The sequence below is a fragment of the Zea mays genome, chromosome 3, assembly GCF_902167145.1.
Source record: "Zea mays cultivar B73 chromosome 3, Zm-B73-REFERENCE-NAM-5.0, whole genome shotgun sequence".
Lineage (NCBI taxonomy): Eukaryota > Viridiplantae > Streptophyta > Magnoliopsida > Poales > Poaceae > Zea > Zea mays.
Genome location: NC_050098.1, coordinates 81,704,188 through 81,776,276, shown reverse-complemented (window position 1 = coordinate 81,776,276; position 72,089 = coordinate 81,704,188). Strand labels below are relative to the sequence as shown.

At 44.8% G+C, this 72,089-nt stretch overlaps 2 protein-coding genes across 2 annotated transcripts; both read left to right on the top strand.

The window, feature by feature from the left end:
• Positions 1-26,796: 26,796 nt before the first annotated feature.
• LOC103652030 (F-box protein FBW2-like) lies at positions 26,797-27,510 on the top strand. The gene is given in 1 exon segment (XM_008677688.1): positions 26,797-27,510. A coding segment is annotated over 1 exon segment (714 nt).
• Positions 27,511-27,602: 92 nt separating this feature from the next.
• On the top strand, positions 27,603-40,279 carry LOC100283513 (uncharacterized). The gene is made up of 10 exons (NM_001156413.2): positions 27,603-27,846; positions 27,916-27,978; positions 28,062-28,128; positions 29,302-29,361; positions 36,569-36,619; positions 36,702-36,782; positions 38,524-38,636; positions 39,051-39,168; positions 39,323-39,449; positions 39,807-40,279. Exons 1-10 carry the CDS (start codon positions 27,746-27,748, stop codon positions 39,908-39,910), a joined length of 885 nt encoding a protein of 294 aa, NP_001149885.1. The 5' UTR covers positions 27,603-27,745; the 3' UTR covers positions 39,911-40,279.
• The last annotated feature ends 31,810 nt before the right edge of the window (positions 40,280-72,089 follow it).

Sequence of the window (72,089 nt, the reverse complement as noted above, 5' to 3'; positions counted from 1 at the left end):
CGGGGACTTGCCAGTTCTTGGGAAGATCCTTGGTGTCTTGGGCTTCAAAGAAGCAAAATTCGGTCGCTCTTTCCACCGCCGAAGCCGAGTACATTGCCGCAGGCCATTATTGCGCGCAATTGCTTTGGATGAGGCAAACCCTGCGAGACTACGGTTACAAATTAACCAAAGTCCCTTTGCTATGTGATAATGAGAGTGCAATCAAGATGGTGGATAATCCCGTCGAGCATAGCCGCACTAAACACATAGCCATTCGGTATCATTTTCTTAGGGATCACCAACAAAAGGGAGATATCGAGATTTCATACATTAATACTAAAGATCAATTAGCCGATATCTTTACCAAGCCTCTTGATGAACAAACTTTTAACAAACTTAGGCATGAGCTCAATATTCTTGATTCGCGCAACTTCTTTTGTTAAATTGCACACATAGCTCTTTTATATACCTTTGATCATGTCTCTTTCATGAGCTATGACTAATGTGTTTTTGAGTGAATTTCAAACCAAGTCATAGGAATATTGAAAGGGAATTGGAGTCTTCGGCGAAGACAAAGGCTTCCACTCCGTAACTCATCCTTCGCCGCCACTCCAAGCAACTCTCCATTTTTGGGGGAGAAAGCATGAGCACCAAGCAAAAGGACTCCATCTTTGGTATAATCTTCACTCTTTTATTTATGACCAAAGGAGGAGAGAGTAATTTGAGGGCTCTAATGATTCCGTTTTTGGCGATTCATGCCAAAGGGGGAGAAAGTATGAGCCCAAAGCAAAAGGACCGCACCACCACCTAATTTTAAAATTGGAGATTTTCAATTGGTAAATTTCAAATTGGTATCTTATTGTGTTCAAAAGGGGGAGAAAGTAGTATTTCAAAAATGATATATCAAAACCCTCTTGAACACTAAGAGGAGGATCTCATTTAGGGGGAGTTTTGTTTAGTCAAAGGAAAAGCATTTGAAACAGGGGAGAAAATTTCAAATCTTGAAAATGCTTTGCAAAATCCTATTCATTTACCTTTGACTATTTGCAAAAGAACTTTGAAAAGGATTTACAAAATAGTTTGCAAAAACAAAACATGTGGTGCAAGTGTGGTCCAAAATGTTAAAAATGAAGAAACAATCCATGCATATCTTGTAAGTATTTATATTGGCTCAATTCCAAGCGACCTTTGCACTTACTTTATGCAAACTAGTTCAATTATGCACTTCTATATTTGCTTTGGTTTGTGTTGGCATCAATCACCAAAAAGGGGGAGATTGAAAGAGAATTAGGCTTACACCTAGTTCCTAAATAGTTTTGGTGGTTGAATTGCCCAACACAAGTAATTGGACTAACTAGTTTGCTCTAGTGTATAAGTTATACAGGTGTCAAAGGTTCACAACAAGCCAATTAAAAAAGACCAAAGTTGGGTTCAAAATAGAGAGCTAAAGGGATCCCGAAAGGCTCCCTGGTCTGGCACACCGGACTGTCCGGTGGCGCACCGGACAGTGTCCGGTGCACCAGGGGACTTCGCACTAAACTCCTCAGCCTCGGGAATTTTCAGAAGCCGGCGCGCTATAATTCACCGGACTGTCCGGTGTACACCGGACAGTGTCCGGTGCTCCAAGAAGACGCGGCTCTGGAACTTGGCAGCCTCGGGAAATCTCAACGGCCGCTCCGCTATAATTCACCGGACATGTCCGGTGTACACCGAACTGTCCGGTGTAACAGCGGGGCAACGGCCACTTCGCGCCAACGGTCACCTGCAACGGCAATTAATGCGCGCCAGAGCGCGCAGTCGTCAGGCACGCCCATACTGGCGCACCGGACACTCTACAGTACATGTCCGGTGCGTCACCGGACATCGAGGCGGGCCCAGAAGACAGAACTCCAACGGTCGAATCCCAACGGCTTTGGTGACGTGGCTGGCGCACCGGACATGTCCGGTGTACACCGGACTGTCCGGTGCACCATACGGCAGTCAGCCCCACCAAACGGCTAGTTTGGTGGTTGGGGCTATAAATACCCCAACCACCCCACCATTCATTGCATCCAAGTTTTCCAGCTTCCAACCACTATACAAGAGCTAGCATTCATTGTAAAGCACACCAAAAGAGTTCAAATCCTCTCCCAACTCCACACAAAGCCTTAGTGACTAGAGAGAGTGATTTGTAGTGTTCATTTGAGCTCTTGCGCTTGGATCGCTTCTTTTCTTTGGCATTCTTTCTTGTGATCAAACACTCACTTGTAATTGAGGCAAGAGACACCAATTGTGTGGTGGTCCTTGCGGGAAGTTTGATTCCCAAGTGATTTGAGAAGAGAAGCTCACTCGGTCCGAGAGCCCGTTTGAGAGAGGGAAAGGGTTGAAAGAGACCCGGTCTTTGTGACCACCTCAACGGGGAGTAGGTTTGCGAGAACCGAACCTCGGTAAAACAAATCCTTGTGTCACACTCCTTATTTGCTCGAGATTTGTTTTGCACCCTCTCCCGCGGACTCGTTTTTATTTCTAACGCTATCCCGACTTGTAGTTGTGTTTATATTTGTAAATTTTAGTTTCGCCCTATTCACCCCCCCTCTAGGCAACTATCAGTCTCCACCATCTAACGACGTCTTCGGCACCAGATGACTCGGTCGAACTAGTCCCTCGAAGGGCAAATGTTGGGGCGAAGGCGAAGACGCTACCCTTCGCTCGAAGCCTTCGTCGCGTCACTACATCAACTGGCGTGGTTGCCCTTTGTCACCTCCATTGCAAGACGAAGGCCGGACCCCGACGAAGTCTGCTAGTCCGTGTCCCTCATCGCGCCCGGAGGCCCACATGGAATTTGGCCCACTGCAACGGGCCCCGCATGGACAGGCAGGTTACGGGCCTCATCTGTAACAGCTTTTCTGTAATGACGGTCTGTAACCCTCCTTTATGGGAATATTCTAGGGATAATCCGGGTACCCGAGGACATAACCGTCCTTGTCTTGGGACGTTCGACGCTCAGGTATCTATAAATACCCCCGTACAGTGCCCTTGAGAGGCGAGATTAACAGAGCAATTGCCATCCCTCGTTAAACTTTGTTTGCACCATTTCTGCTCCCTCGTTGGATCAACCTGTCCAAGAGAGCAAGTTCCAACAGCGGGAGGGGTTTTTGCCTCCTAGGGTTGTAATAATAATACTTATGCACTCTTATATCCTGGTAATGTAATAATAACACTCTTTCTATATTTTAATGAATGTAAGTTAAGCTATTGTAATTCGCTTCCGCTTATTCGTTCCTCCGATGTGTTGTAATATCTGCATGACGGGTGAAACGCTCTTGGGAAAGGTAAAGGATATAGATACCGAACTTGTCGAGTGATTATGTGCATCTACAGGGTTGTCCGAGGTCCGTTGGACAAGGACAACTGTAGGTGGGCCTAATGACTTTGGAGGTTCTGTCACAGCTGGTATCGGAGCGAAGCCCATCTCTTCAGATATTATGAAGCATTTCAAAAAGAATTTTCAAATCCTTATCCGAGAAAATTTCTTTCTTACCTTATCATTTTCTATAAGTACTCATCTTGCAAGACCAGGTAATAGAGTGCAAAATAGAGGAAGTAGGATCAACAAAAGTTGATTCTGTAATTATGCATGCATCATGTTTAAAAACCACACTAATAAATTTCCCCTTTATGGAGATATGCCGCGTACGAGGAAAACCGCGCGTAAGTCCACCAACCCATTGGCGTGCCTCGTCATCAGTTGGCTCCAAGACATGAAGAGAGCAGCCGTGGCAGAATGATCCAATCGGAGACTTGGAGGCCCAAGTGGAGCAGCTTCGGATGGAGCTACGTCACCGAAATAGGGTGTGGGCAGAAGACAGTCAGCGTATAGCTGAGTTGTCAGCCGAAGTCGGACGCTTGCGGTTTGAGCTCTCCGAACGAGACTCAATCGTTGATTGGGCCATCAACTCGCGCTCGATCGCTTGGCATCGTGAAGCAAAAGCTCGAGCTTGTGTGGATGAGCTCAGCACGGCCCTTGATAACCTGCAAGTATATTGTAATACTCTACATGAGGAAGTACATGTACTGTATGGTCGACTACACCCGGACGTGCCCGCCGACCCTGTTGGAATGGGAGCCGGACCATCGGGGACAACAGGTGAAGGACCTGATGGGGAACTGGATCTTTTTAAGCCCCCTCCTTCTATGAACCTGGCTGATGAGCGGTCCCCTACAGCAGACAGTGAAGCAACAAAAGATAATGAAGACTAGACTAGTATAGTTTAGGAACTATACCTATGTAAAATAAATAATGAAGTCATGTTGTACACTTGAGTCTGTATCATTACATCTTGGTAATGTAAAATGATGGTGTGTATCGGCATGTTATATTTTTCCCAAATGTTTCTTTGCCTCAGATGCCATCAAGGACTCGTGCGCATGACGGTGCGGGTACTTTCCGTGGTCAGGAAGATACCCCTAATCCACCACCTGTACCACCAACGCTGGCTGAGGCTATCGCTGCCTTGGTCAACACGAATGCAGATAATACCCGCTTTTTACGTGAAATGGTGGGTAACCAATTCCAGCACCATGGCGGAAGGGCTCCTCCCTAGGGACCGCGTGAAACTTCATACCTGGATTTCTCTGAAACGCGTCCCCCACTCTTTATTAAAGCTGAAGATCATCTTGAAGCCGATGAGTGGATCAGGGTAATAGAGCAGAAGTTTGGATTAATCCACTGCACGGAAACACAGAAGTCGTTGTTCGCTGCCAAGCAACTAAGAGGTCCTGCCAGTACCTGGTGGGGAAATTTTGTGGCGATTCAACAAGCCGGACATCAGGTCACTTGGGATGAATTTAAATTGGCATTCCATGAGCACTATATTCCAAAAGGAGTGCTTCACATGAAACAAGAGGAATTCATTCGACTAAAACAAGGAGGGGATACTGTGATGCAGTATCTCAACAAGTTTAATCATTTATCCCAATATGCAATTGACCAAGTAAACACTGACCTAAAAAGAAGAACTGCTTCATGAGGGGACTCAACGACCTGCTCCAAAGGATAATGGCCACCTGCCTTGATCTTACATACAGCAAGGCTATCAGCACGACGCTGGCAGTAGAAGCCAAGAATATAGGCCAAGGAAAATGCAAGGGATTTGGAGGTGACAGGTCCAATCAGGGACCTGAGAAGCGAACAAGGTTGGTAATCCGACCTTTCAATCAGAATCGTTCTTCGCCTCGTCCACCCTCCTATCCATTCAAACAGCCTGTTTTCATTCGCCCTGCCACTGCCCCCACTTCTACAAATCAGCCGAGTGCCCCTGGTGCTCGTTTCCCTGCCCTCCCTAGTTCCTCAACTAGCTGCTTCAACTGTGGGAAGTCTGGTCATTTTATCAAAGACTGTCCATATCTGAGGCAGAATAAGTCCAACAATCAGCAGAACTCGGGGAGCTCAAATCAAGGCAAAGGGAACGTGGCAAATAATTCAGTGGGCAAAAATGTGAAAACTGGGCGAATTTATTACACGAGTGGCCACTACACCGGAAGGAGAGCCAATAATGATGGGTACGTTCCTTGTGGCCAATCACCCAGCAGTCATTCACTTTGATTTTGGTGCTTCGCATACATTCATAAGCAAGAAATTGGTGGAAAAATATTGCATTCCTTGCACTGAATCAAGGGAAGGGTTTATTATTCATTCGCCCGGGGGACAAATATTTACTAAGGAAGTAGCCTTCCATGTGCCAGTAACATTGGTTGAACGGGATTTTCCCACCAACATGATTGTCTTAAAAGGCCAAGATATAGATGTGATACTAGGCATGAATTGGTAGGCCCAGCATAAAGCTATCCTCAATACGGACTTAAGGACTATCAAATTGAGCCATGGCCATGAAGAAGTTGTCTTGTCCATCCTTGTAGCTGTCCCAGCCAAACCATTTGGACGGGTCTATGAAGCTATCACACCAGAAATCCAGGATATTCCGGTAGTATGTCAATTTCCGGATGTATTTCCTGAAGATCTACCTGGATTACCTCTAGAAAGGGATGTAGAGTTTGTGATCGAACTGAAGCCCGGTACAGCTCCTATTTCTAGAAGATCGTACCGGATGCCACCAAATGAATTGGCGGAGCTCAAGACGCAATTACAAGACTTGCTTGAAAAGGGATTCATTCAGCCCAGTTTGTCACCTTGGGGATGTCCCGCAATCTTTGTCAAGAAGAAGGATCAAACACTTTGAATGTGCGTGGACTACAGACCCCTTAATGAGGTCACAATCAAGAATAAGTACCCTCTTCCCCAAATCGATATCTTGTTCGATCAACTTACTGGAGCAAGGGTATTCTCCAAAATTGACCTTAGGTCGGGCTATCATCAGATCTGTATCCGACACAAAGATATACCCAAGACCGCATTTACTACGTGGTATGGGTTATTCGAATATTTGGTTATGTCCTTCGGATTGATGAATGCTCCTGTCCACTTCACATATCTAATGAACTCGGTGTTTATGCCTGAGTTGGATAAATTTGTGGTGGTCTTCATTGATGATATCTTGATTTATTCCAAGAATGAAGAGGAACATGCTCAGCATCTACGGATCGTATTAACGCGCTTAAGGGAAAATCAATTATATGCTAAATTCAGCAAGTGCGCGTTTTGGCTGGAGGAAATCTAATTTCTGGGACATGTATTGTCTGCAAATGGGATTGCGGTTGACCCCAGCAAGGTCAAGGATATTATAGAGTGGAAACCGCCAACCACTGTCTGTCAGGATTGAAGTTTCCTTGGACTGGTTGGCTGTTACCGCAGATTTATCCCGGATTTCTTCAAGCTTCTGAAGCCAATCACAATCCTATTGAAGAATGACACCAAATTTAACTGGTCCTCAAGATGCAACAAAGCCTTCGAGCAGCTGAAGGTATTATTGACCACTACTCCGGTATTAGCTCAACCGGATATTGAGAAGCCTTTTGATGTATATTGTGACGCATCAGGCAGTGGTCTCGGATGTGTCTTAATGCAGGAGGGCCGAGTTATAGCATATGCTTCAAGACAGTTGCGCCGGCATGAGGAACATTATCCAACTCATGACTTGGAATTAGCTGTTGTGGTTCATGCTCTTAAAATATGGCGTCACTATCTGCTGGGAAATATCTGCCATATATATACAGATCATAAAAGTTTGAAGTATATTTTTACCCAGTCAGAACTAAACATGAGGCAGAGGAGATGGCTTGAGCTGATTAAGGATTATGAATTAGAAATTCACTATCACCCAGGCAAGGCCAACGTGGTGGCATATGCATTAAGTTGCAAGGCTTCCTGCCATTATCTTACAGTAAAGACTTCTGACATCACATTATGTCAAGAAATGGAGAAATTAAACCTGGGAATGATTCAACATGGAACCTTGAACCAATTGAAGTATGAGACATATTCATGAGAAAATAAAAGACGGTAAAGCAAACTATTTCAGAAAGGATGATCAAGGCATAGTATGGTTTAATAACCGCATAGTTGTGCCTAAAGATGATGAAGTCCGCCAGCAAATATTGGACGAAGCTCATCTTAGTCGGTATTCCATTCATCCCGGAAGCACTAAGATGTATCAAGATTTAAAGCAACATTATTGGTGGACAAAAATGAAGATCGAGATTGCACGCTATGTGGCAAGATGTGACACTTGTAGACGTGTCAAAGCCATACACATGAAGACTGCTGGTCCATTGCAATCTTTGCCCATCCCAACTTGGAAATGGGAGGACATTAGCATGGACTTCATTATGGGATTACCCAGGATAGCAAAAGGGTTTGATTCTATCTGGGTTATAGTTGATCGACTTAAAAAATAGCCCATTTTCTACCGGTCAAAACATCCTATCCGGTCCTCACCTTTGCCCAGGTATATATTGCCCGTATTCTCGGTTTGCACAGAGTTCCAAAGACAATAGTGTTGGATCGCGGATCGCAATTTGTATCCAAATTCTGGGAAGTGTTCCACAAAACTCTGGGTACTAAGTTGCTCCACAGTTCGGCCTATCATCCCCCAAACAAGTGGACAGACTGAGAGAGTGAACCAAATACTTGAAGACATGTTGTGGGCATGTGTTCTAGAGTTCCCCCAGAAATGGGATGAATGCTTACCATTGACAGAGTTTTCATATAACAATAGTTATCAAGAAAGCATCAAGATGGCACCCTTTGAAGCATTATATGGACGATGGTGTCATACTCCATTGAATTGGTCTGAACCAGGGGAAATGTGGTTTTTCAGGCCTGATATGGTCAAAGAAATGGAAGAAAAGGTTCAACGAATCATACATAACTTGAAGGAAGCACAGGCTCGACAAAAGAGTTATGCAGACAAACGCCGTCAACCCTTGTACTTTCAAGTCAAAGATTATGTGTACCTAAAAGTATCACCAATGAAGGGTGTGACCCGTTTCGGTGTAAAAGGAAAGCTTGCACCCCGGTACATTGGTCCGTTCCTGATTCTTGAACAATGTGGGCCAGTGGCGTACCGACTCCAACTACCTGAAACATTGTCCGCAGTGCACAATGTGTTCCATGTATTCCAATTGAAGAAATGTCTTCGGGTTCCAGATCAAACTATTGATGTGATGGATGTTACCTTAGAACCAGACTTAACATATTCAAAACATCCCATTTGAGTCCTGGATCAAAAGGACAGGGTCACCTGAAGAAGAGTTCTGAAATTCTATAAGATATAATGGAACCAACATACGAAAGATGAAGCTACATGGGAAACCTAAGACTTTCTAGAAAAGAATTTCCCTGGCTTTTTAGCTTCATGTAATTTGTAAGATATGTACAATTATTGTAAAGATGGAATAGACCCACACCACCCCTGCCTTGTACACGAAATAAGGAAATAAAAATATGACGTGTTTCCTTTTCCACTACTTGCCCTAGAACTTTAAATCTCGGGACGAGATTCTTTTATGGGGGGAGGATGTAACACCCCTGGTGTTACTGTCACTAAAACTTGAGCATAACATCATGTGCATTGGCATATCATGTGTTTGTTACACCTAGAGTGCATTCACTAGGAAAGAATTCAAACAAGTTGTACCGATGTGACTGATGTGTGGTTAACTCTGGGGTAGAGTACTTAACCCTTAATAGGGCTTATGAGTGAAAATGAAGCCCAAACAAGTTAAAACCTCAAAACTCATTAGGAATGATCATAAGATATCATCTTTAATAGACTTTAGTGACCCTAAAACCCTAAAGTGATAAAAACCCTAAAAAGACCCCTGGAAAACCCTAAATTGGAACCCTAGGGGGCTAAGTGTAAATTTTATGCACTTTTGGACCCAAGTGCTAATACCAAAGTAATGCAACACCATAAACTATGTGTTTCTCCCATTTAAGGATTTGCAAGTCAAAATGGTGGGAATTGGACTTATTTGCAAAAAGTACTCTTTGAGCATCCTAGGGTTAAGTCTGAAATTCAGTGAACTTGGGGCATCTTTAGAGCCTTGTATCTTTTAATCCATGAGGATTTTGTCCTGGATCAGTACATCAAGATGATAGAGCTATGATAGGAGAATAAGTTTGATTAGAAGACTCAACCCTAAAACCTAGAGGAGTTTAACAAGAAACCCCCTCAAAGTGGAGCTGTCAAACTAAGGTTCTATAATTTTCTGAAGATCAGTGGAGTAGGGCCGACTTTGGGGCCATGTGGAGCTTGAATTAATGGGTGTTTAACTAAAACGTATGTAACAAAGTTAAAACTGGTTTGTTGTAGAGTAACTTTGATGCAGTCGGCTTGCTAGGGTATTGTACAAAAATCAGAGAAATAGTGCGATGAAGTTGAGCTGTCAGAGACAAGCTATGCGAATGGGGCAATATTGAAAATCGGATTCAGAATGTTATGGCTTCAGTGAAATACAGTCGGATTGAGAGCATCAGATCTGAGGATTTATGCAGAATTGATCCATGAATCCTATAGTAAACTTGAAGACTATTGTTTGGTGAACAATTTTTATTAATGAAGATCACCCTGTTCTTAACAAGAATTAAGAAAAAGAGAGGGTGAAAGGAGGTCGGTTCAGTGAAACGATGAAGATCAGAGCGAAGGAAATATCTGAAGAACGAAGAAAAGATCTGAGGCACTGTGGATTCGGATGTGCTCGAGTGAATTGGAGGAAGGATCGACCGCGACAAGATAACTACTAGCCGTGTCACGGTTCCGCGAACTTGGCTGGAGCCTGACTGGAGATATTTCACCGGCAGCCACCGTGGCTCGGTTCTTTTGTCACCGTGTCACTTACTCCGCCATTCTACCTCACTGTGTTCCTTTGTTACGTGGTCACCATGTGTTAACGATGTGTTTCGTGGCCGCTGATCGTTAGCCGGACCGCCGTGCCTATAAATAGCGCCAAGAACCACGGCGAGGTACTCACAATTTCACCAGTGAGCTCGGTTGAAGCTAAAATTCACGGGATCCTCTCCACCTCTCCCCAAATTAGTTGCGCACGGTGAATCGGTAGCCCTTTGCGACCGTATAGCCCCAACGTGACCCCCTAATTCCACCAGAGATCGTCGTGATGCCGTTTTCCCCTTCTCAGACACTGTCGAGCACGAATTCTCCGTGCTCCATGGCCAGTCGTCTCCAGGTCTGCTCTCGCTCTCCTTGGTCATGTTTTAGCACCCACACATGCTTGTGATACTCATTGGCTCAACCCTTTGTGCTTGACCAGACTCAATCAACCGGAACACTTTGATTTGTATTCGATATTCGCCGTCACCGTGGTCAGGTGAATCCAGGGCCGTATTAGTTCAATTAAGGCTTGTTCTAGGTTCGCCTCGGGTTAGTAATGCTTGCCCATTAGTTAATTTGGGCAGCCAACGCCGGTCATGGCCAGTCCGAGCAACAAGGTGGCCAGCGGCGAGCGCGTCGTTGCCAGGGTTCGTTTTGAAGAAGAAATAGAAAACAGAGGACCTTAGTGTAAATGTTAGAGAGACACGTGAATAGTGACGAGGACTTCTCTTCTGATTTTTGAACCGGTAGAGGCTTTTCTGCAAAACCAACTGCGTGGTCGTGAGCGCGCCCGGATTCTGCATAGGCCTAGGCTGGTTGGGCTGGTGTCGGCCCAGTATTGTTGATACTTTTCCTTTTTCTTTTTCTGCGAGACTTAGGAAATCCATATAAAATTCTAGAAAAATGCTAAAAATATGAGACCAATTTTGTTGGACTCTAAATTGTTATAGTATTCAATAAAAATAGTTCTAGGATTTTTAGTCCAAACAAGGAATTATGTAGTAATTAAAAGAGCTTAAACCTATACCTTTGGAATTTTAGAAAATACTTGGTGACTCCAAAAATCACCAAACTTTTTAGATAAGCCTAATATGATATTTAGATCTTATGAGTGAAGTTTGACTTGCTTTGGACATTGTTTGATTCCTAAACCCAAAACCCTAGCTTCTTAGGGTAAAATTGTGCAACCCTACTAAGGTATTGACCTAGAAAACCATAGTGTCCCTAGTGCACCGTGAAGGAGAATTGTATTCAAGACATAACTTGATATACCCTTCTTGTCATTGCATTTCATAAGCATCACATGAGCATTCATGGTTATATATGGTTATGTATAGAGAACGAAGAAGAAATAGTGGTTGAAGAAGAAGGAGCTACACCACCACCTGAGAATCCACCTGCCGGGAACTGTTTTTTACTTTGACATCTCTGGAACAGAGCCCGACTCTCCTACCACACAAGGCAAGCCTCGGTGCATTTGCCACCTCCTTGCTATTTCAAACTCTTTATCACTTGAATGATGCATTAGGTGATAGGAGTTGGGTGTTAAACCAATTGATGCATTTCCTCCCTTGGAACTATTTACCATTCCTTGATTACCTGTTTTCCTTAAAAGGATTTTCTTATGCTTAGTCCTGCTTTAGAAAACCAAATATTTTGTTTTAAAAAGGTGATGCTTCACAACGGATGGGATGTTTTCAAAAATAAAACTTGATGGTGGATCCATGATGGCCATGATGGGTTCAACAACAGAAAGGATGTACCTCTGCCAGGTACCAAACTTTGGGTTTTAAATGATAAAGCTGAGACCGGGCGGGTGACTTGCAAGAGAAGAGAGTCTCGATGTAGTGTCTCCGTCTGAGTCGATTAAGGACCTTGTCGATGTAGGCCTGATGACCGAGGACCCTTTAACTGGTCACATACCTCGTCATGGGTAAGCTTTGCCTCACGTAGACTAATACCAGAAAGGCCAACACGCATTGGGAGTGGAGAGATAGCGAGAGTAGCGTGTACCCTCCATGGCAAGAGGCTGGACGGTGGTGTATCTGTGCTCTCGGTTGGCATGAACCCGGTCTGGTCTTAAGAACCCTGGTGGCGAGTTGATATATGCAAGGGTTAAGTGCTACATATGTCGTGTGATTGGAGATCCTCAGCTGAGTATTAATCGATTCAGATCGCCGTTACTTCTCGGACATGAAGACTTGGTCACTAACTTACACGTAGCATTATGGTGAATAAGAAGGGTTGATAAAAGGATGGCTAGTATAGGCCAAGTGCTTGAACTAGGGTAGAAAGAACTCTAGTGACAGGTAATGACTTAACTTGCTAATAAAACTGAATTTTTAAGGATCCACTATTAGTAAGCATTTTTGCAAACAGAGTCTTGATTCTTGATTAAGCCTTACCTTGACTCCCTTAAGCTAGCATATCCTTGAGAGTCTTTTATTTTAACGGGTAAGACTTGTGAAAGTACACTTTGTACTCAGGGTTTTCGAACCCATGTTGTTGTAGGTGATGAAACAGCAGACTTCTGCTGTTTTTGCACTACGGTGGTGCCCAAGGATGTGGTGCCCAAGGACGAACCTCAACAGTAATGTGGTTGCGGAAGGACGTGGTCCTTCCTTTTGAAAAACAATATACTTTTCTGCAAGAGGGGTTTTTGCCTCCCAGGGTTGTAATAATAATACTTATGCACTCTTATATCCTAGTGATGTAATAATAACACTCTTTCTATATTCTAATGAATGTAAGTTAAGCTATTGTAATTCGCTTCCGCTTATTCGTTCCTCCGATGTGTTGTAATATCTGCGTGACGGGTGAAACGCTCTTGGGAAAGGTAAATGATACAGATACCGAACTTGTCAAGTGATTATGTGTATCTACAGGGTTGTCCGAGGTTCGTTGGACAAGGACAATTGTAGGTGGGCCTAATGACTTGGGAGGTTCCGTCACAGCCATGCTCCGGCGCGGGAGGTAGAAGATAGGTGAGGGTCGTTGATCTCCCTTGGGACGGTCCAGATTAGAAGCTAGGTGACCGTTTCACGGGGTTTGGGTGAGAACCGTCGATCTGATGATATCCGGCGGAGATCAGATGTAAGGTAATTAGATCTAGGCCGTCAGGATTGGATCGGATGGCCCCTGGCGCGTACCGGTTCGCGTAGGCTTAGGTTTAATCTGGCGCGTCAGCCATGGATCCAACGGTGGCAATCGGCCGATACCCCTTTCGCGGTGGCCATTTCACTAAAGAGCCCCTGCATTTATCCTAAATAGAACTCGCCATCCACGCGGGTTGTTCACAGAGTCTTAGAAATCTTACACCGAGGCCCCTGTAGTTCCCTGTTTTTATGTGCCCTGTCCAGAATAGTATGAAACCAGAGAATTTAAATTATAAATGGATTTTTAATATATAAATAAGTGCTAGAACTTGTAAAATTCATAGAAATTTCATTTTTAGTCCAAATTAATCCATTCCAGTTTCTAAAATTTTGTAATATTATTCTCTATCACCTAGAGTCTCTGTTTTGACATGAAAACAATAAGAAAATTTATTTCTCACTTAATCCTATTTTAAGCATATAAAACCTTTGGAAATTCATATCTTAAAATCTATAATTCCAAAATTTATGATTCCTGTTTCTAGGATTTTATTTTAATGTGTAAATTATTATTGTGTATTTTATTTACATGTTTGGTGTGATGTTAATTTTTGCTATATTATGTATGTTTGTATTGATGCGAGTAGACGAGCAAGCTACGGTGGATCCTGAGGTTCAGCAGATAGAAGTAGCTGAGCAGGAGCTCATTGAAGGCAAGTTGTGCCCTTGATCACTTATTTTTACACAGCCATGTTCTTATTATTCATAATGATCTGCATAGGTTAATTTTGATGGGATTCTTTAGGTCACCCCAGTTTTGGTTATCTTTATACCTTGTTTACCACTGAAATATTTTTTGGTAGTACTTGCTATTGCTTTATGTGGATTTGGGTATGGAGATACATTATTCATGATTACACCTTTATTCCCTGTTTATTATTATTGTTCATGTTAAGATCATTATGTTAATGGGAACATGGAGCGACCATCCGGGAAAATAGTGCTACCACAAGGGTAGTATGGGATGCCATTGGCTGATTAACTAGGAAAGCTAGTGGATGACTATCTTACCCGAAAGAGGCAAGGGCAGTAGGGGAGTGGTCAGTGTAGGGAGGTCCTTGGGTTGATTTTGTTGCGATGGCGGTCAGGCGAGGGATCCCTGCACTGGAGCTTCCTACAAAGTGTAGCGGGTTTTCTGAAGCTAGTGGAACTTTGTAAAGGCCTCGTAGTGTTACCCTGCCTCATCTCCTCGGTAGAGGTGTATGGGATTGGCCATCTCTTGGCAGATGGGTAACATGACTTGTGGGTAAAGATACGCAACCTCTACAGAGTGTAAAACTGGTATACTAGCCGTGCTCACGGTCATGAGGAGCTCGGACCCTCACATGATTAATTTATGGAATTAAAACTCAATTTGTCATTTGCATCGCATTTGGGATTATTTTATTATTACTTTTACTTATTATTACTAAGGTTTGGTATTTACTTATACTTAGTAATTGCTAATAAAATTTTGACCAACTTATAAAAGCAATGCTCACCTTCAGCCTTTATTTCGTTGATCAGCCTTACACTTCACATGAACTCCCACCTTTGGTGAGTTCATGCACATTATTCCCCACGACTTGTTGAGCTATGAACGTATGTGAGCTCACTCTTGCTGTCTCACACCCCCATAGGAGAAGAACATGTGGTCGAAGAGGAGCCGCCTAACACTGAGGATTTTGACTTGATCTAGGTGGCGTCTCCCAGTCAGCTTTGTGGCTGTTGGGGACTTGTTAAAAAAATGCTATGAATTAAGAACAAGGCAACATAAAATGTTAAATGTTAATGCCCTTCGTCCGCTGAAGCATTATTTCCTTGAGGATTTAATGAACTTCGGACGAAGGTTAAAAACGGTACAATTATGAAGGTTGAATCTTCGTAATTGAACTTTCAAAGATTATATAAAACAATGCGAGATATGAAGCATTACAAACAAGTAAATTATAAATGAACAACATCATTTTCATATTATATAAACTTGATGTATTCAAATATTAGATACATTTATACCTCTGCCTTGGCAAAGAATAATTTCCGAGTGATGCGATTGCGATTACAGGAATGCGTGAACAGTAAAGGAATACTGTTCACTATTTATAGGCACAGGACACAGCCTGTGAGGAATTACAATCATGCCCCTCATAAAAGTTTACAACATTGACTCAGACCTTTATGGACTAAAAGGTCATTCTATCTTTAAGTCGGTTCGACCCTTCATCTTCGGATATGTTGTAATACCGAAGCTTCATGAATGGTACCTTCGGCGTCACGTACGAGCAGCTTCAGCCGAAGCTGTCTCTTTCTGCAGGACCTTCGGCGACGAAGCATGGTCCCAACAGTAGCCCCTTCGCGGTGCTAGATCGTTTTTCGTAACGAGCTTGATCCGTGAAAAAAGTCTCTTAGGCTTCAGGAAGCCGAAGGTCCGAAAAACACCTTCCCTGAGCTCGTTGTCGAGAAACGATACAGTTTCCGAGCGCGTAGCGGTCCCACCCTACAGGGTTACTATTTGGTCTCTACGGTCCACCACGCAGTGGGTGTGAGCAGCTGTTTGCCTGGTGTAAAAATCCTGACGATTCACCTTCTTACCTGCAGTACTATATAAACAGACGGGTAGGTGTGAAGTTACCACAGCATTCATTGCTATTGCATTGTTTTGCTGCCAAAATTTTTAACCATAGCCGAAGCTTGACTCTCACAATCAGACAAAGCTCCAGTTTAAAGCCTACTTCGTCAGAAGAAAAGCTTCGGGAGAGGGAGTTATTTAGTTCCCAAGAAATTCATAATTAAATGGCTAGAGTGCGCTCTACCGCTAGAGTTGAGCGTGAGGGAGGCGAAGCCGAAGGAGCGGAGACTGTTCCTATCTCCGAAGCAATGCGACGATCCGGATTGGTGACCTCGGAAGGAATCCCCACTGCCGAGACAGAACAGACTGTTGCCGATACAGAACAAGTTGCTGCCGAAGCGGAGGAAGGAGATATTGAGGAAGCTGCTTCCGATGATGATTACCATATCGCCGTATCGAGCAAGCCCAGCCATTTGGACTTCGGAAAGTCGACTGTCTCCAAGGCTAATTTCTCCAAAATGGTGAAGTCGGGCTATTTCAGTGAAAATGAGAAGAAGCTGCTTCGCTTCGGGGGGGAGGAAACTACCCCGAAGCCAGAAAACGATGAAATAGTTATTTTCAAGAGTTTTCTGAAAGCTGGGTTGAGGTTTCCTTTGAATAGAATGATTTCTGATGTGCTGCAAAGGTTTGGGATCTATTTTCATCAGCTGACACCTAACGCCATTGTTAGGCTTAGTGTTTATATCTGGGCTCTCCGAAGCCAGGTGGTTGAGCCGTTTGCCGACAGCTTCTGTCGAGTTCATGAGCTGCATTACCAGACTAAGGCCAGAAAAGATGGATTGCATGAAAATTTTGGTTGCTATAATTTTGCTTATCGGAAAACCACGAAGTTTCCCGTGATCAGCTACCGAAGCAAATGGCTAGCAGGCTGGAAATCAGAATGGTTTTATGTTAAAGTTGACGAAGACAAAGAGAAGCTGGTACAGAGCCCTCTTGAACTGATCTTCGGAGAAACAAGACCCCGATGCAAAATGGCAGTAGAAGGTCCAACTTGGGCTGCACTGGCTGAATTCAAAATTATTGCAGAACATATTGGCACTAGAGATTTAGTGCAGGAATTCCTGGCCTTCAGGGTTTTCCCAACTATGAAAGAGTGGACCATGTCGAAGCTTAAAGGGGAAAAGAAAGAGGGGGAACTTGTCAGACTGCCTTATTATTATAAGTTTAAAAAATATTTTAAAGCACCCTGCCAAGAATGGCTCGATACAATTGAAACAATGAGTAATGAAATTCTTGGAAATTACTCCAAGAAAGAGGACCAACTAATGACAGCAGCCTTCGGCACCCGGCCGAAGCGAAGGCTGAACAGGGTGCTTGACGCTATAGGATTTGAATATGCTGACTATGATCGAGTAGGCGGGGATGCTGGAGGCCCGAAGCGAAAAAGAATTGCCAGCGCTACTGACGAAGAGGTCGGCAAGGTAGCCAAAAAGAAAAAGAAAGATTCTGAAAAACTTAGCCCTGAAGAGTTAAACCCTGAACCGAAGGTGGCCACTACAAGAAGGAGAAAAAGTGCATCTCCAGAGCCGGAAACGCTAGTTCGAGAAGAAGATACTCCTGCTACTCCTTCTGCTGTTGAAGTAGAAGAGATTATGAAGGTAATGACTGAACCCTTGCCTATCAGGCTAAGTCCGCTGGCACTGGAACTGACGAAGTTTTTTCAGAAGGACAAGGCAGCTTCGGCAGCAGAAAGTCCTACGAAGCCGAAAAAACGGAGAATTATTCAAGTGACAGATGTGATCCATCAGACACCGCCACCGGCGACGGTGTCAAAAATTGTCTTTGCCGAGACTGCCGAAGCCGAAGCCACTGGAGTGGAAACCACTGAAGCTGAAACCGGCGAAGCCGAAGCTACCGGGGCCGAAGCCGGGACCACCGAAGAGTCGAACCTGGAAACCACACTTGAGGTTATTGACAATATACTCCTGAAAATGGCTGAAGAAGAAGCTACTATGGCTGCGGTGAACACGGCAACTGAAAAGGGGAAAGAGCAAATTGATGAAATTTCGGAAGAAGGAGATTTTACCTTTCAAGATTTGCTTGAACAAGAGTTAACAGACGCCGAAAAAGAGGAGTTGAAAAAATATGCCATATCTTGCGGATATAAATCAGGGGCTATGCTATTTGGTGGAGTCAACGAAGGGAAACTAAGATGCCTTCGGAACCGCACCGAGGCCAAAATTGTTAGTACCCTCTCCAAAAGCATTGGCTTGCCGAAGCTGGAAGCGGACTTGTGCCGTTATCAACGACACCATATCGCCGGGAGCTTGCTTTATGCTAACTTCAAGGTAACGAATATTTTTGTTATTTTATTACTATTATTATTATCTTTTAGGTCGTGTTCTAATGAAGATCGTTTCGACAGAGCATATTATTAAGCAAGGTTCTAAAAATGCAACAAGATCTGGAAGAAGAGAAAAACAAAGCCATCATTCAAGATTTGGCTGAAAAAGTTGAAAATTACGAAGCTAATCTGAAAAAGAAAGACCTCACAATCCAAGACCTTGAAATCATGGTCAAAGAGCACGAAGGTGCATTAGAAAAGAAAGATTTTGTTATTCAGACCATGGAGGGTTCTTTGGCTGAAGTCAAAACTGAGAATGACAAATTAAAGAATGAATTGCTCCGACAATCAGAAAAATTCGAGCAAGAAAAGAAATATCTTGAAGCAAGCCTGAAAACTGAAGTGGATAAATACTCAAATTTGCAGAAATCCTTTAAAGAACTTCAGGAGAAATGCTTAAGCTTCGGCAGTCGATGCGTGCAGCGGTTGAAGGATGTGTTTCACTCTGTTGGAGCTAGCTCTGCGAAATTTACACCTTCAGCTGAAAATCTGCCGAGAACATTAGAGTATATTGAAGGCGAAGTTGATGCCCTTGACGAAGTTATCGGTGGGCACGCCGACTTCTGCGCCCTGGTAGCTTCTCGGGGCACAGCTACTGCTTTTTTGAAGGCTGGCTGCACGCATGGAAACATTGTGAACAGACCAAACTTCAGCTTGTCAGCTTCAGATTTGATAGATATCCCAAGCCTAGCCAGAAGCATCGAAAATAGATTCATGACCCAGATCTGGGTAAGTGGCGGGCGAAAAATGGCAGGCGACGAAGCTCGAAGCCATCTTAAGCCGGTAAGAAACTTATGTTTGTTACTTTTACCTTCTCCTTTGAAATTTGCACCTTTCTTACTCTGCTGTTTGGTATACACAGGATGACGAAGCTGAAGAATGACGACACTGAAGTTTAACGAAGCTGAAGACGAAGCCTTAGCTGAAGCTTAAAGTTGTTTACAATATGCTTTCCTGCAAAAATTCTGGAGAAACTCTTGTAATATAACTATGAAACAACTTATGTAAATTTGTACATACCTTGTAATATATTTTGTCTCCCTTATCTGCATACAGTGTGCTTTGCTGTGGACGAAACTTCTCTTTTGAGCCGAAGGCGAAAAACACCTTCCCTTCTTTTCGTACACAACGAAGTATAAAAATTTTTTCCTTCGAATCTTTTCCTCATTTCTGAAGCACCATTCTTCTTTGTGTAGTATGATGAAGATTCTATATATGTCTAAATGAATGTTTATGAATGCAAATGACATGATGAAATGTACTGTGCAAATGAATATTGGGACACATATTCAAAAACCATAAGCACAGCCCTTCATCTCCTTAAGAATGATACAAGTCTTTTTGCCGTTTACTTTTCGGCTTCACCGTTTACTTTTCGGTGTATCAGTGTTGACTTTTCGCTGTAAGCCTCCCTTGGGAGCTTCTTCGCCTTTTACTTTCAGCGGAATCAGCGTTTATTTTTCGCTGTAAGCCTCCCTTAGGAGCTTCTTCGCCTTTTACTTTCAGCGAAATCAGCGTTTATTTTTCGCTGTAGGCTCTGCATTCCCTTAGGAACGACTTTTGAGCTTCTCCCTGTTTCCTTTTCTTTTTACCTTTGCGTTTACATTTACATTTTTGGGGGATGTCATTCTCATAGAATTGAAATAAGGAAAATTACATATTGTGGCCCCATTAAAAACCTTTCTCCCCCTTTGGAAAGGAAAAGGGTGCCACAAAAAAGAATATAAAAAATTACATCAAACTAAACATAATATCGCCGAAGCTCATCCGCATTCCACGATCTAGGAATGTCGTTGCCGTCCATATCCTTCAATCTGTAGGAACCGGGTCTTGACGAAGATACTACTAAAAAGGGGCCTTCCCACTTCAGCTGTAGTTTGCCTACTGTCTCAGGATTGGCTATTCTTCGAAGTACCAAGTGTCCTGGTTCAATGTTCTTCAGCTTGACCTTTCTGTCACGCCATTTTACTGTTTCAGCTTGATATTTATTGATGTTTTCCACAGCTTGAAGTCTGATCCCTTCAATAGCATCTTTTTCTACAGAACAATCAGCTTCGTTTTCGCCCTCTGCCGAAGCTACTGTCCTTATTGATCCTGTTTTGGCCTCTTCTGGGGTTATTGCTTCGTCACCAAACAATAGTTTAAAGGGTGTAAAGCCTGTTGATCTTGACATGGTTGTGTTATGACTCCACACCACTTTGATTAACTCGTCTGGCCACTTTCCCCTGGGCTGATTGAAGATTGACTTCATTATTCCTGTCATTATGATCCCATTGGCTCTTTCGACAAGTCCATTTGACTCTGGGTGTCGGACTGATGCAAAATGGATCTTCGTGTCGATTTGATCACAAAATTCTCTGAAGGCTTCAGAATCAAACTGTGTCCCATTATCCACAGTGATAGCCTTCGGCACTCCGAAGCGACAAACAATGTTTTGCCAGAAAAACTTTTGAATAGTAAATGAAGTTATTGTGGCTAAGGGCTTCGCCTCAATCCATTTGGAAAAATATTCCACTGCCACCACCACATATCTTAAGTTCCCCTGTGCTGGTGGTAATGGACCTAGCAAATCCAGGCCCCACCTTTGCAACGGCCAAGTGGGTTGTATTAATTGAGTTAAAGACGAAGGTTGTTTTTGATCTCTTGCACATTTCTGACAACCTTCGCACTTTTGAACTAAATCTGCTGCATCCGAAGCTGCCTTTGGCCAATAAAATCCTTGGCGAAAAACTTTCCCAAGCAAGGGCCTAGATCCAATGTGAGATCCACACAGACCTGCATGTATGTCCTTCATTAATTCTATACCTTCGGATCTGGATAAACACTTGAGCAATGGGGAACAGACCCCACGCTTGTATAGCTCCCCTTCTATTATGACATATGGTCGAGCTCTTGCTTCTATTCTCCTGTTATAAGCTTCGTCGTTTGAAAGAAAATTACCCTGGAGGAAAGAGATAATCTCAGTTCTCCAATCTTCACTATAAACAGGGGATATATTAAGGATTGCTCTTTCAAGAAGCTCGACCGAAGGTGCTTTTATTGTTTCAAAAAATACTTCCGAAGGTATAGGCAGCCTCTGGGCTGCTGGCTTAGCCAATAGATCAGCATATTCATTTTCTCCACGAGGAATATTTTTGACAGAGAAACCTTCGAAGGAAGCCTCAATCCTTCAGACTGTATCTAGATACTTTTCAAGCTTCGGGTCTCTTGCTTTGTAGCTCTTGTCAATATGACCAGAGATAACTTGAGAATCAGTTTTAAGAATGGCCCTTCTGATTCCCATTGCCTTTAATTTCTGAAGACCCAAGAGCAGAGCTTCATACTCAGCGATGTTATTTGTGCAACTAAAATCAAGTCTTGCCGCATAACAAGTTTTCACTTTGGAAGGTGAAACCAACACAGCAGCCGCTCCTGCTCCGAAGGTTCCCCAAGACCCATCGCAAAACACTGTCCATGCTTCGGCATCTTTATTTGTTTCTTCCTCCTGAGCCCCTGGCGTCCAGTCAGCAATAAAGTCTGCTAATGCCTGGGACTGAATCGAAGATCTATGAACATAATCAATACAAAATTCATTGAGCTCTGCAGCCCATTTTCCAATCCTTCCAGTAGCTTCTCGGTTTCTCATAATATCCTTCAGAGGTTGTGAAGAAGGAACAATTATGTTGTAAGCTTGAAAATAGTGCCGAAGCTTCCTGGAGGCCATCAAAACAGAATACAGTACCTTCTCCAATTCTGTATAATTTTTCTTTGATAAACTAAGAACCTCGGATACGAAATATATTGGGGTCTGCCTCTTAACTTGATCTTCAAGCTTCTCCTGGACAAGTGCTGCACTTACCGCTGAGTGCGAAGCTGCCACATATAATAACAAAGGAGCCCCTGGCGTAGGTGGAGTTAATGTTGTTAGATCTATCAAATACTGCTTCAGCTCTTCAAAGGCCTTCTGCTGGATTGGTCCCCATTGAAAGACTTCGGCTGACTTCAGCACTTCGAAGAATGGTAAGTTTCTCTCTGCTGATCTGGATATGAATCTATTGAGAGATGCCAGCCCTCCTGTCAATCTTTGAGCCCCCTTTTTTGTACTTGGTGGCTCCATTCGAAGTATAGCTTCGATTTTACTTGGGTTGGCCTCAATTCCCTTTGTTGAAACTAGGCAACCAAGAAATTTCCCTTTCTTTACTCCGAAGACACATTTTTCTGGATTCAGCTTTAGACCAGCCTGTCTAAAATTAGCGAAGGTCTCTTGTAAATCAGCAATGTGGTTATCCTGCTTCGTGTTTTTTATAATGATATCATCAACATAAGTTAGTACATTCCTGCCTATCTGAGAATGGAGAACCTTTGTTGTCATTCTGCTGAAGCTTCCTCCAGCATTCTTAAGCCCCTCAGGCATCCGAAGGTAACAATATGTCCCACTAGGGGTTATGAAGCTGGTTTTCGGTTCATCCTCCTTCTTCATCCAGATTTGATGATAGCCTGAATAGCAATCCAGCAAACTCATAAGTTCTGATGAAGCTGCTGCATCGACTAAAGAATCTATCCTTGGCAATGGAAACTCGTCCTTCGGACAGGCCTTATTGAGGTCAGTAAAATCAATACACATTCTCCATTTGCCATTGGCCTTCTTCACCATAACAGTGTTAGCCAACCATTCTGGGTATTTTACTTCTCTAATAACTCCGGCACTGAGGAGTCTTTTCACTTCATTCCGAGCACCTTCGGCCTTGTCATCAGACATCTTCCGAAGCCTCTGCTTCCTGGGTCTGAAGGATGGATCAACATTGAGCGAGTGCTCAATAACATCCCTGTTAACTCCGCAAAGATCATTAGCTGACCAAGCAAAAACATCTTTATTGTTGAACAAAAACCTTAGCAAGGTTTTCTCCTGCTCTTCGGACAATTGAGATCCCAATAGCACCTTCTGCTCTGCTATATCCTCACATAAGAGCATGGGTTTCGGCTGATCAGCCGAAGCAGCTTTTTCCCTTCTGAACTTGTATTGCTCACAAGCTTCAGTTCCATCTATATTATGGATTGCTTTTGAGTCTGTCCAATTTCCTTCGGCCCTTCTGGCAGCTTCTTGACTTCCATGAATAGCAATGGGCCCTTGGTCCGAAGGTATCTTCATGCAAAGATAAGCTGGATGCAGAATTGCTTCGAAGGCATTAAGAGTACCACGACCAATGATTGCATTGTAAGGGTATTCCATGTCAACAATATCAAACATGACTTGTTCAGTCCTTGTGTTGTTGATAAATCCGAAGGCCACTGACATTGAGATTTTGCCGAGTGCTACAATCTGCCTTCCTCCGAAGCCGCAAAGGGGATGTGTGGCATCAAGAATTTTATCTTCGGGCTCTTGCATCTGTCTGAAGGCTTTAGCAAATATGATATCAGCTGCACTGCCTGTATCAACCAAAACATTGTGGACCAGAAATCCTTTGATAACACAAGAGATAACCATAGCATCGTTGTGTGGGTAATCCTTGAGTTGAAGGTCCTCTTGGGAGAAGGTAATAGGAATGTGAGACCATCTTGACTTGATGAAGGGTCCTTGCACCCCGACATGTTGTACCCTTCTCTGTGCCTCCTTCTTCTGCTTCTTGTTGGCTGGCTCTTAACATGAACCGCCTGTTATCGGGAGTACCAGCTTCGGAGCTGAAGCAGCTCCAGCTTGATTGTTGAACGAAGCCATCAGCTCAAAAACGTGGAAGTGAGTTCACCGGAGGTGGGCGCCAATGTTGGGGACTTGTTCTCAAATGCTATGAATTAAGAACAAGGCAACATAAAATGTTAAATGTTAATGCCCTTCGTCCGCTGAAGCATTATTTCCTTGAGGATTTAATGAACTTCGGACGAAGGTTAAAAATGGTACAATTACGAAGGTTGAATCTTCGTAATTGAACTTTCAGAAATTATATAAAACAATGCGAGATATGAAGCATTACAAACAAGTAAATTATAAATGAACAACATCATTTTCATATTATATAAACTTGATGTATTCAAATATTAGATACATTTATACCTCTGCCTTGGCAAAGAATAATTTCCGAGTGATGCGATTGCGATTACAGGAATGTGTGAACAGTAAAGGAATACTGTTCACTATTTATAGGCACAGGACACAGCCTGTGAGGAATTACAATCATGCCCCTCATAAAAGTTTACAACATTGACTCAGACCTTTATGGACTAAAAGGTCATTCTATCTTTAAGTCGGTTCGACCCTTCATCTTCAGATATGTTGTAATACCGAAGCTTCATGAATGGTACCTTCGGCGTCACGTACGAGCAGCTTCAGCCGAAGCTGTCTCTTTCTGCAGGACCTTCGGCGACGAAGCATGGTCCCAACAGTGGCGCCAGGGAATAATATTTAGTTCGCTTTATTTTATCACTTATTTATGTAAGACTTCCGCTATGTAATAAGTACATTTATGATATTTATGACATTTATCTCTATGCACTATGTTATTATATGTGTTGTCTTCTCTGGCGCATATATGAGATGCACCCAGCTTGTTCCTTAAATTTGGGTGTGACAACCAAGCCACACAAGCCCTAAATAAGTTCTCTCTGCGTAGGTGGTTCGGTGCATCAATCCACTCAAGCTCGAAGTCTGCCTTCACTGTATAACTGATCTAGTGCACCACCGAACTAGTCTGATGTGTCGTAGACTAGCTGGAGGTAAGTCCAAATTAGGCTTTTCTTGATTTCATTTGCCTGTCTTTGAGAGCATTCGTATGACTTAGACAAACTTATCAAGAGTCTGTCCAACTAGTCTAAGTCATAGGTCTTCACCTTTTTTATTCATCCCACTCAATTTCCAGTTTTGGCTTAATCTTGGCACCAAATACACATTTTCCAAAATCCGAAATTTTAATCCTTCTAAGGTACACAATTTATGTTCATAAGGGCATTTAGAAGTTATTCAAACTTATGAACCACTCATGCCCTTTCTAGCCTTGAATTGAGCTATTTGTTGCATTGAATACCTCATTTAATTCTTATGAACCTGCATTCACATACTTAGCAAATTAGTTACAGCACACTGTTGTGTTGGTCATTAAACACCAAAACCAATATAGAAATATCATATAGCCAATTTCCCTTTCAAAAGGCTTCTCCCCAATGGTGATAGATGACTTAACTAATATTAGTTTCAAACCTATCACAAGAAGGTAACATATACTATTTTCATCTCAATGCAGCCAATTGTATTATTTGACATATTGTCCGCATATTGAATTGAAGGCAATTTGCATTATTAATGCTTGATGAAGGCATAAGTCAAGGATATGCCATACCTCTAGGACTTGTTTTGGGCAACCAAATCTCGTTCCAAGCCTACACCAAAGACTACAAGGAAGATTACTCGAAGAAAATGCAAAAAGTGAATGTTTCTGGGTCTAAAAAACTATACTATGCTACTGGATGCTTTGTTAATAAACTTGTTGGTCATAGATGTTCATGTGGCTAGATTTTTAGTTTGGAACTCATGTTAGCACTTGCTATTTTGACTGAACGTGCACTAGATCCTTTTTTTACTTGACTGTGAAACTTGCCATTATGTTGGATAACATGAAATATGTGTTCATGTTGTTCCAGTTCTTTTCTATATAAATGTGCACTAGATAAGTCATTATTTTGCTACATGAACTCTTGGTGCCATTATGTTCTTGCCTCTTGGAACCGAATAGTAGAAACAAACCAGTCTTTTTTATGGAAGGAATGGAGTAGTTAGAACCAATGTTTTGGGAGTGTTTTTTTATAAGGCAAGTGCAGGAATAAACTTGTTTCTGAATATTAAGATATTTTAACCTCTTAATCCACTTCAATCTCTTCACTCCCAAACAATCCATAAACGAGTATGTGGGTCATGTTTTAAAGAGAAATAAAATTAGGGTAGAAAATAAAATAGTAACATATCCGGGGCCTGTTTGTTTTCTTGTAGGATTATATAATTCAGCTTATTATATATAGACTATATACTTCGGATTATATAATCTAGTTTCTATACTCCTATTAGAGATGTTTGTTTACATAAATTATTAGTGGATAAAAACTAAAAAAATAATCTAAAATAAACATCTAATAACTTGTTTATAGATTATCATAATTTAGATACCTAAATTATATAATCCACTTAAACAACATGTGTTTTCAATAACATGTGCGGTTTGTTTGCCTAGTAACTTATATTTAAACTGAATTATATAATGTGAGGGCCACCGTATTTGAGAATTTTGCAAATATGGCACTGTCTACGCCGGGCTTCAGACTATTGGCACCACGATCGTGGCAATTGAAATCGTGGCATCATAATCTCGCCCGTTTTGAAGATTTAGCATCGCGTGCGCTTAATGGTCATTAGCAATTCTCCACTTTCCGTCCTGCCCTCGCTCCGTTACTTGCCTGGCCGCCATCTTCTTCTACCAAGTGATGGGGGAATGCGAGGACGACAAGGAGTACAGGTGCTGGGAGGAGCTGCTGCCGGACGCGCTGGGGCTCATCTTCCGCAACCTGCCACTCCAGGAGGTGCTCACCGTCCTGCCGCGGGTGTGCAAGTCCTGGGGGCGGGTGGTCGCCGGCCCCTACTGCTGGCAGGAGATCGACATCGAGGAGTGGAGCCAGCAGCAGAGCAAGCCGGAGCAGATCGGTCGCATGGTGGAGCTGCTCGTCGGCCGCAACGGCGGCTCGTGCCACCGGATTAGCGTCTCCGGGCTGCTCCGCGATTCACTCTTCTCGTTCATCGCAGACAAGTAAGTGTGAGATGTGGCAATGCTCTCTCGTTCTCGTTCATCGCAGACAAGTAAGTTGGTCCGCATAGCGTTGCTGTCATTCATTTCAGATTTTCGCAGCTGCACGAAGATTGGAGCCCGTGCGCTGGAGGTGTTCGGCAGGCACTGCAGGTCCCTGGTGGGGCTCCGGCGAGTGATGCACCCGATCGACCTGGCGGACAAGGTGTGCCAGCACGACGAGGCGCACACCATCGCGCGTAGCATGCCGAGGCTGCAGCACCTGGAGATGGGGTACATGATGGTGGCGACGGAGGCGGTGCTGGAGATCCTGGGGCAGTGCCGCAAACTCAAGGGCGAGAAAGAGGAGAGAGGGAGAATGGAATACGGTAGAAGAAGACAGCGGCCAAGGAAGTAACGGAGCAAGGGCACGACGGTAAGTGAAGAATTGCTAATGACCATTAAGCGCACGCGATGCTAAATCTTCAAAACGGGCGAGATTATGATGCCACGATTTCAATTGCCACGATCATGGTGCCAATAGTCTGAAGCCGGGGCATAGACGGTGCCATGTTTGCAAAATTCTCACCGTATCTAGGGGCAACAACTAAAATCACTCCACCTTAGCCCAAAATCAATTCGGATCCGCCTCCATGGCTGCCGCTTCGCAGCTCCTCTCTCTGTTCTTCCTCCTCCTCCTCCCTGCTTGTGATGCCATCTACTGCGACGAAGACGACTGCTACGACCTCCTAGGGTACCATCTGCCTTTCTTTCCCTCCATTTGACTGGTTTCTTGTCCCGCTCAGCAACCGATGTGGCACAGGGTTAAGCAGGACGCGAACGCGTCAGACATCAAGAAAGCGTACTACAAGCTCTCTCTCAAACAGTGAGTTCCTGGCCTCCTTCCTCGGCTCTTGCCCCCGATACGACCCGGCGATGACCGTTTATTGAACTTTATGTGCTGTGCAGCCACCCGGACAAGAATCCCGATCCGGAGTCGCGGAAGCTCTTCGTCAAGATCGCCAATGCTTACGAGGTCTGGCGTGGACGCACCTGTCCATTTCTATCTTGCTTGCATATCTTCCTGGGCTCCTGGCTGCCTGCACCATTCGTGGTGCCCAAGATCTACTTTCTAATTCCACGCTTTGGTGCCAATGGTGGAAGACTGACCATGTGCACTGATACGTTATAATGAATTCCATTCGTCTATTTTGTTCAAATCGGTACAGTAACCACAGTATTTGGAATGTCACTCTAAAATGGTAGGCGCTTGTCAAGCTAGCTGTTTTAGAAGTCATCTGCTAAATGCCTTAGCTGGAGATTTAAAATGCTGATGTTAACAAAACCACGGATTTAATAGTTCTCTTTCGTAAGTGCATTTCTGACAACTGTTGTCTGAGGTGATATAACCACATCTGTTCTTGAAGTCTCTGAATTGTCCTTAAATATGTAGTTCTGTAAAAAACTGAGATAGCAAATGCATGGTCCTTTCTCCTTTATACATGTCCTTAAATTTGCAACTTGTGACAGTTTTTCCTTTTTGAATTTAATCTTGCTTAATTTATTTGAGTCCTCTGGGTTTTAATTTTTTCTGAGGTTTGATCGAATAACTCATTTTTATGAGTGAGCAGTGCTGATATGAAATTGGTAATCAATGACTTCATTTGGTGGCTCAAGAACCATTATGACCCATGGCAAGAAAAGAGCTTAGATTATTCTTAATTTCTGATCATATTATTTGCTAGCTCAAGAATTTCTACCTACAGAGAAATAATTGAAATAACATTTGCAAATAGCTTGACATATTTGCCATGTTGTTCATGCCGCGCTTGTTCACAAATAGGCCACTTTTTGCGGATTTCATGGAATCCACGAAAATGCTTCTTTGCGGACCCGTGGACAAGCATGCTTGCATCAGAAGCTGAAACTTGCAAAACCAACTTTTATTGTAGTTGGTTGAGGTGATTTGTGCATATTTCTGTCTCCTTTCTAAAATGTGGAATCGTAATAAGCATACTGATCTTGCATGATGAAATTAAGTAGTTCCTTTGTGTGGCATGTTGCTGCTGACTACTAATTGCATCTTGCCTTGCCCTTTGTTTGATTCTTATTTTTTTATACCTTTGAATTGGTGAACCCATCCCCCCTTCCTAATTTTCCCTTCCAAATGTTCGGTTCCTGAGCTGTCACAATTGTTCTTATCCATCAGATTCTGAAGGATGAATCCACTAGGGCGCAGTATGACTTTGCCATTGAACATCCGGAGGAGGTAAACACGCATTCCCTCCCTGCCATGAAAATAATTTAACCATGCTATTATTAACTCTTCATCATTCAATTAAATACTTTTCTGCTTTGTGTTACTAGACTAGAGGCATTTTGACTTGTAAGAATGTACCCACTTTTTTCACATTCTATGGTCACATAGTTATATTTGTTTAAATAATTATGTGCAGTTAATTTACATTTACTACCTATTTACATACTATTTGCTACTGTGTACTTTTGCTTTAACATTGTTAGATATGAATGATTGATCTTATGTGTGCAGTTTGGATTATAGGAGATTTTAAAAGCTAGCTTATAGAATCAGCTTGGACCCCAAACACACAAAGCTTCTGGTCAGCTTCTACAAAAAGAAGTCTAGCTTACACAATCTATATGGCATCCAAACACAGCCTGTATCTGTCAGATGTCCAAACTCACTTTTTACATGAGTGAATACTTAATTAGATCTTTAGCCTTTTCAGACCTCAGTAAACACATATATTAGATGCTGAACATTATTTTTTCTTATAATTCCATCCTCAGTATTTGCCACCGTTTGTTTCATTGTTACTCGCTAGATTTCTTGTTATGTCTTCATCTGAATGAAGAGGTCTGTTGGAACCTTGTCAATCTTTTTAGCTGCTAAACATACTTTCCTGTTACATTTTTCGAAGCAGTAATAGTAAATGATGTTTGTTCCATGATGTCAATACTATTCTCAACTATACCTTTAGCTAGGGATGTAATCAGATCGGGTACTGGCGGATATTACTCGTTTCATATTTTTTTTCAGATTCAGACCAGATACAAATATTATCGAGTTGTGTCGGGTAAGATTTGAATAGATCGACATATTAAATATTCAACTTTGACCGTTGAGCATATGGATACGAATATAGATCGGATACGGATCGGATCTCTACTTCCACTCAAGTCACTCTAAGTCCCAGGCTGTAGGAGGAAGGTGGAGTTAGTTAGATGAATTGCACACGACATGGCTCGATGCGTCGCAGCATGCCATCCGTGGAAGAACACACATGAATAGAATAGACCTCCATACTTGCCCAGCCCACAGCAAGCATCAGTGGTTCTACAAGTGAACTGCCTTGACCAATATACTGGACCATCTGAGAAGAAAGGGGTGATTCCTACTATGACACCAACCCTTTTAGACGGATCGAATTCAAATACAGACAGATAATAACCGTACCATTTACATTCCTACCTTTAGCGTCTTAGTCTTAGGACTCTAAGAAAAGCTTGTGCTTATAAAAAGAATTGTGTTGTTCGTTTTGATTTGTTTTATCTTTCATTCTTATCTATTTTTACATATAGTTTCCCAAAACATTTCTTTCTGGATTATTTTTTATCTACTCCATAGAAGACCTGATGAGTTTTGTGGTTTACTCACCATTATATCTGTAACAGCTCTTGTGAAAATGCATGTCCAGTATAGCCTAGTAAGGGTAGCAAAACTAGCAGAAGTATGCTACATATGTACTATTTTAGCTTATTTATTTTTTAACTTAATTAATTTTCTAGCTCAAAGATTCATCTCGGGTTTAAGTTTGAATTTGAAAATACATAGAAATCAGTTTTTCTGAAAAAGTTACTTCATTGAAGAAACCTACGTTACCTACCTATACCTTTTTCTAAAAAAATGGATACCCACAACCTGAAAACTGGAGCATTTGAATTCAGAAATCAATTATTGCTCAATTTATTTATGAGAACCAAAAAAATTTCAAATTTGTGTTCTCCACAAGATTACAACAGCAACAAAATCTTTTAGTCCCAAGCAAGTTAGGGTAGACCCGAGTTGAAATCCAACAAAAACCACAACTTAAGGTTCATGCATATTGATAACTGTTTTCAGTGCACTTATATTCAATGCTAATTTTTTTGGTATATTTCATATAGAAAGGGGAAGAATGGATTGAATCACCACACACCCATTGAGGGTGGGGAGTCTGTTATATATAGCCAATAGGCATGCATGGAAGGTACATGTAAGGAAGGCTATTCCCTGTACAAGGAAACATACCTAGGCTATAGATAGAAGGTAATCCTAGTCTATACAAGGCAGCTAGCCAATCTAGGGGATTACAATCAATTGCTAATCAGGCTCTGATTGATCCTGATAGATACATATCCTAATACCCGCCCGCAGTCTGAGCGGGAGGATCACGGACGCAAAGACTGTTCCAAAATTCAGTGAAGAGCTGTACGGGCAGTCCCTTGGTCATGATGTCGGCGAACTGGTGTGTGGATGGAACATGAAGAACACGGAACTGCCCCAAAGCAACCTTCTCACGGACGAAGTGGATGTCGATTTCGATGTGCTTCGTGCGACGGTGGTGGACTGGGTTGGCTGCCATGTACACAGCGCTCACATTGTCACAGTAGACCACGGTCGCACGGGGGATGAAGATGTGCAGCTCATGTAGAAGTTGACGCAGCCAGCAGCACTCAGCAACCGCATGGGCCACAGCACGGTACTCTGCTTCGGCGCTGGAGCGAGAGACAGTCGTCTGACGTTTGGACGACCATGACACCAGATTGTCGCCCAGGTAGACGCAGAAGCCGGAGGTGGAGCGACGCGTGTCGGGGCAGCCGGCCCAGTCGGCATCGGAGTAGGCTGTGAGCTGATCAACGACGCCAGGTCCCAAGTGCAGACCTGCGGACAGGGAGCCCTTGACATAGCGCAGGATGCGCTTGATGAGCGCAAGATGCGGCTCGCGAGGGTCGTGCATGAAGAGGCAGACTTGCTGGACAGCATAGGCCAGGTCCGGCCTGGTCAGAGTGAGGTACTGAAGAGCACTAGCGAGGCTCCGGTACTCCGAGGGATTGGCGACTGGAGCGCCCTCGGAGGCAGACAACTTGGTCCGGGCATCCACCGGAGTAGTTGTCGGGTGGCATTCAGACATGCCAGCGCGCTGGAGAAGATCAACGGCGTACGGCCGCTGGGAGAGGAACAGCCCACTGCTGTCCCGTGTCACCGAGATGCCGAGGAAGTGGTGAAGATCCCCGAGGTCCGTCATGGCAAATTCCGACGATAGGCGGGAGGTGACGTGCTGGAGAAGAGCCGGCGATGATGCAATGATGATGATGTCGTCGACGTAGAGGAGGAGGTAGGCCATGGCGTCTCCATTCTTGTAGATGAACAAGGAGGCATCCGTTTTGGAGGTGGTGAAGCCAATACTGCGAATGAAGCTGGAGAAGCGCTGATTCCAAGCGCGTGGTGCCTGCTTAAGCCCATATAGGGACTTCTGCAACAGACAGACAGAGTTAGGTGCAGCGGGGTCGACGAATCCTTTCGGCTGCTCGCAGTAGACAGTCTCCTCGAGGTTGCCGTGAAGGAAGGCATTCTTCACGTCGAGCTGCCGGATGGGCCAGTCTCGGGACGCAGCAATGCTGAGGACGGTGCGGATCGTGGCCGGCTTGACGACCGGGCTGAATGTTTCGTCGTAGTCGACGCCTTCCTCCTGGGAGAAGCCACGAACGACCCAGCGCGCCTTGTGCCGGGCGAGGGAGCCGTCGGAGTGGAGCTTGTGTTTGAACAGCCACTTGCCAGTGACAATGTTCGCACCAGGCGACCGGGGTACGAGGCGCCAAGTGCCGTTGTCGATCAATGCCTTGTACTCGTCCGCCATCGCAGCACGCCAATTTGGATCGGCCAGGGCACTGCGATAGTTCGCCGGGATTGGCGAGGCGACGGAGGCGGAGAAGCCGAAGCGCTGGACAGTGCGAAGGGAGCCGGTCTGTGAGCGTGTCACAGGCCGGTTCGCTGCAGTAGAGAGGAGCCGAGCTGCTGGAGCCGCTGGTGGCGAAGTTGGTGCAGCTGCTGTTGGCGCTGAAGTTGCAGCAGCCACAGGGGCCACCGCTGCGGTGACCGGTGCTGCTGGAGGCTAGGCGCGTCGGGTGTAGGTGGTGCCGAAGCGCTGACCATCAGTCGGGGGAGCCGCCGGCTGCCCTGCTTGGGGCCCATGAGCGCCCAGTTGTGGCCCGCCCGCAGGGTGAACCCGGGGGCCGAGCTGGAGTATGGCCGGGTCCAGGAACACCTGGAGATCATCCTCGCTGCTGGCAGCGAGCGGCGGATGGGTGTTTGCAGGAGCCGTCGAGGAGGTGAGGCCCTGCATCAGAAAATCAAGTGATGACGGCATGGAGGCCGCCGATGGTGCAGCCGAGAATGGGAACACGGACTCATCAAAAATAACATGGCGCGAGATAATGATGCGGCGAGTGGACATGTCAAGGCAGCGATAGCCCTTGTGAGAGGATGGGTATCCGAGGAAGACACAAGGAGTGGATCGAGGGGCGAGTTTGTGAGGGGAGGTGGCAGTGAGGTTCGGATAGCAGAGGCATCCGAAGATGCGAAGGGAAGCGTAATCAGGGAGTAGGCTGTGAAGAATTTGGTAAGGTATTTGGTTTTGTATGGAGGAGGAGGGGCGCCTATTGAGGAGGTATGTTGCTGTTGTGAGGGCTTCAGCCCAGTATGGAGGTGGCATGGACGCATGGAGCAGCATGGTGCGGATGGTGTTGTTGGTAGTGCGGAGCATGCGTTCGGCCTTGCCGTTTTGTGGTGAGGTATAGGGGCAGGAAAGGCGAAGAGTGATGCCGTGGCTAGCAAGGAAGGAAGTGGTGGCGCGGTTGACAAACTCGGTCCCATTATCGGCTTGGAAGGATTTAGGTGTGGTACTGAACTGGGTCTGGGCGTATGCAATGAATTCAATCATGTGGAGGTGCACCTCAAATTTGTGCCGTAGAGGGAAGGACCAGCAGTAATGGGAATAATCATCGAGTATAATAAGGTAATACTTGAACCCAGAATTGCTAAGCACGGGAGATGTCCATACATCGCAGTGAAGTAAATCAAACGGAGCATGGGTAACAGATGTCGAGTGACTAAATGGAAGGCGCACATGCTTGCCAAGTTGACAGGCATGGCAGAGGCATGGCGAGCTTTTATTGAAGGTAATGACCGACATGCTTCGAAGTTTGGCGAGGCTGGAGGGACCGGGGTGGCCGAGGCGATGATGCCACAAAGACGACGTGGTGGCGAGGCTGCAGGAGGGAGTTGTGGTGGAGGGGTAGGTGTAGAGGTCGCCACCACTATTGCAGCGAAGAGTCACGTGCCCCGTCTGTTTGTCCTTGACAGAAAAACCATAAGCATCAAATTCAATGGAACAAGAGTTGTCACGAGTGAATTGACGAACAGATAAAAGATTGCGCACAAGTGCAGGTGCAACAAGAACATTGTTAAGACGATAGGTAGAGGTGGGGGAGGAAAGTGTAGATGTGCCACGACAGGTGATGGGTATGGTGGTTCCATTGCCAACGGTGATGCCGAATGAAGGAGGGGGGAGATGGGACAGGAGTATACCAGCCGAAGAGGACATGTGAGCTGTGGCGCCAGTGTCGAGGACCCAAGGGGAGGACCCCTGGAGGGACATCTGATTCAGTGCGGCGATGAGGCCAGCCAGATCCCAACCGCCCTGCGCTGCCATAGGTGGAGCAGGGTTATCGGGGGACTGAACAGGGGCGAGCGCAGTGTGCGCCTGAGCCTGAGTGTAGGGGCCGAGGATGCCAGGACTGCGCCAGGCAGGGGTTGGCGCCGGCGGGCGCCAGGGCTGCTGATGAACCCCGACGGTCCAAGGGGGGTAGCAGTACCAGGGGGCGGCTGGGAACCTGGGACCGCCAGAGTGAGGGCCGCCCTTGCCCTTCTTCTTCCAGCGGCCGCCGCCACCACCTGGGTTGCCGCCGCTGCTGGAGCCATTGCCGTGACCGCCCTGTCTACTGGCAGTGGAGCCGCCGCCGTTGGTGGTGGGGGTGGTGCGGCAGTTGGTACCGCACGATGCGTGGAGTGCCGTCTGGGCCGCAACCGTGCCTTCATTGGCGAGGCGGAGTTCCTTCAGCACGAGCTTCTCGCGAGTGGTGGCGAAGTCCGGCAGCGGGTGGGAGTCGGCAATATTGTCGGCGGTGCTGGCGAAGCGTGGGTTGAGGCCGCGGAGGAGGTTGAGGACGAGGTCCGCATCGGTGATGGTGCGGCCGACATCACGGAGCGCGTCGGCGGTGGCCTTCATACGCTGGGCATAGTCATTGATGGAGGAGTCGCCCTGAGTCATCGAGTGAAACTCGTGGCTTAGGAAGATGGCGCGTGGAGCCTTGTTGGCCTCGAAGAGGCGCTTGATGGCGACCCAGAGTTCACGCGCAGTCTGGTTTGGAGCCGCGGCGAGGCCGATGACGTCGGGCCCAGCCGAGCCGAGAAGCCAGCTGCGGACACAGGCATCGGCGATGCCCCAAGAAGGATCTGTGGGACGGGCTTCCTGCAATCCGTCGATGTGCGAGAGGAGAGCGAATTTTCCACAGAGGGAGGTGAAGAATGGTTCCCACTGGTTGAAGTTGGGTTTTGCCAGTTCAAGAGTCACCGGGATGTGGTTCTTGACATTGATCGTCGCATAGGGGGCGACAATCACAGCGGGGGCAGGAGTGGTGGCGTCGGTCATGGTGACCAGGGGGGAGGAGTTGGCGCTGCGCACAGCAGGGAGGAGTTGGCGCTGCGCACAGCAGGGAGATGGGCGCAGGATCTAGAGAGCTGATACCATATAGAAAGGGGAAGAATGGATTGAATCACCACACACCCATTGAGGGTGGGGAGCCTGTTATATATAGCCAATAGGCATGCATGGAAGGTACATGTGAGGAAGGCTATTCCCTGTACAAGGAAACATACCTAGGCTATAGATAGAAGGTAATCCTAGTCTATACAAGGCAGCTAGCCAATCTAGGGGATTACAATCAATTGCTAATCAGGCTCTGATTGATCCTGATAGATACATATCCTAATATTTCATTATTTCAAGTCTTCTTTTATTGTGTCTTGCCATGTCAACTTCGGCCTTTCCCTGCTCTCTTTTTATTGCTATTGCGCCTTAGGATTTCACTACCACAATGATGCCTTTGGAGGTGTCCGTTGGACATGTCCAAATCATCTTGGACACGTTTTTCTTTAATTGACGCTAGCTCTAGCCTATCGCATATGGCATCGTCCTGGACTCGATCCCTTCTTGTATAACCAACAACATATATTTGTGTTCACAAGATTCCATATTTAATAATTATGGAGATAAAATCTAAGTAAGGGTGGTTCTGTGTTTTGTCTTTGACAGCTGCGCACTGTTACTGATTGTGTCTCCCGTTCATTTCAGGTTTTCTATAACACAGCTCAGTACTATAGGGCATACTATGGACATAAAACGGTTGATTTTTCCATCCATGAAAAGTTTGTGCAGCAATGTTCTCCTTGATAGTACTACAACTAACTGCACTGCCTATGTGTAGGATCCTCGTGCAGTGTTGATTGGTCTTCTTCTAATTGTTTCAGCATTTCAATACATTAATCAGCTAACGAGGTATAACCAGGTATGAACAAGGAATTGAAGGCAAATATAAAGTTGTCACAGGATTTCAATGCTAATAGACAGCATGCTTTAAGAAATTTGAACATACGATCGGGTATATTGCTTCAAAAGAGCGGATGCAGATTTTTAGCTATCTGTGCATTATTTTATTTTTATTTTCAGCTTTTCCACTTAATTCTGCTGAACCTTTTACTATACAATCTCAATGTTGCCGTCATTTAAAGTTTAAAACTGTACACACAGTTTTGCTCTTGGCAAAACATAGCATAGTAGGTTGAATTGAACTAGTTTTATTGAATTAGATTAGATACAATATTAAGTTTCATCTGTAATTTTTCTCTAATCAATATTGGTTTTATGTTGAAAGGGCAGGCCTGTTTCAGTGATGAGAGTTGTCTCATTGAGTCACCAAGTTATGGGTTCGAAGCAGCCTCTCTGCATATGTGCAGAAGGTTTGCCTTGGTTTATCCCTTCCTCAGCATTGGGTCTGCCCAATATTGATTTTTATGTTTACATGAGAAAGCTTTCGACTAAAGAACTATCTGATGCATTATTTATCTCTATATATGCCCTATTCCCATGAGTTTCAACATAAAGAACATGTCATCCTATATCCTTTGCTTACTCACGAAATGGAAGCACAAACATAAAGGCACATGGTTGTTACGGTGATAAGGCGACCTACGGCAGTCTAGGACCTTTTTACCTTTTAAGCGCCTTAGGCATGAGGCGACTTCATAGACATATAAGTAAGGCAAATAATAACAAAAAGATACATAATTAAATAGATAGATCATAGATATTATAGGACATACAAGTCCTAATGCATATCATAGTTTGCAAAATAACATAGTTTGTAGTTCATAAAAATAACAATAACAAGTCCATAATGCATAGTTCATAACTTTATAAAGTAACAAGTCCACAAAAGAACACAATAGAAGATTAATTCAGATTCTCAACACGCAAGTCATCTCCATCTAGGCATATTCATGCATCAAGTCATTGTTTGCATTGGTGGTGGAATCTTCACCAATTTTCAGGCTCTATGGGACCTTCTTCTTGGCTATCAACATCCTCCCCATCATTCACTATCTCATCCTCATCCCCTTCTCCCATACTTGAATCACCCTCCTCTTCTAAGTCTTCATCCTCCACTTGTTGGTCCTTCCTTGTGTAGTATAATGGTTGACCATGAGACAGTGGAGAGAGTAGAAGGGATAGAGTCATAGAGGAGAGAGCAGCAGGGATAGAGGTGTGGCTTACTAGCTAGGGGCAGAGGCGCAGAGGGTAGAGGCGCAGAGCGGTGGAGGGTCGAGCAGAGGTGGTGGATGGTGAGCAAAGGTGGTGGAGGGGCGGGGCACGGTCTAGGAGCGCGCGATGGTCGGCCGAGTAGAGGCGATGGAGGGGCAGTGCGGCGTGGGGTGGAGTAGTGTGCAGCGGGCAAGCAGCGCGGTGGACGGGGCGAGCAGGGGCAGGTTTTGGGCGGGGTGATGGGTGGGCTAGGGTTATTACCCTAAACCACTCGTTTGGTGTCCACTACAGGGATTAAGGCGTCATGAAGGATGCCATGGACGCCTCGCGAACGCCATACTCGTAAAACCTAAGGCGTCGCCTAAATCGTCTATTCTCTAGCGCCTTAGTGCTTAAGCGACGATTCTGCAACAATTTAGCGATGCCATAACAACCATGCTTGAGCATGATCTTGTGCAAATGTTGAAAGTGTAATACCGTTATTGCAGGCCATGAAAAGTGTCAAGCAAACTCCTGCTTACAAAAATAGGTTAAAAGCTTTGGAGTATGAGCGAACAGGAGGAATTGCTAGCAAAAAGAAGGGCATCAAGCAGGTGGATAAGTAAGAAAAAAGACTTCTGATAAGCTTCTTCCATTTTTGGCTTATTTATTTGAGACAAAGTCCAGCTCTATTTATATGTTACTTTCAAGAGATCTAAAAGTTTGAAGAGATGTTCTCTATATTGTCAGTTTGATGTTGGAAAGTGTTTAACATGCTTGATAGATGATAGGATACTTTGCTTTTCAATTTATTCTTTTAGAAATAGTATTTTCAGAAAGGTACATGCTGATATCATGATGGGTTCTGGATGTACATAATAAGTTTTCCTTCTGCTGATGTTGTTTACATGCAGTCTACCTAATCTGAAAGGTGTTCGTTACTGCTTTAATTTTCTGTCACTTGTCAGTGTATGTTTAGCTTTTGATACTGGGTATAATAGCTTTGTTTCTTATAATTGTTTTATTTCTAATGTAGGAAAGTTGAAGAAGAGCTAAGTAATGAAGTTGAATTGCAAATTCATGGGGTTGAAAAACCGTCTGTTTGGAGGCTGTTTGGTGTCCAATTTATACTTTGGCCTTACTCTGTTGGCAAGGTCAATTCATACCTTCTAAACTCCGCCCATTTTGAGCTGAGCAAATTGCAAGACCCACCCCTGCAACATCTACCGTTTTGACTTACCTGCTCTTCATTAGGAATTTGACATGAACATATTTTCTGAACTGCATCTGTAACTTCTATTGTGGCAGGCGCTTACTTGGAAGATTTGTTGGTTTTGGAGATACCGGGTAAAGAAATTACCATATACATGGGAGGATGCTTGCTACTTGACCTGGATTTCACTCCAAATACCTGCGAATGCATGGAAAAATATGGGTAATTATACAAATTGAACTCATCTAACAAATTTGAGATTGAGTTTGCGAGGTTTATGGTGGTAAAGGTTGCTGGGTAGCATAATCTAAGCAGAAGAACTAATGCTAATAAATTTGGCATGTCTATTTTGCTGTTCACGGAAAGGTTTGGAAAAGTACTTCATTGGTGTAGTGCATAATGTAGTCTTAACAGCTTAATATCAAAATACATTCACCACAAAATCATCTCAAAAAGTACAAACTCTTGTAGACAACATTTTTTGCATTATTGAGCTAAACAATGGGAAAAGAGCAACCTGGCCTACTTTTATTTGCATTATTGGAATGACCATAGTCTGTATAATAATGTGTGTTTCAGATGAGTCCAGGAAGGAGGACCTTGTGAGAAGACACCTCTGGGAAAAGAGCAACATGGAGAGGTATACTTCAGGGACGAGGAAGGAACCAAAGCGTAGGAGGTAGCTGTGCAACATTTTTGACCTGAGACTACAGCAACTTTAAACAATACAACATACTCCTATATTGGAGTGAAAAGTTATTGACCAGGCTTGAGTTCACCGATAGCTAATTGCTAGGATCCCCGGGAAGTGGCATGGCTAAGGAATCATGTTTGGAGGACAATTCATGTAATAAAGTGATCAAGGCGACTTTTGTAGGTGTTTCTTAATCTTAATTTCTGAGTAGCTAATAACTGTAAACGAACGAGTCATGCTTCATCGCTCCACTCAACGTACCAAAATCACTGCAAAGAGAACATACTAATGCACTTCCTCTCGTCTACTGCTGTATGCACCTGCAGCCATTTTGGTAGTCATCAAGTTGAACACATGCAGCTGCATGGCATCTCTCTCTTCCTTCATCTCGAAGACCCGAGCAACTGCATGGGCTCTTTCTCTTCGATATTGATCCAAGTGCACCCCACATTTCAGTCATCCTCACTCTTCTCCTTCGGTTGCCTCCTATCTACAACCAGTTGGTGTTTAATTTCATTGTAAAAAGCCTATATAACCTCTTAATTATGGCTATTGGTTTACTTCACTCCTAACTAATAAAACCAAGTATTCCACCACTCGCCTACCCAAACCATTTAATCTAACTCCTAGATCCTTGTCTCGCTGGCACAATTTGGACTCACATACTAACATCATTGTAGCAAGGGCTCACCTATTAGATCAACTACTAAGAAGAAAAATTGTAACATGATTTTATTGCTTGAGTTACAGTGTGATAAACATTGTAAGGAAAATGAATCCCAACCTATTTAATTAAGGATTTTGGTGTTTCCAAGTGTTTGTGTTTTAAAGTTCACATGATGCGAAATGGATTAGACTAATACTCTGAGGATGCAACACCTCAAAATATGACCTAAAAAGACTCAAGAAAGATCAACAAATACTCAGCAAAAAGTTCAAGACACGAGACCAAAAGAAGCCCAAGAAAAAGAGTGAAGAAATCCAAAGATGGGCTATGAGCATGTGCACTGGTGGTGCACTGGAGGCTCACCGGACAGTTCGGCGCCTTACCGCGGACTGTCTGGTGCACCAATGGCTAGTCGCTCAACGACTAGTTTTGGTGGAATCACGGAGGAGAGCCACCGAATAGTCTAGTGCCATGACAAGACAGTCTAGTGTGAAGCTGACAGCGCGCCAACGACTACTTCCAACAGATATATTCAACGGCTAATTGCACCGGACGGTCTGGTGTGCCGCCGAGAGCTGTAGCTTTCCTCCAACGACTATAATTGAGTTGGGGCCTATATATACTCCACCTAACTGACCATTTGAAGGTGTGAGAGCTCAAGAAACATATCAAGCAAGTCCATATACATTTCCAAGTGCTCCAACACCCAAGTGCTTAATAGAAACACTCGATGATTAGCGTAGGCGCTTTGCGAGGTGCTTAGGTTAGTTAGACCGCTATTGCGCTTGCTCTAGGTGATCTCTAGTTAGTTGAGTGAGTTTAGATAAACTCACAAAACCCCTCAGCTCTTGCGCAAGCAGTTTTAATTGAATCCAGTGGGGCGGGAGTCTTGCGAGACTGTATCAAACGCGTTTGTGATACGACCACCACCTTGTACTGGAGGGAACGAGGCTCGCAGCGTTTCGACCAGAAGCTTGATAGTGGAGACGACGGTGAGCGTCCGAGAGGAGCCAAAAGCGGAGTACCACTTGTGCGTGGAGAAGGCCCGTGGCTGTCTACAGAGTTACTCATCCATGGTGCTTGGACCTCACGTGGGCTACCCTTTGCTTAGGGTCACCAACGAGGATTATTTGGGATCTTGCGCGGTTTCAGATACTTCGGTAAAAATACTGGCGTCGTCCACGAGAGTTTGCATCTCTATCTTTGCTCTTTAGCTTCCACATTTACATTCAAGTACTTAAGTTCCTTTCTCTCTATTCCTAGTTTAGAATTGTTAGGATTGGAACTTAGGTTGCAAAACTCCTTTTGCGGTAGAGATAGCAACACTTAGACAAAACCTAGTTTGCTTACTTGCATAGGTTTTGTTCTAGAGATTTATTTGTAGCCTTGATTAGAAAAGTTTTTAGAAGTCCTAATTCACCCCCTCTTAGGCATCTCGATTCCTTTCAATTGGTATATGTTGGGGGTCTTCTTCTTCACCGAAGGTCCTCAAGTCAAAGGCATCAATGACAAAGTGATGTTGAGGATCCTCTCTGCCAAAGATCCTCGAAACGAAGATACCATCTGAGAGCCATAATGACGAATATCGAAGCTACCACTGAAGGACGACAGCTGAATGCCTTCGAAGCAATACTCCATCCAACATATCTGTGCATGACGATACCATCTGACCAAGGTCCTTTCGTTGTGCATGGAAGTCAAGGGGCTGCTAGAAGGGCCGAAGGGAACTGGACAGATTCAAAGGCCATCTATAACATAGATGAAGCCGAAGCTTATCAATAGTATAAACTTAAAAGAGACAAGGCTGCTTCAGCAGATCAACCAAAGCCTATGCTTCTGTGCGAAGACATAGCCGAGCAGAAAGTGTTGTTGGGGTCCCAATTGTTAGATGAACAAGAGAAAACTCTGTTAAAGTTTCTGTTCAACAATAAGGATGTTTTTGCTTGTTCAGCTAATGATCTTTGTGGTGTCAACAGAGATGTCATTGAACAATCACTCAATGTAGACCTAGCCATTAGACCAAGGAAGCAGAAGCTTCGGAAGATGTCCGATGACAAAGCCGAAGGTGCAAGAAATGAAGTCAAAAGACTCCTAAGTGCCGGAGTAATCAGAGAGGTGACATATCCAGAATGGCTAGCCAATACTGTAATGGTGAAAAAGGCCAATGGAAAGTAGAGAATGTGTATTGATTTTATAGACCTCAACAAGGCATGCCCAAAGGATGAGTTCCCCTTGCCAAGAATAGACTCCCTTGTGGATGCAACAACCACTTCGGAGCTCATGAGTTTATTGGTCTACTATTCAGGCTATCATCAAATCTGGATGAAGGAGGACAAACCTAAAACAAGCTTCATAACCCCTAGTTGGACCTATTGCTACCTTCGAATGCCCGAGGGGCTCAAGAACGCCGGAGGAAGCTTCAACAGAATGACCTCCGAAGTCCTTAGCTCTCAGATTGGCAGAAATGTCGTGACATATGTCGATGACATCATAGTAAAAAGCACGAAACAAGAAAATCATATTGCCGACCTGCAAGAAACATTTGCCAATTTTAGGAGGGCTGGTCTCAAGCTAAATCCAGAGAAATGTGTCTTCGGGGTGAAGAAGGGAAAATTTCTTGGGTGCCTTGTATCTACAAAAGGAATTAAAGCAAATCCAAGCAAAATAGAAGCTATACTTCGGATGGAGCCACCAAGGACAATAAAAGTGCTCAGAGGTTAACAGAAAGGCCAAAGTCTTTCAATGGGGACCAATTCAACAAAAGGCTTTCGAAGAGCTAAAGAAATATCTGATACAACTAAAAACATTAACTCCACCTTCGCTAGGAGCCCCATCGCTACTGTATGTAGCTGCTTCCTACGCTGTAGTCAGTGCAGCGCTGGTGCAGGAGAGACAAGATGAGCAAGCGAACAAGCAAGTCCCAGTATACTTCGTTTCTGAAGTACTTAGTCTATCAAAAAGAAATTACACAGAGCTGGAGAAGGTACTATATGCTGTATTGATGGCTTACATAAAGCTTCGACACTATTTTCAGTCATACCACATCATAGTACCTTCGTCTCAACCTCTCAAGGACATTATAAGAAACAGAGAAGCTATAGGAAGAGTTGGAAAAAGGGCTACAGAACTAAATGAGTTCACTATTGATTTTGTCCATAGACCCTCAATTCAATCCCAAGCGTTAGCAGACTTCATTGCTGATTGGATGCCAGGGACTCAGGAAGAAGGAAGCATAACATACATCGAAGCTTGGACAATGTTCTGTGATGGATCATTTTCGGTGCAGGTGCAGGTGCTATTCTAATTTCACCATCCAAGATTAAAACCTGCTACGCGGCCAGATTGGAGTTCAACTGGACAAATAACATTGCAGAGTACGAAACTCTTCTTTTGGGGCTTCAAAAGCTTAAGACAATGGGAATAAGAAGGGCAATCCTCAAATCTGACTCACAAGTCATCATAGGCCACATTGATAAAAGTAGCAGAGCAAGAGATCTGAAGCTTGAGAAGTATCTTGATACAGTCCGAAGAAGGGAAGCCTCTTTCGAAGGTTTCTTAGTGAAGAATATTCCAAGAGGAGAAAATGAGCAGGCAGATTTACTAGCTAAATCAGCGACACATGGGCTCCCACTCCCTTTAGAAATATTCTTTGAAACTCTAAAAGCACATTCAGTCGAGCTCATGGAGCGAGCGGTGCTTACAATCTCACCTGTACACAGCGAAGATTGGAGAACTGATATTGTATCTTTCCTGCAACGCAATTATCCTTCGGATGACGAAGCCTACATAAAAAGAATGCAAGCTAGGACAATACCTTATATGATCATAGAAGGAGAATCGTTCAAACAAGGAGTTTGTTCTCCACTGCTGAAGTGTTTGTCTAGAGCCGAAGGTCAAGAGCTAATGAAAGAGATACACACAAAAGACGAAGATGCTTGCAAAATAACAAAAGACACCATAGAAGGGACCATGCTTCAGGCAATAGATCACATCAATAAATATTAGGCCGAAACAGTTAAATGGCAAGGCATAAAGGTAAGATTAAAGAATATCAAGCCAAGACACTTGGTGCTTCGAAGAGTGGCCAACCCAGACACAGTGGGGAAGCTTCAGCTTAAGTGGGAAGGTCCCTTCTTGGTGGTGTCTTCGTCAAGACCTGGATCATACAGGTTGAAAGACATGGACGATAATGACATTCCAAGATCTTGGAATGCAGCTTTAGAGATATTATGTGTAAACTATGTAATTTTCTTACTTTTCCCTACGACACTCTTTTCCTTTCAAGAGGGGAGAAATGTTTTTAATGGGGCCATAGGTTGTAATTTTCGTTTTTTCTTGCGCAACCCTGTGCAATACAAGGGCTAGCTTCCCCCACATGTAAAATGTAAAAATCTGAGATTACACCATCGAGTGTAAAAAAGTATGAAAAAGCTCCAAAGTCATCCCTAAGGGGATGCAAGGCTAAAATGCCACCTAAGTGAAAGGTGAAGAAGCTCCAAAGTCGTTCCTAAGGGGATACGAGCTAAAATACCACCTAAGTGAAAGGTGAAGAAGCTTCAAAGTCGTTCCTAAGAGGATGCAAAGCTGAAATACCACCTAAGTAAAAGGTGAAGAGACTCCAAAATCGTTCTTAAGGGGATGCAGAGTCTGGGTGTGTATTCGCGTGAGTTTTTTACCTTCGACATACATTTGCATACTTCATCACATTATCTTCTGCATAGGCATCTGTAGCTTCATCACATCATGACATAACGCATAAGGCATTAATAGGAGAAGAAGCGAGGGTTTCTGCCTTCAATGTGAAAATGCTTCGTTGTGAACAAAGATGCTTCATTTCAAATGAAGTTGTTTAACAGGAATATAAAGGAAAACACTTTGTTATATACGAGGGGGGCATTCTTTGATTTTGGTCCAAGGTTGCTTCTATGTGAACGAAAAGAAGGGAAAATGTTTTTTGCCTTCGGCTCAAAAAGCTGCAAGCAACGGTTTCGTCCACAACAAAGCAGACAACAGTCAAACAAAAGATATTAGCAAGAGAAGCTTCCGAAGTCTCCTTTAGCACTCTAGAACAAGCTTCGGTTCATTAGCTTTCAGCAATATCACCCTGAAAATGACAAGGAAAAATATAAAATAAAGGCATAAAGGTAAAGAGATTTTCTATACTTTGTTAAGTAGGTTTTGAGCTTCGTCTCCAACCATCTCTTGGCCGCCTTTGGCCCAGATTTGAGTGATGAATCTGTTGCCTATGCTTCGAGCTTCGACTAGAATATCAACTAGGTCAGACGGAGAAAGGCTAAAGTTTGGCCTATTAACGGCTCTTATATGATTGCACCCATCTTTGATGAAAGCAGCAGCCGTGCCACGAGAAGCCACTAGTGCACATAAATCACCGTGGCTAGTTATAACTTCGTCGAGAACGTCAACTTCTTTCTCAACGCAGCCAAGAGCCCCCAGAATATCTTCAACAGAAAGATTAACTACTTCAGATGCGGCTCCAACAGAACTGAAGATACCCTTCAGCCGAGCGATGCATTGAGTAGCAAAGCTGAAGCATTTATTCCGAAGAGTTTTGATCGTTTTTTTCAGTTTATGATTCTTTTGAACTTCGGCCTTGATTCTCGCGTTTAGCGTTTCGGACTCGTGATTGAAGCGATCCGAGTTCCTTTCCAAAAGTTTTCGAGCTTCTTCCAGCTCTTTGCTTAGTTTTTCATTTTGAGATTGAACTTCGACGAGAGAACCTCCGCCCGAATGCAGCAGACTGTCTTTTTCCTTCAATGAAGTTTCAAGTTCATTAATCCTCTTTCCCAAGCCTTCGATAACAAACTCATTTTTCCTGTCTTTGTCATCCTGCTGCATTTTCAGGGCCTTGCTCAGCAACAAACTCTGAAAGACGAATTAAAGTTAGATCCACTTTACTAAATTACTTAAATTGGCATGATGAAAGAAAAAAGAGTAAAGGAACTTTACTTTAAAATTTGAGTAAAATAAACTGCCAATAATGTGCTTATAATTTTAGCTCCAACGCGGTCACGAATACATTATAAAATCTCTTTGTCGACGCCGTCAAAGAGCATGGATCTGGGCTGATAGCCGCAAGATATGACAAATTCCTTTAGTTCCGATATATCCTCTTCGGAAAGTTTTTGGCCACCTAGTTGCCGAAGATCGAAATTTTTATCTTCCGAAGAGGTCTCCTCAGTTTTCTTTCCCTTATTAGTAGACGTTTCGGCTACGTTTTTCTCAGGAACCACATCAGATATAAGTCTATCAATTTCTGACATTGTGGTAGTGAGATTATCAATTTCAGGTGTAGCTTCATTAGCTTCGGCTCTGGCAGTACCTTCAGCATTAGCAGGCACAATAGTCTTTTCCGCCGAAGCCAGGGACGAGGTCTGTTCGATGGCTTGCATTATGTTCACCATTCACCGTTTCTTCTGACCCTCGACATTTCCCCTGGTAGCCGAAGCGGTCTCCTTTGACTGCAATAGGCTAGTCAGATCTGACCCTAGAGGACTTAGCATTATGAATGGGAAGGGTTAAGTCATTACCTTCAAATTTCTGAAACATCAACAGAGGAAGGCGAAGAAGGGCCTGCAGTCTTTTGTGGCACATCTTTTACCTTCGTCTCTGCAAGAGATATTCTAACAAGCTTTCGTTTCTTGGGAGTCGAATCCTTCGGTTCCGCTAGAACTTTTTGCTTCTTGATAGCCCTCTGATCTTCCTTGACGGACTGGATGGCCTACCTGTTCAAAATACTCACAACCCTTTTTCTTTTTGCCCCTCGACCCCTTCGTTAAGTCTTTCGTAATCTGGGTATTCAAAGTTGAGAGCATCCATCACCCGGTTCAACTTTCGTTTTTCATGGGTGTCGAAGGCAGCCATCATCAACTGATCTTATTTCTTGGTATAGTTCCCGAGAATTTCATTGCACATTGTTTCTATTAGCTCTAGCCATTCAGTGCAGGGTTTGTTGAATCTTTTCTAGAATTTAAACCGTTAAGGAAGTCATACAAGTTCTTACTTTTTCTCTCTTCCTTCATCCTTGGCAGTCCCCACCCGCTAGAAGTTGGGAATGTTCTGTTCGCTAAATATTCTTGCGCTAAGTCCCTAGTGTTAATGTGCTTAGCCACGACCCTAAATTCTACTTCGGCCAGTTAGCAAGGAGACCCCAGCTACATATTGCACAAGGGACAAGTCATGCCGAAGTTTAGCCTTAAGGGACTCATTACCATGCTCATGAGATTGTCCCTCTTCTTTTCATTAGCCTTCACATAAAACCACTCATTTGTCCATCCGGTCGGTCACTTAGTACGGTAACCAATCACGAGGGCTTTGGTATCCTTTCGGTATGCAAAATTGTAGCACCCAAAATTCTTGTGCAGACCATCGGTTCTAGCCTTCGTCTGATAATGAAGTTCGTACACTTGATAGAACCCTTCGGCATTGGCACTTTTTCCTTGGCTTTGAAGAGCCCAAATGTACACACTAAGTCTAACAATGGCATTGGTGGTCAGTTGATGTAGGTAAATTTCGATCTTCTTCAAAACTTCACCAATCATCTCATAAAGGGGGAACCGAAGTCCTGCCCTGAAGAAGCTTTTGAAGACTACAACTTCATCCTCCATCGGTTATGGAATCACCTCCTCTCCAGCAAAACGAACCGGTTCGCCATCATTCTCTCCAAAGTATCCTAGTTTCTTCATAAAACTAGATCCTCTGCCTTAACTAGGGATCTCCCCAATTCGATATGGCTTGGTTTGCTCAGGCTTATGAAGCTATCATCATTTTCGCTATCAGCTTCAGCAATGGTCTGTTCAGCTTCGGCATCAGCAGCACCTTCGGCAATAGTCTCTTCTTGCACAACCAACCTAGAACGATTCATCACCTCCAAAATTGGGGCTGTCTTAGAAGTCCCAAATCCATCTCCTTCACGTGCCACCCTAGCAGTAGATCTTACTCTGGCCATTTCAGTGTTCAATCTTTAGCAGATGAAGTTACACTTAAGTGATGGAACGTTTGTCCGAAGCATAAAGCAGCAAGCTTCGGCTTCAGTAAAAAATTTTAGCAGCACAATGGTGCAATATCAATGAATGTTGTGGTAACTTCTCACCAACTAGTCTGTTTATATAGGTCTACAGGAGAAGAAGGCGAACCGCTAAGACACGCGTACTGACCGATCGGTGGACCGATAAGCGGTGTGAATTTTATATTCGTTTTTTGATAACAAGCTCAGGGAAGGTGTTTTCGGACCTTCGGCATTCCGAAACCTTCATACTGAAAGGGAAATGTGCCCTTGGGCCATTTCTTTATTGTTTTGGTGATTAAGTGCCCAACACACATTCTCTAAGTGTTGAATTGTGCCAAAGATTGAAGAAGTGCAAATCATGTAACAAGGTACGTTTCTAGACTTAGTACATTGATTTAGGTACTAATGTATTGTGTCTAAGTGCTAGAAACAGGAGAAAAGCGATTGGAAATGAGTTGGCTGCCTGCTCGGTCTGGGGGCACCGGACTGTCCGGTGGTTCACCGGACAGTGTCCGGTGGTGCACCAGATAGTGTCCGGTGCGCCAGACCAGTCTCGGTGACTAGGCCACTCTCGGGACTCGACGGCGGCGTACGACTATAAATCACCGGACTGTCCAGTGGAGCACCAGACTGTCTGGTGAGTCATCCGCGGCGAAGTCGTCGCTCTCGGAAAACGTTCAACGGTGTACGGCTAAAATTCACCGGACTGTCCGGTGATCCAACAGTCGACTGCACCAACGGTCGGCCGCGCAATCCGCGCGCGACGCGTGGGCGCGCCAACGGTCGGCAGGGGGGCACCGGACTGTCCGGTGTGCACCGGACAGTGTCCGGTGCGCCAACTGCCATAAAACTACAACGTTCAGATGCGCCAGAAAAGGCAGGAGATCATGCACCGGATAGCTACAGGGACTGTCCGGTGGCGCACCGGACTGTCCGGTGCGCCACCCGACAGAAGGCAAGATTTGCCTTCCAAGAATGCCTCCAACGGCTCCTAGCTGCCTTGGGGCTATAAAAGGGATCCCTAGGCGCATGGAGGAGTAACCCAAGCATACTTTGAGCATTCTAAGTCCCCACACTCTGTCTCCACACATTTGATTGATCGTGTTAGTGATTTGAGCTCCGTTCTAGTTGTGAACTCTCTGTGCTTCATTTGAGCTCAAGTCTTGGCTTGTGTGCGTGCGTTGTGTTGCGGATTTGTGTGTGTTGCTCCCAACCTTACTCTTGTATTTACATTGTGATCTTTATTGTAAGGGCGAGAGGCTCAAACTTGTGGAGATTCCTCACAAACGGGAAAAGATATAAGCAAAGAAAAACCGTGGTATTTAAGTTGATCATTGGATCACTTGAAAGAGGTTGAGTGCAACCTTTGTCCATTGGGATGCCACAACGTGGAGGTAGTCAAGTGTTATACTTGGCCGAACCACGGGATAAATCACTGTGTCTCTTGTGTTGTCTTTCTTTGTGATTCGCAAGAGCTCTCTCTCTATAGTCACATGGTTCTTTTGAGCACTAACATCTTAATAACAAAGTTTTTGTGGCTATTAGTTGTTGAATTTTACAGGATCACCTATTCACCCCCTCTAGGTGCTCTCAATTGGTATCAGAGTCGTTCTCTTCACGAAAGGGACTAATCGCCCGAAGAGATGGATCCTAAGGGAAAGGGGATGGTGGTCAACGACAAGGAGAAGAAGTCCTTCCTCAATGAGCCGAGGGACGAAAAGCCCACTGACTCTGGCTCAAGTCATAAGAAGAAGGACGGGAAGAAGAAGAGGCACATCAAGAAGATCGTCTACTACGACAACGACGAGTCTTCTTCTTCCCCAAGAGATGATGACTACGACGAGAAAAAGAAACCGGTTAACTCAGATTTTTCATTTGATTATTCTCGTATTCCTTATAATTCCAATGCCCACTTGCTTTCTATTCCTCTTGGTAAACCTCCACACTTTGATGGAGAGGACTACGCTTTTTGGAGTCACAAAAATGCATAGTCACCTTTTCTCTCTCCATCCTAGTATTTGGGAGATAGTTGAGAATGGAATGCAATTTGATAGTACCGATAACCCTGTGTTTATCAACAAACAAATTCATAAAAATGCACAAGCTACCACTATTTTTTAGCATCATTGTGCAGGGACGAATACAACAAGGTGAGCGGCTTGGACAACGCCAAGCAAATATGGGACACCCTCAAGATATCGCATGAGGGGAACGACACCACCATGATCACCAAAATGGAGTTGGTGGAAGGCGAGCTAGGAAGGTTTGCCATGATCAGGGGAGAGGAGCCGACGCAAACGTACAACAGGCTAAAGACCCTGGTCAACAAGATTAGGAGCTATGGAAGCACGAGATGGACCGACCACGACGTCGTCCGACTTATGCTCAGGTCTTTCACTGTTATTGACCCTCATCTTGTGAACCTTATCCATGAAAATCCTAGGTACACAAAGATGACGCCCGAGGAGATACTCGGAAAGTTTGTAAGCGGGCGTATGATGGTCAAGGAAGCAAGATACGTTGATGATGCATTGAATGGCCCAATGCCCGTCTATGGCCCCCAGCCCGTTGTACTCAAAGCAACAAGTAGCAGCAGAGAGGCGCTACTTAGCAAGGTGGCACAAGTTGAGGCTGCCGGGCTAAACAAAGATGAGATGACCCTCATCATCAAGCGCTTCAAGACGACGCTAAAAGGACGCAAGGAGCATTCCAACAAGAGCAAAGCAAAGGGAAAGCACTCCTGTTTTAAATGTGGTAAGACTGGTCATTTTATAGCAAATTGTCTCGATAATGCTAATGACCAGGAACAAGAAAAGAGCGGGAAGAGGGAGAAGAAGAAGGCCTACAAGAAAGGGAAATGTGGCGGAACTGCCCGAATTATTCCAACTTAAGTGCCTAAGCCCCGCCTTAGAGGCTAGACCACACTTAAATGGGAATAACCCATCAATCCCTCGGATCTAGTCCGACACGGCCACTGACAGGATCAAGTACCACAATCTCACTCGAGGGTGAGTCACAGAGCAAATACAATAAAGCATAAAACCATACGTGTCAGAGTATTAAATTATTACATCATCATCATCATCATCATCGGAGTTCTTGCAAAAGTAACCATCATAGTTCGAAGTGCAGCGGAAATAAACTAACGGTAAATAAATAGGGAGATGGGGAAGCCTGTCCCATCACCCCTCATGCTCCTCCTCAGCCGAGGCAGGGTCCCACTCGACAGTCCAACCCGGTGGCAAGGTGGATGGCCAAGTTATTCCAGCAACCATTTCCTCCAGAGAACCTTTAAAAAATTATGCCACAAGCAAGGCTGAGTATACTAATACTCAGCTAGACTTACCCGGTGTGAGGAGTCTACTCCTCTACCTCTAGACATGCAGCTGTTTGGCTGTGGGGTTTGGTTGCCAAAAGCACTAGCTGAGTTTCTAAGTCAAGATTTTAACTTGGTCAAAATTAAGTGTGACTCTCTTAAGGCTAAAAGTGGACTATCTATTCATACATGGTAGCAAGCATTATTACCAATCAATATCTTATATCAACTCATCATATTTCCACTTGTTACTCAATGCAGTACAATGGGTCAAGCAGTCTCATTAGCTGCGAGAAGCAGACGATTCGAATCGAGTTTTTATCCTTGCAAGGTAAACCTAAACACACGACATGTAGGGGCACTCTGACCCCACACACATCAACCGTCCCCATCGATTCCCTGGCAACAGATCAGGGCTCACCGCCTTGGCGTACAATGCCTCACTGACCCCGACTGGCCGTCGTGCAGTGACCGCACTTGTACCCACCATAACCGGAATGGGAGACCTCGTCTCAGGTCGCGTGAGGGGCAAAGTCTACTGCCAGGTTCAATCAGGTACTAGGCTTACCGATTTACCATATTTCTCGGTATGTGTTTAGTACGTTCAAACGCTTGACACAGGTATCCGCACGTTAATCCTTATTCCATTTTCCATCTCGTAGACAACCAATCCCCATGGATTGTTGTCCACCAACTAGTATCATGATAGTGTGAAAGTGGGTACAATCAATTTCCTGATCTCGCGCGAGTGCTAGAAAAATCACTCGTCTTCTACCGAGATCCTAATTAAATAAAGCAACTACTCGTCCTATCATACTAGTATTCATCTCAAAAGGATTCCTGAGATCATGCAACTAGGGTTTCAATCAACTCCTACACTTAAGTGCACAGTACAATCCTACAAACATTAAGTGCAGTAAAATAGCATATAGAACAGGTTATGCTTAAAACCGGGGCTTGCCTTCCAAAGCAGTGGCAGACAGGTCCTCTGGTGCAGGCTCGGGTGCTGGATCCGGGGCTACCTCCTGAGCAGCTCCTTGCTCCGGCACGAAGATGTACTCTCCGTCAGCAAGGTTACAGTCTATCGAAATGCAATGAACATGTATGTCATGATTATGCAGGATTTAATAATATTATGCTAAAGAGAACTAAGTTAAGAAGTAACTTAGGGTTTCTTAGTCATGTGGGGCTTCCAGTGGGTTAGGCTTATTACTCTTTAGGCTTGGGTTTTCAGTGAAGATAACATAGTGGATTGGTATTGCCTTGATACATTTTAGTGGACAGATTACAAAGGTTTTAGGATGACATTGATTTGCATTATTCATTTTCCTTGCTTTAATTTCCATTTAGGGTTTCTAGTGTAGGTTTGAACTACGGCAGTGTTTTAATAATTCCCAAAAATTCTGTAAAAATTACAGTGGGTTGTCATTTGCTATTCTAGCTTGTTTTAAGAATTTGAGGCTCAAAGTACCAAGGCTAGGCTTTAAACAAAAATAACAAGAGTTATGCAAAATGGGCCACTTTACACTACATCTCTTAGTTAGGGGTGGGTTTTGTCCTAAAGGTTATTTTTGCTGGCATCCAATAGTAACAATAGGCTTCTGTGCTAAAAATCACAGAAAACTAAGGGGTGGTTATTTAGTTATGATTTTCTTAAGCTTAATGTCAAAACGGCACTTTCTACTACATTATTAATTGAAAAATGTCAAACAGCAGATTTCATATTTTTCCTAAGTTCTTATTAATAACACATTAGTTATCCCAAGGGTGGGGGTGTTTTTACCTTGGGGTTATTTTTGTAGAGTTTTTCTGAGTTTCACTTGTTTTATTAAAACAAAAGGGACCCTACTTATTTTATACTAAAACAGGGTATGATATATTTTTCCAGTGAACTACCTTAAATAAGTATCCTAACAAAAATAGAGGTGCTCTCTGGTTCATTGTTTAAATTACATTTTCTATTTTTCTTATCCTTAAGCATATTATATAATAAGGGGTAAAAACTACTTAATGGAGTGGACAGAGAGGTTTAACATTTTTATTTGGGTTAGTAGGTAGATACAAACTTCTCAAAATTTTTCTAACCCCAGTCAAATAGTGCAACTAATTTTGGCCCTATTATTGAGCTTTTGGTAAAAACTATAATTAAATCAGAGCTTTAAAGTTTTCTATAGTACATAGGGGGTTTTATATTTTTCTTAAGTAGGTTGCATTATTTAGAGTCTGACAAAATTGGTTTGACCAAATTTGGATGAACTAAACAGAAGTTATGAATTTTCAAAGTTTCTGTTCAAATTAAAAACAGATTTAATAAAGGTTTTCTGGAAAAACAGTTTACACCGGGGTCCCTGGGTTTAAACTAAATCAACCTTCGCAAATCTACCCTCGCGCCACTATTCCCCTGTGTCTCTGACATTTCATAAAACCCCCTGACCTTCTCTCCCTCTCACCCGCAGTCCTTCCCCTTATGCAAACAGTAACCGCGGGAAAGAAAAGGGTGGCGCGGCTTACCGGCGGCGAGGGAGGTCCGGCGAAGGGTGGGGTTGGCTCGGGGAGACTCTGGCGGTCACGTCGAGGTATGGCTTGACGTCGGGGATGGCCGGAATCGCCCGGTCCACGCGCGCAGGCGGGTGTTCTCGTCGGCGGCGAGTGTACCGGCCAAACCACGGCGAACTGGGTCAATCCGAGGGCACGGTGAGCTTCACGGGGTAACGTAGTGACGGTGTGCACAAGGAATCGAAGGATGGTTGAGTGGTTTACCCGGTCCACGTACTCCGGCGGGGTTGAGAGCTCCGGCGAGCGTGGACTGGCCTTTTCGGCGAAGCAAACTCCGATTCCTCGCTCGGGGAGCTTCACGGAGGTGTGCACAGTCCTCTCCGAGGGCTGGACGGAGTTGGGAATGGCTCTATTGGCCAGTCTACGGTGACAGAGGGATTGGGCGGCCGCGGACACGCTGCGCACGGGCAAACGGCGGCGAGCTAAACTCCGGTGAGGTTTGAGGGTGCACAGAAGAGTGCAGCCGAAGCCTGGGAGGGTTTTATAGGTGCTGGCGCGGGCCATGGCGCTGGCTTGGCTCGGGCGCGGCGCTGGGCATGCGGGGGCGCGCGCGAGCGTGCTCTGGCGCGGGCAGGAAGCGTCGAACACGTGGAGGTGTGTTTCTTCCATTGTTCAAACGTCTCCAGAGATCGCAAACGTGCGAATCTTGCCATGAATCCGGCGCAGGCCTCTTCCTGGCACCTAGGGCTATCTCACATGTGTGAGTTCCAATGGAGGATACGCCCTAGATCAGGAGATAGACGGGCGCCAAATCTGGCTTGTCTCTCTGCCCACACCGCGACAAAACTGATGCCAAAACCTGTCAAACGTCCAAGTCTCGGTTTCCACTTTTTCCAAGGGGTGCCTTAGGTGGTATACCACATTTTTGATATAGATCCTAAGTGGTTTTGGTGCCATCTTCAAGGTGAACACGGTTGATCTTTGGATTAGGGTTAGAAATTGACTTAGGGAGAAATAGAGAGCTCTAGCTCTCTCTCCACTTGGAGATTTGAAATGGGGTTTCTCCAGGGGTCTTTTTGCAATATTTCCCTCCCCTAATTGATGGTTATAAGGTTAGTTAAGGTTTGGGTAAAAATTACTCATGCTTTGCACACTTGTTCACTCTCTTTCCCTTCTTACCTAGGGTTTTGGAAGATAGGGTTTAAGAGAGGTCTAGGGTTCTTCTCCCCTCTTATCCAAGGTAGAAGTGAGCAAGGATTAGAGTAATGCTTCTTAGGTCATTGGCAACTTGATTAGCACATGATCTCCAAAGTTCTTATGTGTTGCCCTAAGCCTTTACCCCATATAATTCACAGTCCTTAGTGCCCAGGGTGTGCTCTAGCCATGGTAACACCTGGGGTGTTACAGCCCTCCCCCCTTAAAGGAATCTCGTCCCGAGATTTTAGGTAGAGTCCCTTGGAGGGTGCTTGTAGGTGTGTTGGTGTTATTTTTCCTTTACACTTAAGTTTCTCTTATTAACTGCTCTTCGAATGTCATCCTCTTTGCAACTTCAGAAGGAATCCCTTCTTAAGTTAAATCCACAACTTAGACTATCTTTGTTATCTAAGTTTTTCTTATAATTGAATTCAAAGGGCAGGTGGGGGTGGGTTTTGGGGTTACGTACCGACTCCTTTGGGCAGAAAGTCGGGGAAGCGAGAGCGTAGAAAATCCTCAGTCTCCCATGTAGCTTCTTCCGCTGAATGGTGACTCCACTGAACTTTATACATCCTGACCGACCTTGCCCGAGTTGATCTTTCCTTTTGATCTAATACCTTGACGGGGTACTCTTGGTAGGACAAATCTGGTTCTATCTCAAGGTCTGGTTCCGGTAGCACTTCAGTGGGTAGACGAACACATTTCCGCAGCTGAGATACATGGAACACATTATGAACCGCTGACATCTGAGGTGGTAATTCCAATTGGTAGGCTACGGGTCCACAACTTGCCTTGATCTCATAGGGTCCAATGTAGCGAGGAGCTAACTTGCCCTTGATCCCGAATCTCTGGACACCCTTGGTGGGTGATACCTTAAGATAGACATGATCTCCCACCTCAAACTGTAGAGGCTTCCGCCTCTTATCATGATAGCTCCTTTGCCTGGCCTGAGCAGCTTCCAAGTTCTTGGTAATAACCCTGACCTTTGCCTCTGCCTCGAGTACCAAGTCTGGCCCAAAAATTTCCCTTTCTCCTGCTTGAGACCAATTTAGTGGGGTCCTACACCTTCTCCCATATAATGCCTCAAAAGGTGCCATCTTCAGACTGGACTGATAGCTGTTATTGTAAGAAAACTCTGCCAAAGACAGACACTTGTCCCAATCCTTTCCATAATGTAGTGCACATGCTCGCAACATGTCTTCCAAAATCCGATTCACCCTTTCTGTCTGGCCATCTGTTTGAGGGTGATATGCTGAGCTTCGGATTACTTGGGTCCCGAGTGATTCTTGCAGCTTCTCCCAAAAGCGTGCCACAAACAGTGCTCCTCTGTCAGATATAATGGTCTTTGGAATACCATGCAATCTTACTATCTGATCAACATAAATTTCTGCGTACTTCTCTGTCTTGTGGGTGGTGTGCACTTGCAAGAAATGAGCAGTCTTGGTCAACCTGTCCACAATAACCCAAATAGAATCATGGTGCCTGGAGGTATTGGGTAATCCCACTATGAAGTCCATGCAAATGTCCTCCCATTTCCAAGATGGTATGGGAAGGGGTTGCAAAGGGCCTGCTGCCTTCAAGTGACTAGCCTTTATCCTCTGGCAAGTGTCACACTCGGATATGTACTTGGCAATTTCCCTTTTCATTCTAGTCCACCAATAAAGAGATCTGAGATCATGGTACATCTTGTTGCTACCAGGGTGCATGGAGAATTTGGAAAGGTGAGCTTCATCCAGTATCTTCTTTCTGAGCTCAGGGTCCTTGGGAACAACCAATCGATTTCCAAACCATAGAATTCCCTTGCTGTCCTGTCGGAAACACTTGTATTTTTCTGCCTTTTGCTTGATCATATCTTTGATAACCTGAACACCCTTATCCTCAACATGTGCCCTGACTATCTGTTCTTGCAATGTGGGCTCCACCGAGATATAACTTAAGTCACCCGAAGAAACAACTTCCAGGTTCAGCTTGCACAACTCATCACACAGGGTGGTGACTCTTGCATCCATGCTCATACAATTGCACTGGGCCTTTCTGCTCAAAGCATCTGCCACAACATTGGCCTTACCAGGGTGGTAATGCACCTCCAAATCATAGTCCTTGATTAATTCCAACCATCTCCTTTGCCTCATGTTCAGATCTGCCTGAGTGAAGATGTATCTGAGACTCTTGTGATCAGTGTAGATGTTACAGTGGGCTCCCATCAAGTAGTGTCTCCATATCTTTAGAGCATGAACTACAGCTGCCAATTCTAGATCATGTGTAGGGTAGTTCTGCTCATGGGGCCTGAGTGCTCGGGAAGCATAAGCAATGACTCTGTTTTCTTGCATCAAAACACATCCCAATCCAGTACCAGAAGCATCACAATAAACTTCAAATGGCTTGGTGTTGTCAGGTTGGGCCAGCACTGGGGCTGTTGTCAAATGCTGCCTCAAGGTATGAATAGGGATGGCAACGGGTCGGATTCGGATCGGATATTGAAAATATCCGCTCGCAGTCATATCCACGGTCATAGATAATATCCGCCCGCGACTATATCCACGGGTAGAAATTCATATCCATATCCATGCCCATCGGGTTTCGGATATCCATCGGATATCCATCGGATATGATAAAACCATTTTCAGCAATTGAATAACATAATCAGTGAGAGGGAGAGATCGACTTCAGTGGAGGAGGAACTGAGGGGCTGGCAGGGGCGAACCTGAAGGGCGGCGCGCCGTGCTCCCGCGCAAAGCAGGGCGGAGCTCAGGCGCTCAGCGCAGCTGCGCAGGGTAGAGCTTAGAGCAGGGCGGATTTCAGATTTTCAGAGCTGCGTCTGCGCGGGGGCCGGCGGCGCTTAGAGTAGAGGGAGGAGCTCGGAGCTGCGTCTGCGCGGGGGGCCGGGGTGGCGCGGGTGGCTTGCAGGTTGCGGCTTGCCTGGGCGGCGCGGGTAGCTTGCGCGTGAGGCTGCAGGATAACTGGGAGGCTGGGATTGAACGATTGAGGCTAAGGGATGGTCGGATGGGGATTAGGGAATTAGGGATTAGGGTGGGCTGGTGGCTTGGTGTTTTGGTGGGCTGAATGTTACTTTGGTGGGCTGGCGCCTAGGCTCAATAATGGACTAATGGTTAATTTCGGATATCCAACGGATTATCCGTGGGTGAGATTTAATATCCAAATCCATGCCCACTTTATCTCGGATCGGATACGGGTCTAACCCGCGGGTCAAAAAACATATCCATATCCTAATCCGTCGGGTCGGATATCCGCCGGATATCCAAATCCACGGATTAAATTGCCATCCCTAGGTATGAAAGGCATCTTCGCACTTTTGGCTCCACTCAAATTTGACTCCCTTCTTCAACAGTTCAGTCATTGGTTTGGCAATTCTGGAGAAATCCGGAATAAATCGTCGATAATACCCTGCCAATCCCAGAAAACTCCGAATTTGCTTCACTGTAGTCGGGGGTTTCCAATCCATCACTTCTTGTACCTTCTCAGGATCAACTGATATCCCGTCCTGAGAAATTGTGTGACCCAAGAATTTAATCTCCTTCAGCCAGAATTCACATTTAGACAACTTAGCATAAAGATGATGATCGCGCAGCCGCTGAAGCATGATATGCAGGTGCTCAGTATGTTTGTCTTCATTCTTGGAATAGACCAGAATATCATCAATGAAAACGACCACGAACTTATCCAATTCTGGCATGAACACTGAGTTCATCAGGTACATAAAATAGGTCGGGGCATTGGTCAGCCCAAAAGACATCACCAAAAACTCATACAGCCCATATCTGGTAGAGAAAGCTGTCTTGGGAATATCGCTGGCACGGATCTTGATTTGATGGTATCCTGAGCGAAGATCTATCTTGGAGAACACTTTGGCTCCTACCAATTGATCGAACAGAACATCAATGCGAGGCAGTGGGTATTTGTTCTTGATAGTCACCGCATTGAGAGGGCGGTAGTCAACACACATCCTCAAACTCTCATCCTTTTTCTTCACAAATAATGCTAGACATCCCCATGGTGAAGTGCTTGGACGAATAAACCCCTTGTCCAACAACTCTTGCAATTGCTTTTTCAATTCCGCCAATTCCGCGGGAGGCATCCTATAGGGTCTCTTGGAGATAGGCGCAGTCCCGGGTTGCAACTCAATTGCGAACTCGATGTCTCGGTCAGGTGGCATTCCTGGTAACTCATCCGGAAACACATCCGGGTAGTCACTGACCACTGGGATCTTTTCCAATGGGGAATTTATCATGACGAAAGCACAAGAACGGGTACAACCCTGGTCAGGCAAATATAGTGTGGTTCCACCACAAGTTGGTGAGTGCACCTCAATGGCTCTAGCTGCAATATCTATCACAACCTGATTTCTGGTCAACCAATCAGTTCCCAATATGATATCCACACTATCCAACCCCAAAATGAGGAGGTTGGTTTTAATTATCAGACTACCAAACTTTATAGGCACATTCTTGTTAATTTGGTAAGTGGCAACCCTGCCTCCTGGTGTTGAAATGGTAATACCCCCATTGGTGTGGTGAAAAGGCAATTGACACTTGGCACTAAATTTGGCACTAATAAAACTATGCGATGCACCAGAATCAAATAGAATAATAGCAGGATAATTCAAAACTGTAAAGATACCAGTCATGACGGGTGCTCCTTCTGGAATATCAGCCATGGTGGTGAAGTTCAGCCTGCCCTGCCTCACTTGCACCTTCTGTCTCTTGCCTTGGTTCTGATTGACATTCTGCCCCTGCTGGTTCCTGGGGCAATTCTTGGCATAATGCCCGGTGTTGCCACATGTGAAGCACCTGTTGTCATTTGCCTGGCGGTACTGCTGCTGCTGATTGCTCTTCTGAGCTGGAAATTGGGTGCGGTTGGGCGCCTGCTGCTGCTGCTGCGGTCGGATCACCCATCGCCCTTGCTGCTGCTGGGGTCCCCTGCCCTGGGTGTCGGACACAATCCTGAAGCGCTGTGGCTGAGCTGAGGGTCCTGCCACAGGGGTCTTCCTCTTTTTCTCTGCCTGTCTAGCTGTAATGCAGTCCTCTTGGGAGATAGCCATGTTAACCAACTCATTGTAACTGTTGGCCCTGACGGTGTTGAGACGGTCACGGAGCTTAGTGCTGAGCCCCCTCCTGAACCTGTCTCTCTTTTTCTCATCCATATCTGCGTGATACCCAGCATACTGGCACAAGTCATTAAAGGCCTGGGCATACTGCAATACTGTCCTGTTGCCCTGAGTGAGTGCCAAAAACTCATTGAGCTTCCGGTCCATGATCCCGGCTGGTATATGGTGTCCTCTGAAAGCTGCCTTAAACTCCCTCCACTCCACCTCTCGGTCCTCTGGCTGCATAGCAAGAAAATGATCCCACCAAGTCCTTGCGGGTCCGCGAAGCTGCTGGGTGGCAAACCTGACTTTGGTGACCTCTAAGCAAGCTCCATGGAGCAGTGGGAATTTGGATTCCACCACTCGCAGCCACACATCTGCATCAAGCGGGTCCTCTGCCCTTGTGAACAATGGAGGCTGGGTGCTGAGGAACTCCTGATAGGTAGCCGCCGTGGGGTGACGCTGATGGTCTTCACCACCATAGTGCTGAGGTGGTGGCTGACGCTGAGCCAGCTGTCTCAAGATCTCATTCTGCTGAGCCATGAGCTCCTGCAGAGTGGGTGGCGGTGGCGGTGGAGGAACGTGCTCATTCTGGCCACGACGCTGCCTCCCGGCCATCTGAAAAATCACATACTTAACACCTTATTCCCAAGTTCAAGAAGTTTATCGCGAAGGAAAAAGCTAAAACAACATGATAGACTCCGGCTTCAAAAAAAAGGATTTTAAAAGGCACAAATTCTTCCTTCCAAATTTAAACTGATGACAGCATCCATCAAACAAGCTTTCAAGGGAGTTTAGCATGATTACATCAATTGTCCCAAAATGACTCAACTCTATCTAGCCTAGTACCCCAAGGGTGCAAAAGCTAAGCGAGCTGCGAGGAGTCCGACCATCCAACTTCTAATCCTATCCTGAAACCTAGTGAGCGAACGAAGCAACACTCGACTCGGGGGAAGGTGGTCTTCCCGAGCCAGCAGTGTCCACACTGGAGGCAGGCTCATCTCCTCCCTCGATGTCGACGTCCTCGTTGGCCTCCAGGTCCTGGATCTCCTGGTGATGCATATCCAGGTGCTCGTTAGCCTCAGCAAGCTGCTGCTTAGTGTTAATGAGCTGATCCTCTAGAACCTCGATGGTGTTCTCCCTGGTGCCCACTAGCTCCTCCAACTCCTGAATATCAGTGGATAGCTGCTCCACCTGCAAGTCCTTCTCCACCATTTCTTGAGACAAGTCAACCACGAGTTCCTCTCTGTTGTCCAACGTAATCTTTGTTGCCTCCAGCAGTGCCATCAGATGGGACATCGCCTCACCGCGCATCATCTGCAGACGGTACAGCGCATTCATGCATCACACGGTCAAGTGCGCGGTCTGTCCGGGGTAGATGGCCCAGATATCCTTGGCATGCTCCACCCGATCCTTCCACATTGGGTCGTCCTCCCTCTCAGCGGGGAACAAGGCAATGGGGTGGGTAGCCAGCTCCAAGGGATGGAATCCGCAGAAAGTAGTCAATCCATGCAGAGCGATCGCCTCGATCGTGTCCTCTGCTCGGTATCCGAAAGACTCGGAGTCCAAAGAGCGCCAGCCTGGCTGCAGGGGATGAGGCTCCAAGGTCATCCTCACTCTACAGCGAGGCACTCGGTGCTTCTCGAATTGCTGCACCACGTACTGAGGGGGTGTCGTGTATCCGGCCCCCTGAAGTACCTCCCACAAAATGCGGGGAAAGCCCTCTCGTGCAAGTCCGTCAGTGTGGGTCAGTGCATTTCCGTCATCGGAGGATCCGTGGGAAGTCATCTGTGTACGGTTAAGCGTAAGTAAAAGAAAAAGAATTATAAAAAGAACAAGGAAAAAATAAAACTCAGCCTTTCTCTAGTTAAATAAAAAGGCACTGGGGACCTAGTTGGTTGTTATCTTGTTTTTAAGTCCTTACTCAGTTATCCATTTGCTTAATTAAGAATGCATGCATGCTCGTCCTGAACGACCTCACAAAGATAAAAGGAATCGGGAAGTGTTGGGGACTTGTTCTCAAATGCTATGAGTTAAGAACAAGGCAACACAGAAAATGTTAATCGGTAAAGTCCTTCGTCCTTCGAAGCATTATTTCCCTTAGGGTATAATGATTTTTGGACGAAGGTTATGAAGGATGTACCTTCATAAACACAGCATACGATGACGAAGAATGAATCATAAGGAATATGAAGGATAACATAGACAATTATATATTATTATCAACTTATTTTTGCATTATTATTATGAAGAAACAGAAATGACATCGGATTACAAATGTACCTTCAGCTTGGAAGGAGATGAAAGTACAGGTGTGACGCAAAAGCAAATGCCAAATCAGCGTGAACAGTACGGGGATACTGTTCACCTATTTATAGGCACAGGACACAGCCCATACAAAATTACATTCATGCCCTTTACATTTGGTAATAATTCTATAGTAATCCACCGAGGTCTGAATAGCCTTTTCATCTTTAAGTCGGTTTCATTTTCTGCTACCACGCCGAAGCTTTCCCGCTCACATCTTCGGCGCTGTATCAACCTTCGTATTATTCTGGGCTTCTCCTACTGTGATACCGACTCGAGTCCAAAGATACCTGTTCACACATTATACTCTAGAAATACTGTTAAATCCTGTTTTTGAGGACCTTCGTAAGCCGAAGGCGTAGCCCCTCGCAATATTAATTTGTTAAAATAATAAATTTAGATTGCGACATGGACGAAGGCTTTAAGCCGAAGGTCCGAAAAAACACCTTCCCTTTGCTAGAATAGCAACATTCACTGACAGGCGGGGTCTTTCAATTTTCAACGCACTGGGCGTATAAATAAGATCATACCGCAAGCTCATTTGGCACGCTCTCTTGCCATCTGTTCTCGCTCATTCAATATTTAGCTCTTGCGCACCAAGGTTTGCTTAGCTTTTTAAGTTTTGAAGCTTCGGCATTGAAAACAGTTTTTTAGTGTTTCCGAAGATGTCTGAAGATAAGAAGGCTGCTGCCGAGATGAAGCTGAGTCTCTCTGAAGAGAAGAATCTGGGGTTTCTTATAGCAATGTCGAAGACCAATACAGAAAAAATCACCAAAGAGATTTTAGAAGGTTTGTCTGAAGATACTGATGACAGCGACAGTTATGATGTGGATAGTGGTGGTGAAGACTCCGAAGATCGCCCTTGGCGACCAAGCCATGCGGTTTTCGGCAAATCAAGTATCAAAGAAAATCATCTTGTCAACATGAGAGGAAGGTATTTCCGGGACTTGTCCGTTGTGAGGGCCGACGAAGGAGAAAAGACTTGTCCGAACCCTGAAGAAAATGAAGTCGTAGTGTACCGAAGCTTTTTGAAAGCTGGACTTGATTTCCCCTGAGCAACTTTGTCGTAGAGGTGCTGAAAATATTCGAAGTCTATCTTCACCAACTTACCCCCAAAGCAATCATAAGGCTGAATATCTTCGTGTGGGCCGTGAGAAGCCAAGGTCTGGAACCTGATGCGAAAAGTTTCTGCAATATACACGAATTATCATACGAGACAAAACCTTGGGGTAAGGAACAGTATCACAATAATTTTGGCTATTACAGTTTCGTTTCTCGGTCTGGGTCAAGCTGTCCCGTGCCAACCTTTCGGAAGAGATGGTCCGGCGACTGGATGACATAATGGTTTTATGTGAAGAATGACCTGAAAATACGGGAAGATATCAAAGGTATAATTATGCGCCCTATATGGCAAAGCTTCGGCCTGCGGAGGCCGAAGGTTGAAATGAATGAAGCTGCCGAAGAATGCCGGAGAGCCATCGGTGTTATTTGTTCTTTTATTGGAACGAGAGATTTGGTACAAGAGCATATTGCCTTCAGAGTATGGCCGCTCGCGGAAAAATGGGAAATGCCGCAAGAAACCATAAAGGAGGCTGACGAAGGTGGACTTATCAGGCTGAAGTATACTTTCAAGTTTGGAGATAAATTCGTTGAGCCAGATGATGACTGGCTAAAAAGCATTGAAAATTTAAGTGATGAACTTCTTGGGGCTTACTCGAAGGCCGAAGATACTGCATTGTCAGCAGCCTTCGGAGGCCGAAAAAAGAAAAGACTGAACCGGGTGTTTGACGCAATCGGGTTCGTCTACCCTAACTATCGTTATCCCATTCGAGGGCAGAAAAGAAAAAGCACAACCTCTGCGAAAGAAGAAGCTGCAACTGCTCCTAGTGAGCCAGCACCGAAAAGAAAAAGGATAAAGGTCCTCACACATCGGCCACGCTATATTGAACCAGCCTCGGTGCCTGAGTTCACCGGAGAGACCTCTTCGGCCACCGAAGCTGAAAAACCAACCAAGCCAACCTTGCTGCCAGAAGTCGCAGAAATGGCCGAAGCGCCAACAAGAATAGAATTGGAAGAACCAAAGATTTTGTTACCAGAAACCAAAGAGATGGCCGAAGCGCCATCGACAGAAAAAATGGAAGAAGTAAAAGGATCAACCGAGGGATCAAAAATATCAGAAGTTTTAAGTCCTTCAGCAAATGTTGAGACAATAAAAAATCAAAAGGGGCCAGCGGTGACTCCGAAAAGAAAGAGAATGGTTAATGTGTTAGATGTTCTGGAAACAATTAAGTCCTCAAGCACAACTCCGAAGAAGACTATTGCAACTTCCGAAGCGAAAACTGAAATTTCTGATACTAAGGCTCCAGCTCCAGAGCAAGAAACTGAAGCTGAAGCTGGGCCCTCAGAGCCTACGAAGGTAAAATCCTTGGAAACCGAGGAAGAAAAAATAACGGAGCCAATTCTTGTTGAAGAAATCAGTGCTGTTGCCCCCGAAGCATCCCCCAAAGTCCTTGATTATATTGTTCGTCATGCTTCGGGGAAAAAATTATCAGAAAAAGAGAAGCAAGAGGCCCAGCTTTACGCCCAAAAACTGAAGTATCCAAAGGGGGCGTTAATATTCAACGGCAGTGGAGAAGAAGACTTTTTGTATTGTCTCCCTGACAGCAAGGAGATTTCTGTCTGTCGGGAGATGAGCAAGAGCTTCGGATTCCCAACACTAGAAGACGGGCTCTCAGTGCTGTCGAAAAACGAACTGGCCGACAGCCTGGCATACAATAGCTTAAAGGTGCAAAAAATGAGATCTTTGTATTTTTTGTTGAGACCAAAATTTTTCGTTTGCTTAAATCTATTGACACACACACATTTTTCTTTGCAGGGCCTTATACTTAGCAATGCCCTCAGGGCCCAAAAAGATGCCGAAGACGAAGGGTGCGCTATAGCCCTGAGCAACCTTCGTTCCGAAGTAATTGAACTGAGGAACGAAGGTCTTGAAAAAGATAAAATATTACATTCATTGATAAATAGAATAAAAGAAGACGAAGCTACTTTTAAAGGTCAAGCTGAGGCTCAGAAGCGTGAAATTGAAGATCTTCGAAAACAACTGGCCAGAGCCAAAGAGGAACGCATACTTGAAGAAACGAAGCGAGAACTTAGCGACCAATGGGCAAATCATTTAGAGGGAACTGTTGAAGAGCTTCGTTCGTCCAAGAAAAGATGCTATAACAAATCTATGGAGTGTGTTAAGAAGTTGAAAGCTAGCTTCGCCAGCGTCGGCGCATTCTCGAGCGAAGAAAACTTTACAAGAGGCAACCCCGAAGGTCCCATCGAATGGATTAATCACGAAGCTAAGGCCTTCGAGGAAATTTTAAATAGCCGCGGAGACATATGTGCTTTCTCGGGTGCCAGGGGGATTGCCACCATTTTGGAGAAAAAGGGCTGCGAGCATGTAAAGATTTTGGCGCAATCCGAAGCTACCTTGTCCTTCGAAGATGCGAGAGATCCTTCAGCCGAAGCTAGCATGGTTGGTGGAAAATTTTTCACCGATGTCTGGGATAATGGTGGTCGAGAAATGGCTCGAGAAATTATCCAAAAAAGCGAGAAGGGAATTCACGATGCTAGAGAAGTGGCTGAGGCTGCTGAGAAGAGCGCAGAGCCCGAAGGGCAAATAGGTATTAACTAATGGTTTTTATTGTGTTGTAATTTTTGGTTTTAAACTTCGTTCGCAATTTGTAATAGCAATGTAGCCGTATCCTGTCCTCCTTCAGATCCTACTAAAGCGTCTCCGGGCCCTCACCCGAAAGGAGACGACGAAATTAAAAAGATGGCTGAAGCTATCATGGATGAAGTTGTTAATCGGCTCTTGAACGAGGCTGCGGAAGTTGTTCTGAGAGAAGATTAAGTACTATTGTAAAAACTTCTGAAATGTAACATGTGTAACATCATGTAACCCTGAATGTAATATACCTGTTTTTATTGTTCAATTCTTTACGATGCATGAAATTTTACATACGTACCGTTTTTGAGTCTTTGACGAAAAAACACCTTCCCTTCTTTTCATGCTTCGTGAAGAAGAATTTTTATTTGTCACAACAATATCCGTAGTGTTCTGATGAATAATATCCAAGCTTCGTGAAGATATTTTCCGAAGCTACATTTCCGAAGATCAATAGTGTATCTCCTTGCGACTTAGCATGATTTTCCCCTTTTTCAAAACATTCTTCTGAAGATCGATATTGTGTCCCCCTATTGTGCCATATGCAGCATGATGTATGATGCTTATGCTATGCGAAATGATGCGATGATGTTATGTTATGTAAGATGGTGTTTATTCCAAAGATACACACACATCCCTGCGATAAAACACATAATCTTTTTGAATCAGCGTTGAGTTTTTGCTATAAGCCTCCCTTAGGAGCTTCTTCGCCTTTTACTTCAGCGGAATCAGCGTTTATTTTTCGCTATAAGCCTCCCTTAGGAGCTTCTTCGCCTTTTACTTTCAGCGGTATTCGCATTGACTTTTCGCGCTTCGCCTTTTACTTAGGCGGTATCAGCGTTGACTTTTCGCTGTAAGCTCTGCATTCCCTTTGGAACGACTTTGGAGCAGAAAACTTACACTGCGCTCCCTTTGGAACGGCTTTTTGTGACTTCAACAAACTTACTCTGCGTTCCTTAGAATGACTTTTTGTTGCTTCGAAGAATTTTTTGATAATTCGAAGGTCCTCCTTGTTATCGCAAATCTTTAAGCTTCAACGACTTAAGCCTGTGAAGAAAATATATTTTCCTTGTGGCAAACAACGAAACTATTACATGAAATTTGAAAAATGTCCTTTATTACACAGAAAATAAAACTGAATGAAAAAGGCTGCTATCAAGGTAGGATATTTGTCAATAGATGTGCTTCGACTCTGGCACAGTGCTGTTGACTGTGCGAGCTTCGGACTGTTCTCTGAAGTCCCTTTGGTGTGGAGCATATTGGCTCCCTTCTGGCTGTTGGCCTTGTTGCAGCGGTGGTGGAGGCGGAGGCTGTTGCCAGGAAGCTTGAGGTTGACTCGCCGAAGCAACAGAAACTGCAGGGTGGTTGCCTACATATTCTGGGATGTAAGGCGAATGATACGAAGCAGTGTGCATGACCTGCTTCGGCTGAGCCTGTTGTGCCGCAGCTTCGGCTATTTCCTTTTGCTTCTGGATGGTAACATGGCACATCCTGGTGGTATGGCCCTTGTTCTCACCACAGAACAAGCAAAAAATTCTTCTTGGTTGATCTCCAAATCTTCCGCCGAAGCCCCTGGCGCCTCTGCCTCTTGGAGCTGGTGGTCGGAAGGAGCCTTGCTGTTGCCCCGAAGCCTGTGAGGAGCACTGTGGCCTTTGCTGCTGGCTCCCCCTATCATCATTTTGAGTAGAGTTATGGATTGACCTAACGTGCCTCAGATAGAATCTTCCTCCGAAGCCCCTGGTCATTTCAGAAAACCTGAAAGCCTCCTCCCTTCTTTGACGAAAATCATTATCGGCCCGAATATACTCGTCCATCTTCTGGAGCAGCTTCTCCAAAGTTTGAGGAGGCTTCCTAGCGAAGTACTGAGCTGAAGGTCCTGGCCGAAGCCCCTTGATCATGGCCTCAATGACAATTTCGTTGGGCATTGTTGGTGCCTGTGCCCTCAAACGCAAGAACCTCCGGACGTACGCCTGAAGGTATTCTTCGTGATCCTGGGTGCACTGGAATAGAGCTTGAGCAGTGACCGGCTTCGTCTGAAACCCTTGGAAGCTGGTTAACAACAAGTCCTTCAGCTTTTGCCATGAAGTGATCATTCCTGGTCGAAGGGAGGAATACCAGGTTTGAGCAACACTCCTGACAGCCATAACAAAAGATTTGGCCATGACTGCAGCATTGCCACCATACGAAGATACTGTTGCTTCGTAGCTCATCAAAAACTGCTTCGGGTCTGAGTGGCCATCGAATATGGGAAGCTGAGGTGGCTTGTAGGACGGAGGCCAAGGTGTAGCCTGCAGCTCAGCGGACAGAGGAGAAGCATCATCAAAAACAAAATTCCCATGATGGAAATTGTCATACCAGTCATCTTCGTTGAGGAAACCCTCCTGATGAAGGTCTTGGTGCTGAGGCCTTCGGTGTTGCTCATCCTGAGTAAGATGACGAACTTCTTCAGAGGCTTCGTCTATCTGCCTTTGCAGTTCAGCTAGCCTGGCCATCTTTTCCTTCTTCCTCTGCACCTGTTGATGAAGCATCTCCATGTCTCTGATTTCTTGGTCTATCTCATCCTCTGGCGGTGTCGGGCTAACAGCCTTCCTTTTCTGGCTTCGGGCCTCCCGAAGGGAGACAGTCTCCTGATTGTGGTCCAGCGGTTGCAGAGCTGCAGCCCCAGTTGCTGAAGCTTTCTTCGGTGCCATAGCGAAGGTTTATGATCGCCGAAGGTGTTCAAAAACTCAAAGAGTGGAAGTGAGTTCACCGGAGGTGGGCGCCAATGTTGGGGACTTGTTCTCAAATGCTATGAGTTAAGAACAAGGCAACACAGAAAATGTTAATCGGTAAAGTCCTTCGTCCTTCGAAGCATTATTTCCCTTAGGGTATAATGATTTTTGGACGAAGGTTATGAAGGATGTACCTTCATAAACACAGCATACGATGACGAAGAATGAATCATAAGGAATATGAAGGATAACATAGACAATTATATATTATTATCAACTTATTTTTGCATTATTATTATGAAGAAACAGAAATGACATCGGATTACAAATGTACCTTCAGCTTGGAAGGAGATGAAAGTATAGGTGTGACGCAAAAGCAAATGCCAAATCAGCGTGAACAGTACGGGGGTACTGTTCACCTATTTATAGGCACGGGACACAGCCCATACAAAATTACATTCATGCCCTTTACATTTGGTAATAATTCTATAGTAATCCACCGAGGTCTGAATAGCCTTTTCATCTTTAAGTCGGTTTCATTTTCTGCTACCACGCCGAAGCTTTCCCGCTCATATCTTCGGCGCTGTATCAACCTTCGTATTATTCTGGGCTTCTCCTACTGTGATACCGACTCGAGTCCGAAGATACCTATTCACACATTATACTCTAGAAATACTGTTAAACCCTGTTTTTGAGGACCTTCGTAAGCCGAAGGCCCCCAACAGGAAGGACTCCCATCCTGTAAAAGCGACATGTAGGGCCTAGTTACTTAGCCACCAAGCTACCCTTCTATTACCCTAAGGTTTCACGTCCTAGGTCTATCCTGCTCGTCCTACTATCTATCCAATATTGTTTCTATCAAGTTTTACTTGGAAAATTGATGGTATTTACATTTTATTGATTCCTCTGTGGTGGTACAAGCTCCGATACCAGCTGTGGCGGAACTGCCCGAATTATTCCAACTTAAGTGCCTAAGCCCCGCCTTAGAGGCTAGACCACACTTAAATGGGAATAACCCGTCAATCCCTCGGATCTAGTCCGACACGGCCACTGACAGGATCAAGTACTACAATCTCACTCGAGGGTGAGTCACAGAGCAAATACAATAAAGCATAAAACCATACGTGTCAGAGTATTAAATTATTACATCATCATCATCATCATCGGAGTTCTTGCAAAAGTAACCATCATAGTTCGAAGTGCAGCGGAAATAAACTAACGGTAAATAAATAGGGAGATGGGGAAGCCTGTCCCATCACCCCTCATGCTCCTCCTCAGCCGAGGCAGGGTCCCACTCGACAGTCCAACTCGGTGGCAAGGTGGACGGCCAAGTTATTCCAGCAACCATTTCCTCCAGAGAACCTGTAAAAAATTATGCCACAAGCAAGGCTGAGTATACTAATACTCAGCTAGACTTACCCGGTGTGAGGAGTCTACTCCTCTACCTCTAGACATGCAGCTGTTTGGCTGTGGGGTTTGGTTGCCAAAAGCACTAGCTGAGTTTCTAAGTCAAGATTTTAACTTGGTCAAAATTAAGTGTGACTCTCTTAAGGCTAAAAGTGGACTATCTATTCATACATGGTAGCAAGCATTATTACCAATCAATATCTTATATCAACTCATCATATTTCTACTTGTTACTCAATGCAGTACAATGGGTCAAGCAGTCTCATTAGCTGCGAGAAGCAGACGATTCGAATCGAGTTTTTATCCTTGCAAGGTAAACCTAAACACACGACATGTAGGGGCACTCCGTCCCCACACACATCAACCGTCCCCATCGATTCCCTGGCAACAGATCAGGGCTCACCGCCTTGGCGTACAATGCCTCACTGACCCCGACTGGCCGTCGTGCAGTGACCGCACTTGTACCCACCATAACCGGAATGGGAGACCTCGTCTCAGGTCGCGTGAGGGGCAAAGTCTACTGCCAGGTTCAATCAGGTACTAGGCTTACCGATTTACCATATTTCTCGGTATGTGTTTAGTACGTTCAAACGCTTGACACAGGTATCCGCACGTTAATCCTTATTCCATTTTCCATCTCGTAGACAACCAATCCCCATGGATTGTTGTCCACCAACTAGTATCATGATAGTGTGAAAGTGGGTACAATCAATTTCCTGATCTCGCGCGAGTGCTAGAAAAATCACTCGTCTTCTACCGAGATCCTAATTAAATAAAGCAACTACTCGTCCTATCATACTAGTATTCATCTCAAAAGGATTCCTGAGATCATGCAACTAGGGTTTCAATCAACTCCTACACTTAAGTGCACAGTACAATCCTACAAACATTAAGTGCAGTAAAATAGCATATAGAACAGGTTATGCTTAAAACCGGGGCTTGCCTTCCAAAGCAGTGGCAGACAGGTCCTCTGGTGCAGGCTCGGGTGCTGGATCCGGGGCTACCTCCTGAGCAGCTCCTTGCTCCGGCACGAAGATGTACTCTCCGTCAGCAAGGTTACAGTCTATCGAAATGCAATGAACATGTATGTCATGATTATGCAGGATTTAATAATATTATGCTAAAGAGAACTAAGTTAAGAAGTAACTTAGGGTTTCTTAGTCATGCGGGGCTTCCAGTGGGTTAGGCTTATTACTCTTTAGGCTTGGGTTTTCAGTGAAGATAACAT

What these genes read in the sequence shown, in the direction of transcription:
- LOC100283513 (NM_001156413.2), top strand. Translation starts at nt 27,746, where the DNA reads ATGGCTGCCGCTTCGCAGCTCCTCTCTCTGTTCTTCCTCCTCCTCCTC. An exon ending in AGATCGCCAATGCTTACGAG is followed by an intron (nt 28,129 to 29,301) that starts GTCTGGCGTGGA and finishes CTTATCCATCAG; the next exon opens with ATTCTGAAGGATGAATCCAC. An exon ending in AGCTAACGAGGTATAACCAG is followed by an intron (nt 36,783 to 38,523) that starts GTATGAACAAGG and finishes CCGTTATTGCAG; the next exon opens with GCCATGAAAAGTGTCAAGCA.